The sequence below is a fragment of the Notolepis coatsorum genome, assembly GCF_963971535.1.
Source record: "Notolepis coatsorum genome assembly, chromosome: 14".
NCBI classification, from domain to species: Eukaryota; Metazoa; Chordata; class Actinopteri; order Aulopiformes; family Paralepididae; genus Notolepis; species Notolepis coatsorum.
In genome coordinates, this window is record NC_140178.1 from 78,844,392 (window position 1) to 78,916,480 (window position 72,089).

The 72,089-nt window shown below is 43.5% G+C and overlaps 1 protein-coding gene across 3 annotated transcripts; it reads right to left on the reverse strand.

Annotated features, from left to right (window-relative positions):
* Window positions 1-1,387: 1,387 nt before the first annotated feature.
* LOC311240042 (lipopolysaccharide-induced tumor necrosis factor-alpha factor homolog) lies at window positions 1,388-35,616 on the reverse strand. Of its 3 annotated transcripts, none has more exons than XM_084328542.1 (6): window positions 35,515-35,616; window positions 32,136-32,226; window positions 28,319-28,566; window positions 8,111-8,167; window positions 4,511-4,658; window positions 1,388-2,034 (listed from the first exon to the last, which is right to left on the reverse strand). In XM_084328542.1, exons 3-6 carry the CDS (start codon window positions 28,551-28,553, stop codon window positions 1,926-1,928), a joined length of 549 nt encoding a protein of 182 aa, XP_084184668.1. In that variant the 5' UTR covers window positions 28,554-28,566; window positions 32,136-32,226; window positions 35,515-35,616; the 3' UTR covers window positions 1,388-1,925. The 3 variants fall into 3 exon arrangements, with proteins under 3 accessions (XP_084184668.1, XP_084184667.1, XP_084184669.1); XM_084328541.1 differs by having other exon boundaries at window positions 28,319-28,569; XM_084328543.1 differs by lacking the exon at window positions 32,136-32,226 and having other exon boundaries at window positions 28,319-28,569; window positions 35,515-35,598.
* Window positions 35,617-72,089: the final 36,473 nt, after the last annotated feature.

Consider the following 72,089-nt stretch of genomic DNA (forward strand, 5'->3'; position numbering starts at 1 on the left):
TAAAGACTTGAATGGGGTTCTGTGTGCGTGTCCATTCCTGTGCCCTGCATTAACTCTTTTGGTGTGGGTAACGTATATATATGGTTAACCCCTTCCTACCCAACTCTCCCCTTTTCAGTGGAAGGTTTCTAGGGTCATTGAGGGAGGGTACTGCTTGCGGGGGGAACTCAGAGTATTTGATTACAATTCAGTCACGAGGTGTGGGAGGGTCTAAGGAGCGACTGGGAGGAGTGGGAGCGTGTTGGGGAGTACTGCTGACCGCCCTGCGACAGGGAAGGAAGACCAGAGTACCAGACCAGGTTGGTAAATCCCGGGCCCCATCCACTCACACTACCAGCCTCCAGTCGACGCCCCAGGCCCAAAGACGAGGGTGCAGCCAGACAGAGTTCTGCTGTGTCCAGCTACCTCCTGACTGCCAGCAACCGTTCCCACGAAGCAGGGATAATCCACCCTGCTACATGTACATTGCTGCATAATAATAAATACTATAAATGATATTTCCTTGTCACCGTGCCGTCTTATTCTGAGTGTCTGCCATATAATACTGTACTGTCTGGCAAGTAATAATAATAATAATAATTAGCAGTGGTTTAATCTATCACAATCTTTAATACAGTCAGGGTTTTGTAACCCCTCAGTTACACTAATATTTGTGTGATGTTCTGAAAACAAAATCAGCTTCATAGAGCAGAAAAGGTTTACGATGTGCAATACAGTGGTACAACATATAATAGAATCCCATAAAAAACAACATTGTGCAATAAACAGGTAACAGGTAACATGGTGGGACATCTCGGTATCTGTACATAGTTATTTACAGAGCATATAGGACATGCTGGGTCCTTTGGTAGTGCAATACACTGTTACTGTTATACTATTTTTAAAGTGACCTTTCCTTTTTGGCCATAAGTGTGGGCGTGTGCGGCATGAGTGTGTGCCTGCTCATGTTACTGCATAGATTGATAAAGGATAGGTTCCACTAGAGCGCAGAGCGCTCGCTATACTCATATAACTATGGTTATAGGATAACCGTATGTTCTAGTTGTTTTACAAATGTTATAATTGTGCGATTTATTCTCTTTCTATGTTATTGTGTGTTTAAACCCAGTTAGTTATGTTTGTGTTTTAACCATGAGTGTGAGTGTCACCATTGAAATCTATGCTAATTGTACGTCATAACCAGCTGGTGTTTCAGTCACTAAGTTGCGTTTTGAGAAATCATAACATGATTTACAGACTTGAGACTTGATTTTTATTGTTTCTATATCAATCCTTTATTTAACCATGGTAATAATCACATTGATATCTCCACCTCTTTCAAGTCAAGTGGGCCCTGGCCAAGAAGGCAGCATACAGAACATGTTCACACAACATTAAAACAAACACAAATGAAAACAAGATAGTGAGAGCACACAAATACAAAAACAATTATAAAAATGTCTTCAGATTTCAATGAAAATATTAAAAACATGAGCAAGAAGGTGTACAATTTCTTCTTTAAAATGATAAATTCCAACGAGGGACTTTCACTTCAAATAGAACGTTTAAACGTTAGAACGTTAGAACGTTGAAAAGGCCACAATGTATCTTTGCATGTCAACTAATAAAGAAACTTGAAACAATAGGCGACATAAAATGTATGTGTACATGCCATACGTCCTTCATTCATTGGGGCAAACTATTTATTACCCACTATACATATCACACTTCAAAAACGTCAACTAAGAGTTCAAACTACTGTTGTCCACATCGCTAATTGAGGAGAAAGGCTTTCATGGTACAAGTGAAAGACACCTTTTAAAAGGCGTGGATAATTTTCAGAGGCTAACGATCAACATTCAAAAGGTGATCTTCAGTATCACAAAGAATGCAGCACAACTGCAGTAAGTCCACAGGGTCTTGTCGAGTGCTTTTGTCGTCTCTCATCAACATCTACGTTTGTAAATGTAGATGACTCTGGTGCATGTGGGACAGCTGTGCTCCACATCTAGACAGGAGTCCACGCAGAACGGGATGCAGCAGCACAGAACGCACCTGTAGGCCACACAGAAAAGGGATTATTCTAGCTCAGGGCTTCCCAAACTGTTTGACGTCGACCCCTTTCTTGTCCTTTTCAGATTGAGAAATCATTGCTGGTGTCTATTTCCTGGTTGAAGGCGTGTCAAATGTACAATTATTAATTTTCTTTTCATTCTGTGCATGTCAGTGCTAAAATAGATGCACATTACCCCACACAGACCTTCATTTGATGCAACTTTGACAGAGGAGAAGATATCATCCTTACACATTATCTGATTGTGATAAGTAATGACATGATAGTAGGGGAGACAGTGGCTCAGGAGGTAGAACAGTTGTCCGGTAATCCGGAGGTTCCCGGTTCGATTCCCGCTCCTCCCGGGTAGAGTGTCGAAGTGTCTTTGAGCAAGACACTTAACCCCTAACTGCTCCCGATGAGCAGCTTGGCACCTTGCATGGTTGCCTCTGCCGTCGGAGTGAATGGGTAGAATGTGAGGAACAAAATTGTAAAGCGCTTTGAATAAAAGCTCTATATAAAATGCACCATTTAATAGTGAAATGGAACCCCTGTGGGCACTGAAGGACTCCTGGCAGTCTCCAGTTGGGAACTATTGTTTTAGATTCACTCTGAACTGTTGTTCATTGACCATATTCACATGGCGGCCATTTTGCTCTTATGTCATACTCAGTTGGGAACCGGGTGGAAAGGAACCCCACCTGAGCATGACATAAGAGCAAAATGGCTACCGTGTGAATATGGTCAATTGACTACAGGGAATGAACACATTGGATTGGGCAGAAGCGCCACCATTCATGAGTCCTGAAATGTGTGGTGCCATTGTACAATGTATTAAAGGGCGAGTTCAGAAGAATTAAACAATTCCCCCCTAATTGATGATGTTGTCAAAGGTTAGAGTCCTTTCTCTTCACAATACATGCTGTGCGTCATAGTGGATACCCAGCCCTTCCTTACTGGTAGTTGGCCACGAAACTAACGTAAAGGTAATGGTGCACTCACTGTGCACTGTGTGAAATGTTTCAGTGTTTAATTCAGGGCGAGTGGGGCAAGTGATAATAACTAAACCCAGGGGTCCTTTAGTTGTTTCAGCCTGAGACCCACATTGCACAGGCTTTTTTTTTTTTAGATTAGATTAGACTCAAATGTATTGTCATCGTACAGCACCAGTACAGTACAACGAAAATAAGTTGGCAGAGTGCAAGTGTGACGGATCATATTGGTCTGCGTTGTGTTTGATGTTAAATGTTAATGTCCCGAGGGGGAGTCGAACAGGGGGCTCCCGCGTCCGCGGGCGACGACACAGGCCGCTGCACTAAGAAGTGAATTCACTCCTAACTACCGTACCTATGCGTCTGTTAACCCTGTTATGGGGAAGTGAGTTTAATTTACCAGCCCGCACTGCCACAGTCACTCGTCAACACACCTGTTTCCGTGACTGTGTGTGGACATACCCACGGGCTTCCCCGTTACACAAGGTAACAAATTGTTAAGTGTGCCCTTTCTGATGGCTTGTCGTACAGAACTTGTAAGTCGCTTTGGATAAAAGCGTCAGCTAAATGACTAAATGTAACAATATACAGTGTAACAAATGATTATATGGAATATATATAACAGAGCTACTCTGTTGTACTGTATTTTATGTATATACAGTATAGTGTATAAATACACTATGGTAGTAAACCATACTAGCCAGTGGTATAACTAATAAGAGTAGGTATGGTATATATATAAAGATATAGATAAAGTATATACAGTGTACAGTGTGGGTATGTAATATGTATACAGGTATGCAGATATATTCATACAGATATAGATACATATAGTATATACATTACAGTGTCATTGTACATGGATATCACAGTGTTAAATGGATAGACTATAGGTTGAGGTAGGTAGTTATGATTACAGTGTAAGACAGTTTGATTGAATTGAATTGATTGATTGATTGATTGATTGATTGAAAACTGTATTAACAGATTGCAGAATGGGTACAATACAGTACAGCTCAATACACACAATTGTTAAGGGGTTGCAGACCAGAGAAAGACTTTCGTCTTGTTTACATCAGGGTCCCCCATTTTCAGTTGTAGGCAGTAGATAAGTATTGATTGAGTAATAGGCTCTTGTCATGTGTGGTGACCCACTAGAGACAGACCCACAAACCATTTCTGGCTTGTGACCAACCGTTTAAAGTCCCAGTCTGTAATGCTAGGCCCAAAGCTGTGATTGCACTGCATTTAGCATTTTGTTTCTGCAAAACTGTTTGTTTACATGGGTAATTGTAAACACTCAAGTAAAACAGAGCTATATTCTGATTTAGCTTTTTTTAGAGCAAGATAATTCAACAAGATCAAGTGCAAGTAGATGGAATATGTAGGGCAGAGTGGGGCACTGAAATATTACTTAAATTCTTTCTTTAACATTACATTTTTGTGATAAAGGACTATGACCTGCAAAAAACAACAACAACCTTACCCAAAGATGGTGAGGCCGAAACAGATGGCACAGGCCAACAGGCCTGGCTCGTGCTCTGTCCTGGTGACCACCAACTGCTGGCAGTGGAGACACATGGCCTGGCCTGGCAAGTCCCTCAGACTGGCGGTTCCCACCACCACGTTGGCCACTAGGTAGAAACACAAAACAGAAGATGGATGCTTTGTCTCGTCTTTGTCCCTGGACTTCCCTTGTGTCCTCCTGTCTCAACTCTATACGGTAAGATTATCCTGTGTTGGCTGGCAGCCAAAAATGTATCCGACAATTCATTTTGTGTTTTATTTTATATATCAAAATTTGCTTCATAGTAGTTGTCTCAGTGCTCAGTGTCATCTATAAAATCTTTACCAATGTATTGTCTATGGATCGGCTTCAGACGTTATACTTGATGACACCACACGTTTGAGTTTTAGCCCTCTAGTTTCTGGATTTGGGAGAGAGTTGCTATTTTTCACAAATATCTTTGTCTTAGAACAGATGACTAACATGTATGAATTCTGAAATTGGGCGTAGTTCCCCTTTAAAGTGTAGATTTCTGTGGCTATAATACAGCGTCTAAGGGTCAGTCATGCTCTCAACAGACCAGTGTCACTATGTTGATATTCCTGTATTGTTCAGGCTATTATAATAATTGCCAGAACCAATATGTTTTAATCAGGCCTGCATATATGGCTACAGATTAATAAGAAAAGCAATGTGTTTGCAAACATTATCATGCAAAGATGGTAAATTGAGAGTATTAAGTTCATTCATAGATGTTGAGTGCTTCTTGTGATATATCACGTTCACAATCCAATCCATATTTAAAAATAAGAGTTAAAGTATATGGTTATTCAGTGCAAGGCTAGCTATGTATTGCTAGACTAGACATCTAACGTTCCCTGTCAGATTATGGCCAAAATAATGTCTGGATAGATGGCTGGTTATTCTAATCAGAGTTTAGGTGTAATCAAAGGCAGCCCATCTTCTGTCATTTTGTCTGTGTGTGTGCTTCTCTGTGAGGCAGGCTGCTTCTATATACTATGCCCCTTCATGGACGATAGAATTGAGGGGGGTTGATTTGTTTTAAACTGGACACCTGCTATCACTGTTCCTTTACTCCCTGATGAAGACTCCATTGTGAGTCGAAACACGTCAGAGGACATCCATGTAATAATAAAGGATTTCTAATTCACAGTCAGGAGTGCCTAGGTAGGATTCATTACAGACTGCCACCCACTGCTCTTGGACTTCCATTATAAGTAAACTGGACAGACTGTATTTTTAAGCCTAGAATTAATCTCTGAAATCTGTAGATTCAGTGCAAAACTAGTTTGTTTGTGACTCCTGCAATCTTACCTGTGTAAAAGTCTTGCCCACTTAGAAGACAGGAACTGTCTCATCTCATTGCACATTTCATTCATTCATTCATTCATTCATTCATTCATTCATTCATTCATTCATTCATTCATTCATTCATTCATCTTTTAAATGTATTATCCTTCTTTATTTAAAGCATATTTGCTTGAACCCACATGTACAAAATCCTCTTGGGTCTCTATTTACCAGATCCGGCACGATTCTCGAAATGATGTAAGACTATAAACACTTTGTCAAGTTTGGAAAGTGGAGCCAGTACGGGAAACATCTGCTCATCCACAATGTCAACACTGTAAACTGACCCAGAGACACATTTACCTATTGGGAAATTAAACCAATTCGGATATCACAGCCTTCATTACTATCAGAATCAAATACTATTCATCTCTATAGTATTATAAGAAATACAGTATAACATGCTGTATGTTCCCACAGTCAGTTCAGTGTGTGCTCCATCTCTGCAATAATGGCTGGGTCTTGAGATACTGTATAACTGTAACCCCACCCTGACCAGTTTAGAGCGCCTCTAATTCAATCACGTGCTTGACTGTCTGGTACTGCACCATAAAAACGAGCTCTAGTGCTCTCAGCATCCATTTAAGTGAATAACACACACGCACACGCACACACACACACACACACACACACACACACACACACACACACACACACACACACACACACACACACACACACACACACACACACACACACACACACACACACACACACACACACACACACAATTCTCTTCCATCTCTTGTTTTCGTATGCAGTGGTGGGCTCTGCCCACGTGACTCAATCTCGGACTCATGTTCACAAGAATGCCACGGTCCCTCTTGTGTGTCATTTATAAATAGTGGGTAATCTGTTTCAGTTTGGTTAGTGTGTGTGCGTGTATCCATGCGTGTGTGAGTGAGCGTTTATGTGATAGTGTGGAGCTGTACTCCTTTGATTACATTCCACACTATCACATAAACGCTCACTCACGCATGTGGGTGCATTCCTGTGTTGTACTTCCACATACTGTATGTACTCATTCATTCATAAATCTTTATCTTTTTTATTCTATTTATTTTTGGGCTTTTTGGGCCCCCATCAATCTTTATTTAATCTCGAAAGATCATTGAGAGCAGGCTCTCATTTACAATGACGTAGGGGAACAATACATAATACAAAAACTATATAAAAACAGACATCAATCAATTAAACAATTCAAATCAATCAAAACAGTTACAGACTGAGGTGAAATGGTTGGCCATTATAGATTTAAACTGACCAATGGACATTAAAGTATTGAGTTTTAAGGTGCTTTGCAAAACATTCCACTTTTAGCCTCTGATTACATTATATCACTGCATATGACTACATTATATTACTGCATATGACTACACTGGAATTTTAAACTCTATTTTGCACTGACAACATGTCCTTACTTAGCCATTGCATTTTATTGTCTTGTCTCGTTGTATCACTGTTTTGCTTCTTTTTTTTTGTGAAAAAAGTGTATGTACTGTACTGTAAATGCCTTATCACGTTCCTTGTGTTTTTTGTAAACATAATGACGATTAAAGTTATTGTTGTAATCACGGCGAGAGCCTTCCTCACCATCACCATCACGGCGGAAGCCTCCCTCACCCCTTATCCTCTCACACCCTTATATGGGCAGCATCTGTTCCCCGGTTTCCCACACTGCCAGCCCATCAATCAACACGGCTGTGACGGATTCCCTCATCAGCGTGAGGATACTTCAGCCCGCAGATCCTGTTCTACCCTCGTCGGAGTGTTAACCTTACTTCCTAGGTACGACGACTAGCTCTAGCCTTGCTACTCAAACCTTGTTGAATTGCCTTGTCGCTAATCCTGTTCTCTCTGTGCCCCAGGACCACCGCCCTGGTATTCCGCTCACCTGGACGCCCCGTGCAGCATATGGAACGCACCATTCCTCATCCCAAGAACATTGTTGTACCTGTCGCACATTCCTGTTGTGAAACTGTCTGCTTGGGGAACCATAATTATGTGTAAAAATGTGTTCGTAGGAACATCTGACCAAGCCGGTCGTACCAATGCCATTGCTGGAAATTTAACCCGGGTCTCTGCAGTGGTAGGCGAGTGCTTAGACCTCTACACGACCCAGTCATCTTTGATGACTTCTCCTTTTGTGACTTCCTCAACGCTGTCAAATAAATCACATCAGGTCAAATCAAGTATTGCTTGGCTCACCCACTGTGGCCGGGGCATGTGTGATGGGAGCCGGTTGGAACTGTGCACCTGGAACACCTGGGGACCAAAACACAACATTTCCACAAGTCATCGCTCAGCCGTAAAACTACTGATTTGAGTACCAAGCAAATCACCCGCTTGGTACTCTGCATGGTTGATGCATGGACTACCCACCCTACTATAGTTGTTGTCCAATCAACAGTCATGTCTCACCTCGACTACGGCACACACACAACACACACATTGTTCACGCTCACACACTAGCAGCCACTTTAACATGAGCACACACACACTCATGCTGCACACGCTCACACTATGGACACTTTACAGAAGGAAAGGTAACTTTAAGAATAGTATAGCTTGTGATTGTATAATATAGCATTGTATAGCAGTGTACATAAAGACCCAGTGCCTCATCCATAGCTAACAGGGTACTGCACTACCACAGGACCTTGCATGTCCTACCATGCTCTGTAAATAACTCATGTACAGATACCGATATGCCTACTTTGTTTACTTGTTTATTGCACTATGTCGCTCTATTGGTTGGACTCTTATTATTATTATTATTACTTGTATTATGCACATCGTTGCGGGCGAGACCCCCCGCATTTCACTGTATACCTGTATGCCGTGACAAATAAAACTCTTGTATTTTGTATCTTGTATCTTGTATGCACTGCTAGATGGTCTACTGACCACCGCCACCAAGCCACTTCAACTCATCCAGAACGCAGCCGCCCGTCTGATCTCCAACCTACCAAAGTCAGCCCATGTTACCCTGCTTCTCAGGGACCTGCACTGGTTCCCCATTGCCGCACCAATCCGCTTCAAGGTCCTCGACCTGCCATATTGTGCGGCGAAGGGAACGGCTCCCGCCTACCTCCGGTCAACAATGGTCTCTAACTACACACCCTCAAGACCTCTACGATCTACATCCTCTGGCCGCCTCAGACACACTCATATCCGAGCTCCGGGAGGGTCATCAAGAGCAGCCGCCTATTGTCAGTCCTCGCTCCACAATGGTGGAATGAACTTCCCACCAGTCAGGACAGCCGAATCCCGACCAATCTTTCGCTGTCGACTAAAAACACAATTCTTCAATCAATATCTGATAAAAAAAAATAAAGAATAATAAAACACTAACCTTCTTACTGTCCTATACTACCACCATGCACTCCTCCTACTATACAAATATGTCTTATGTATATGCACTCAATACTACAGTACAGCACCCAAGTTTCAGCACTGTTTGATGAACATTGTTCCTCAGCTGTAAGAGTTGTACCCTTCCTGCTGACTTGTCGTACAGAACTTGTAAGTCACTTTGGATAAGAGCGTCACCTAAATGTAAAATGTAATGTAATAGTGTACCCATATACTCAGTATGATAGCATGTACAACAGTGCTGGATATACCACATACAGTATATACATTATATATTTATATTTACCACATATACATATCCATATCTGTCTGCATCCTCCTATATACCTACTTATAGGCTACACCTGCATATAACCCATATAACTCTGTATGATAGCATGTACAATAATGCTGTATATACCATATATATATATGGTAAGAATACATATATATATATATATATATATATATATATATATATATATATATATATATATATATATATATATATATATATATATATATATATATATATATATATGGTATATACAGCATTATTGTACATGCTATCATACAGAGTTATATGGGTTATATGCAGGTGTAGCCTATAAGTAGGTATATAGGAGGATGCAGACAGATATGGATATGTATATGTGGTAAATATAAATATATAACTCTGTATGATAGCATGTACAATAATGCTGTATATACCATATATATATATATAAATTATGTGGCACAATTTAAAAAGCAGCTAAACAAAATACACATTGGAAAAATACAGAAATTAGTATTGAGGATAAACAAAGTTATGTTATATTGTGTATGTAGTGCTGTACTATATTCACTGCTGTCAAGTGAATCAAGTATTTTTTTCTTGTAATCTTTTAATATAAGTACAAGTATATTATATATTGTAATACACTAAATGATGTTATATCTAGTAAAATTAATGGAAGAACAAATATAAATGTAAGGGGTAGGGATCAATAAGCTTAGCTTCCCTCTACTCCTTTTTTGGACATGTCTGCTAACCAAACACATTGCTCTTAACCTTTTGTTTATAATTCCTTATTTTTTTTTTATTTTTTTAATGTTTTTCTCTTAATGTTTTTTATTTATTTGTTGCTATGATTGTTTGGTTCGACGGAACAAGATATCGTGAGTTGTTTGGAGAAATATGGAGAATAACATGTCCAAAAATTTACTTTTTCATTCATTCATTCATTCATTCATTCATTCATTCATTCATTCATTCATTCATTCATTCATTCATTCATTCATTCATTCATTCATTCTTACCATATATATATCCACCTGTCTGTACATATCTGCACATAATGATTTTACATATCTGTATACTATATCTATATCTGTACATATCCCTTACCTACTCTACTAGTTACGCTGCTGGCCAGTATGACTATATACTGCCTTTATACCTGTATCACTGTACATATTGGTATTACAATTCTGTAACACCCAGTAGTGCTAATTTATATATAGTAATTTATACCCAGTCTAATCACCTGTTCATTGTATATTACTATTGCACTTTACTGGTACATTTGCACTCAGGTTTAATGCCAAACTTTTTCTCGTTGTATTGAACTTGGGCTGTGTAATGACAATAATTTGAATCGAATCGAATAGAATCTAAATGGTAGGTACAATGGTTTTGTTTTCCGCTGTTTTGTTCTTTTCCATGCTTGTTCTTTTTTCCCCCTCAATGGTTCTTTCTTAGCTTTTTGAACAGTACATTTACAAATGTCGGTAGCACTTTATAATAATACCCTGTTATAATACATTTATAAGGTATTTGTAGATAATGAACTAATCATGAACAAACCATTTATATACATTCATAAATGATTATTAAATCATTTATAACTATATTTGTATAACATTTATAACGCATTAGTGGATAATGAACTAATCGTGAACAAACCATTTATATACATTCATAAATGATTATTAAATCATTTATAACCATATTTGTATAACATTTACAGATTAGTTCTACATTATTTATAACTCATTATCAACATTGTTTGTACTTAATTTGTTCATCATTAAATAATGTTGTTTAATGTGTAGTAACACATTTGTAGATGCTTTGAAAAATGGATATGAAAAAATGACTATACTGTATCTCCATTTATTTTTCATGTTCAACAAATGATTTGTTAAGACATTCATAAAACATCTATAAATCATTTGCAGATGCTATTGTGGGGGCCAATCTGAAGTGAAGCCTATTCATCATTAACAAATGTCTAATACAGTTAATTATTTGTTTACTTTTTTATCACATGTTACAAATGTTGTAGACAGCTTTCGGATACACCCTTCTTTGTGACATCAAACAGTGACAGAATTAGGACTAAAGATAAATGCAATTGTATTAACATATAAAATACATGTGCATGACATATAGTGTAACATGGGGGGCACTAGGACCCAGGAGTACCCTGGCCAGGTATTGAAGAGTATCTAGAGAGGAAGTCTCACGCAAGTGAGACTTGACGTCATGTGTGTTGCCGTCTGTTTGAATGGAAGCACGATACATGCAGAACCAAGTTATCCGTGCTGCTCCTGCCCCACGCTTTTAATAAGGTATGAGCAGTTTAAACACCTTTTTTGTTGGTAAATCTATTCCACCATTTTCAACATTAAAACAACATATAAACAACATTATTTAATGATGAACAAATCAAGTACAAACAATGTTGATAATGAGTTATAAATAATGTAGAACTAATCTGTAAATGTTATACAAATATAGTTATAAATGATTTAATAATCATTTATGAATGTATATAAATGGTTTGTTCATGATTAGTTCATTATCCACTAATGCGTTATAAATACTTTGTAAATGTTATACAAATATAGTTATAAATGATTTAATAATCATTTATGAATGTATATAAATGGTTTGTTCATGATTAGTTAATTATCTACAAATACCATATAAATGTATTATATGCCCCGACATCCATTGAAATTAACTTCCCCCAGGGTAGAACACCCTCTAAATTTTGGAGATTCAATTCCCACTTACTATCTGAACCTGAATTTAAGGATTTTATCCATGCACAAATAAAAGTCTTCTTTGAGATAAACGACACACCTGAAGTTGGCAGTGACATGCTCTGGGAGGCCTTTAAGGCATATCTCCGCGGACAGGCCATCTCCTTTACCTCTCATTTTGGGAAGCAGGAACAATCCAAATTAACGGATATATCAGATGAGATTAAACTATTGGACATCCAGTATTCATCTAAACCAACTCCTGCTCTATACAAGAAACGACTCCAGCTCCAATCACAATATGACTTGCTCTCAACTAGTAAGATCGAGAGACTACTCTTGCACACCAAGCAAAGTTTTTTCGAACAGGGGGATAAGGCCGGAAAATTACTTGTGTACCAAGCACGAGTGGTGAGTGCCTCTAGACTGATTCCCAGGATAAAATCCCAATTAGGTGTCACTACAACAGACCCTACGGAAATTTCTGAAATTTTCTCTGACTATTATTCCAAACTTTACACGTCGGAATCTTCACAGCAGGACTGGGATCGCCCAAACCCCCTCAAGTCTCTCAAGTACCCTCAAGCGAATAGAGCGGAGGCTGAAGAGTTAGGCACGCCTATAACCATCTCTGAAGTGACTGAGGCAATCAAATCTTTACAAAGTGGTAAATCACCCAGGCCAGATGGCTATACTACAGAATTTTATAAAATGTACTCCGTGTTGGTTGCTCAAGTCAAGTCAAGTCAAGTCAAGAGTTTTATTTGTCACGGCATACGGATATACAATGAAATGCGGGTGGTCTTGCCCGCAACGATGTGCAATTGGTACAACATATAATAGAATCCAATACAAAAAATGTGTGCAATAAAATTGTGCAATAACAGGTAGCAGGTAACAATAAATTTGTGCAATAACGGGTAACAGTTAACAGTTAACAGTAGTAGTAATAGTAGTGCAATACACTGTTACTGTTGCTAATACTAAATTAAAGTGACCTTTCCTTTTGGCAATAAGTGAGGGTGCGTGCGGCCTGAGTGTGTGCCCTAAAGTGTTACAGTGGTACTCAATGTTCATTGTTCAGGACTCTGATGGCCTGGGGGAAGAAGCTGAGCCTAAGCCTCTCTGTCCTAGTAGCTGGGGTTCGCAGGCGTCTGCCTGACCTCAGCAGCTGGAACAGGCTGTTATTGGGGTGGTGAGGGTCTTTCATTATCCTGCAGGCTCTGGATTTGCACCTCTTGTTGTATAGAACCTGCAGGGGAGGTAGTGCAATACCCGTGGTACGCTCGACTGAGCGCACCACTCTCTGTAGGGCCTTCTTGTCTTGTGCCGTGCTGTTTCCATACCAGGCAGTGATGTTTCCAGTCAAGATGCTCTCTACAGCTCCTGAGTAGAAGGACTGGAGTATCTTCCCCGATACTCTGAACTTCCTTAACTGTCTCAGGTGGTAGAGGCGCTGTTTCGCCTTCTTTACTACTGTGTCTATGTGTGTTGACCATGTCAGATCCTCTGAGATGTGGACCCCCAGGTACTTAAAGCTGCTCACCCTGTCCACGGTAGCCCCGTTAATCATCAGTGGTGTGTGTGTCTCCTGCTGTCCTCTCCTATAATCCACGATCAGCTCCTTGGTTTTACCAATGTTCAGGAGCAGGCTGTTGTCCTGGCACCAGCGTTCCAGTACCTCAACCTCCTCCCGGTAGGCCTTCTCGTCGTTGTCCGAGATCAGCCCCACCACCACCGTTTCGTCTGCGAACTTCACTATGGAGTTGGAGCTGAACTTGGCCACACAGTCGTGTGTGTAGAGTGAGTACAGCAGGGGGCTTAGAACACAGCCCTGGGGGGACCCGATGCTCAGGGTGATGGTGTTGGAGGTCTGACCCCCCACCCTGACCGCCTGGGGTCTTTCACTCAGAAAGTCCAGTACCCAGGCGCTCAGGGCGGAGCTCAGACCCAGCTCGATCAGCTTGTCCACCAGTCTGGTGGGGACTATGGTGTTGAACGCTGAGCTGTAGTCAATGAACAACAGTCTCACATAGCCCCCCTTCTGACGGTCAAGGTGGGAGAGGGTGCTGTGCAGTACCTGGGAGACTGCGTCGTCAGTGGACCTGTTTGTCCTGTATGCAAATTGCATAGGGTCCATATCACTGGGGAGGGAGGCACAAATGTGGTCCTTGACCAGCCTCTCAAAACATTTCATGACCACAGAGGTGAGTGCCACCGGTCTGTAGTCATTTGGACATGTTGGGGAGGGTTTCTTCGGTACAGGGATGATGGTAGACATCTTGAAGCAGGCAGGGACCACCGACTCCGCCAGGGATTGATTAAATATGGCGGTGAACACCGGGGCAAGCTGGTTGGCACAGGACTTAAGTATGCGTCCTGTTATACCATCTGGGCCAGCAGCCTTCCTGGTGTTCACCTGCATAAATGCTCCTTTCCTACTGAGAGTATATAACGACTCCCTTCTAAAGGGCCAAATGCCACCCACGCTATCAGAGGCGTCATTATCCCTACTGCTCAAAAAAGGTAAAGACCCTCTCCTTTGTAGCAGTTACAGACCAATCTCCCTCCTTAATGTGGATTGTAAAATATTGGCTAAGGTCCTTTCATGCCGTCTTCAGAAGGTGGTCCCATTCCTGATAGACCCGGATCAGACGGGTTTCATCATGGACAGGCAATCCTTCTTTAACACCAGAAGGCTGCTAAATATCCTTTTCACAACCACGACTGGCGCGCCAGAAATGGTACTCTCCCTAGATGCTGAGAAAGCGTTTGACAGAGTGGAATTTCTTGAGAAATTCGGTTTGGGACGGGGATTTATTTCATGGATAAGACTCCTATACTCGTCCCCGGTGGCCTCGGTCAATGTGAATGGTACCAAGTCGGGCCAGTTTGCGCTCTATCGCGGTACTCGTCAAGGATGCCCGCTTTCTCCCTTGCTCTACGCGCTCGCCGCAGAACCCTTAGCCATTTGGCTTCGCAGTGAGGTTAGATTTGAGGGGATTGAGAGGTTCGGCCTGGTTCATAAACTCTCATTGTATGCCGACGATCTCCTACTTTATGTCTCCAATCCGTCATCGTCCATCCCTGTTATCCTTGATATTCTAGAACAACATAGACAGCTCTCTGGATACAAACTCAATCTCCAGAAAAGTGAATATTTACCGGTTAATGAGTCTGCGGAACGGCTTCCTCAATCGCTTTTCCCCTTTAAAAGGGCCACGGAAGGATTCACATATCTAGGGATTTTTATGGCCAAATCACCGACGGAACTCTTCGCAAAGAATTTCCGTCCTCTGCTGGAGCGCTTTAAGCTAGATCTGACGAGATGGTCCTCTCTCCCCCTCTCGCTTCTGGGAAGGGTTAACCTGATAAAGATGGTGGTCCTACCCAGATTTCTATACGCTTTTCAGCATATACCAATATTTATTAATAAAGCCTTTTTCACTTCGATTGACCAACTTATAGGTTCATTCCTGTGGGGTAACAAAAGAGCACGTATTAAGAGGACGATTATGCAACTTCCCAAATCGGAAGGGGGTTTGGCTTTGCCTAATCTTCGCTATTACTACTGGGCATGTAATATAAACAAACTCCTTTACTGGAGGACCAGGAGGGAGAAAGAAGACCAACCCCAATGGGCTCGGATGGAAGTCTCCTCTTCAAAGTACTCACTCTGGTCTGTGGCAACATCCCAATTACCCATTTCGATCCCTATTAAACAGGTGGCTCAGAACCAAATTGTGACGGAAACTTTGAAAATCTGGAGTCAGTTTAGGAAACAATTTGGCCTGCACGCTCCGTCAGGGCTAGCTCCAATCTCTCGTAATCACCTATTCTTGCCATCCTGTTCTGATCCTGTATTCAGAAGCTGGGCAAACAAAGGTTTGCTAACCATTAATGACCTCTACTCCGGAGGTGTGTTCTCGTCGTTTGCAGAATTGTCGAAAAAATTTGGTCTCCCAAATTCCCACCTTTTCCGTTTTTTTCAGATCAGACATTTTGTTCAGAACCAATTCCCACAATTCCCTGGCCGTCCTCCAGACTCTAGGACTGACCCTCTATCGCTCGGCACCGGGCGGAAAGGGCTCGTCTCAATTTTATATGATCAAATATTTTGGATGAACCCAACTTGCTTAGACTCCCTGAAAGCCAAATGGGATGAGGATCTGGGAATTATCATTACAGATGAACAATGGGATCATAGACTGGACCCTGAAATGCGAGGTTAGCAAAGATATACCCGGATAGAACGGATGCGTGTAATAGATGTAAACAATCTCCAGCCGATTATATGCACATGTTTTGGACGTGCCCCAAACTCACAGAGTTTTGGACTACAATATTCGATACACTGAGTAGGGTCCTGGGAGTGGCGTTAGACCCAGATCCACTCACTGCCTTTTTCGGAATCCCGAATACCCCTACGATAATATCTAGGGCTGCAAAACGAGTTGTGGCGTTTACTACCCTCCTCGCTAGGAGACTTATTCTCTTTAAGTGGATACACCCTTCCCCACCTACTCACAACAGATGGATACATGAGATACTACATTGCGTTAAGCTTGAGCGAATCAGATTCTCCTTAAAGGGCTCCCTTGAAACATTCCAAGTGACCTGGCAACCATTTCTGCAACACATCGATACCCTGACTATCAACGAAGAGACTTAGAAAGGATAGAGCTTTACACCTCTAACTACACTTCCTTATTTTTTATCGTTATTTTATTCCTATTTTCTATTATATATATTATATATTTGTGCATAATACAGATAGGTCTGATTGATACTATTACTGTGTGTTTTTTTTGTTTTTCTTTCCCAGTAGCATCTATGCTGTATGTTTGGATGTTTTGCAGATGTGTCTTCAAAAACCTCGATGTGGGGGGGCTGGGGTGGGTATGAAGGAGGGGAAGGTACATACTACTTTTCCTGTAATAAAGAAATTAAACAAAAAAAAAAATTTATTATAACAGCGTGTTATTATAAAGTGCTACCCAAATGTCTCTCAAATCATATTTTCTTTCATGTATTGAAAAAAAACCTTTGCACACCGTCCGGGAGTAACTTTGCTTTAGCTCTGTACATTATTTGCATAATTTTATAATAAACCAAATCATAAAATGTCATAACATGTGACTTTATAAACAGTGGTTATATTAGTCGTACTGGCAAATCGCGTCCTGCTCTTCGCCATCGAGATATACCTCATCTCCAGTACCTAGTGTACTCCATCAACGAATAAAAAACAATACACCCAGCACCTGCCAGGCCCCGCCCTAGTGCTACGTACTATATAGCACTAGGCGTGGTCACCACTCGCTCTTCCTCTTTTTTCGTTTCCATCATAGCGGATGCGTGCACCCTATGCAATTAGTTGTCATGAAAAGTTTAGAGAAATTAGGTTGAGTGCTTACCGAAGATTTGCCTACCCCTGGAATCTTCGCGGCATGTTCTGACGGCGCTCGTATGGGTTCTGCGACTCTGCAGCGGGATGTATTTCGATGCATCTCAGCGTCGAGTCTGTAGTCTCCTCGTCTTGTTGACAGCAGACAGGGACGGCGTGTGAGGTGTAGCTATCGAGCTACCTCACACAAGGTAGGACTTGCGCCACTAGGCATTATCGCTGGTGTTAGTAAATGCTGCTTGTTGTTTTGTAGACAACCAAGTTGTATATCGGCGCCAGGGGCAGGATGTTTGGGTAAACGTCCCTCTGAGGTGGACGTTTCCCAGGCTGTCCTGGAGCGCGCTGCTAATACTAAATGCTATAATGCTGGGTCACTGTTCTACTGTTCCCCGCTGTGGGATGTCACTAGGCATGACAATTGTGATGTGCTCGAGTTGTCTCGGGAGACAACCGAGTTGTGTATTGGCGCAAGCGGCGGGATATCTGGGTAAACGTTGTTGTTTTCCCCGTTATCCTGGAGCGCGCGGCTAACGCTATGCTATGTTGGGCTACTGTTTCTGTTTTGTCTCCCTGCTGCGGGAATGTCTGTCTACCAGTGTTGGGACTAACGCGCTACAAAGTAACGCGTTACAGAAACGAAGTTACTTTTTGCCGCAACTAGTACTCTAACGCATTACTTTTGAAATTCAGTAATGCTACTTACGTTACTGAATGGTTCGTCACTGCGTTATTTGCGTTATATACGGCGTAGATTGATAGCGAGCGGTAGTGATTATTATTATTATTATTATCCTCATCCCCACCCGCGTAGAATGATACGAGGCGAGTCTGGCCACTGGCCAATCAGAAATGCGCACACCAGAAATGCGGCTACGGAAAGAAATAGACCCTCTCTATTGTAAACAAAACAAACGCTCGCTATGAATCTACATAAAAAGAATGCAGTAACAAACTAACAAACCATTTAGCAACTACTTGGAGAGATAATTAATATACAACATGGAAACGAGATAAAGAACATGTTTGAGGCGCTGCTGGAGTCAACTGGACTAACGTAACGTTACTACATCTCGACCACCGCAGACTTTGGTGAGTGCAATGTGTTCACTGAAACTCAAGTTGATCAACGGATTTTGACTGTACGAAATCTGCCAGGGAATCTCATAATACTAATCAAACAATATAAATATAGTCCTTTCATGCACAATTGATATCCTAACTATTCTAACGTTGCAATGCTTTGATTGATATCTTAAACAACGTTGCAACTTGCAAGATGGTGAATGAATGAATTAATGAAAACTTTATTTAACAGATTGCAGAATGGGTACAATACAGTACGGCTCAATACATACAATTGTTAAGGCGATGCAGACCTGAGAAAGACGTTTGTCTTGTTTCCATCAGGGTCCCCCATTTTCAATTCATATAGACAATCAATTTATGACATACACAACATACATGACATTTATGGCTTAGGGACATATAGGTATTTAGTACTGATACATTTGTGACATAAACGGTATTCAAATATACAGTACTGTTACCCCTAGCTTTGGGTAGGGCGTTCCACATTGTTGTGGCATAATTGCGAAACGTGTTTAGTCCCTTGTTTGAGCCGAATCTGGGTTTTACATGATTTGTTGAGCTTCCTCTGGTGTAGTGGTTGTGGTATTCACTGACCTTTGGGAAGTATTTTGACATGTACATGGGTACCCCGGTCGTATAGTGTATCTTGTAGACCAGGCCCATTGCAAGTTGCTGTACTCTGTCGTCTACTCTAAGCCATCCTAGGTTGTCAAAGTGGGCAGGGGTGAGGTGGGTTCTGGGGTTCAGGTCAAGTAGTAGTCTGACCAGTTTGTTTTGTGATGTTTGTAATTTTGTTTTAAGCGCCTTTGAGGTGCTTTGGTACCATGAGGTGCACGCATAGTCGTAGTACCCTTGAATTATAATGGTTATAATGGAACGCTCCGGCGACATCAAGGCTGTTCCTTCAACCGGCGCACTTCTTATTATATCGACTCGGGACAACATTTGTTTGTGTCAGATTTGTGTTTGTATCTAGACCACATTGCTTAGCAGAGTTCGGTGATGTGAATGGAAACTGTCAAGTTGATCAACCGATTTTGAGTACTATCTGGGGCATGGGACTCGGGAGCAATCTTTTTTTTTTATTCTTTTTTTAAATAACTAAATAGTTACTTTTCACAGTAACTCATTACTTTTGGGTGTAAGTAACTAGTACAGTAACGAAGTTACTTTGAAATGAAGTAACTAGTAAAGTAACTGAGTTACTATTTTTCAGTAACTAGCACAACACTGCTGTCTACACTACAGTCTTCCCTCCTCTCAACCATTCATGCTGACGGTCAATCGGTGTCTACTGGGGGAGTATTGCGGGGGGGGCTTTGTTTACCTTTTCATGGGTAAATGGGCTGAGGTCTAGGGCTGGTGTGCTGTTGTGAATATTATGAATGAATGCGGGACTGGTTCTCTCTGGTCTGCATCCACAACGTTGTGTGCATGGGCTAGCCCATTCTACAGTATATTCGTGGTGTTAGTTCATTTATTCATTAACCCCTTCATGGTGCACACCACAGTGGAGGTTGCTGGTTGCAACCACCACTGGTGCTCCGTGTTAGCATCAGTCCTTTGCTTTTGACATGTTGAAACAGTGCCCCGCCCGGCCGACGCCATGAGGTGGGTCGGCCCGGCGAGTGGCTGGTGGGCTGCTAAAGCCTGTACCGCCACGGTATGGAATTGGCAGCAATTAGTAACTGTGTTCGAATTGCTGTTTTTTCTATCAAAAATGGTGTCTGGTGGCGGGGCCTTGAGGGCCAACCGACGTCGACACATCGCGCGAGGTTGTTGACGTTATTAGCTTTGACCTAGCCGCAAGCTATAACCGCTCAGGGCTCCCCTCTCTGCAGAGGATCTTGGTCTTCCACTGGAGCGCGGGCGGTATTTGTCCTAGGCCCCACACCGCCTCACGCCGCGCAGCCAGAGGTGAGAGCACGGCCTCGTCAGCGGCTATGGCGAGGCCCTCGACAGGCGGCCATGTTTTCCCCCGCCAGAGGTATCCTGGGCGTTGAATCGACAGGTGTCCACAAGGCCGACAGCCTTGGCGGCCGAGGGATCGGCCATGTTGGATGAGCTCGGCTTGGAATATACAAACCGTCGCCGTCCTGCCGCGAGCAGCCCGCTCTCCGATCACTCCCTCCCCCAACATCAGCGGAAAAGGGGCTCTGATTTGTTTCCTTTGGCTGCGGGCCGTGAGCCTTCGTTGAAGCGCATGCGGCCCCACGTTTCGCTTCTCATGGGGACAGGGGCTGACACCCAGTTGATGGCTGAGCCTGGGTCTGTCCGTGAGAATGTTGTGCTGTCAAGCGGCTCCCACACCATAAGCTGTGTTGGTTGAGCCTGGTGTTACGTCTGTCAAACTACAAGTGTTGTCAGCAGGGGGGCTCGAAACCTTTTTGAGGCACACAGTGCGGGCTTCCCCGACCTCGCCTTCGCCAGGCCGGGTATCATGTTGGTGCCTCCCACTCCTGAAAGATTGGCAGTGGTCTTGCAGGCACGCGTGATTTGGGTGGTAGTAATATCACTGCAGGGCTACGGTGTGTAGGAACCCATGGGGGCCTCACACCTTGCATGTCCGGCTGCAGAACAACTCCTCAGCATGTTCTGTAGGGGTGTTCAGTGGGGGAGCTTTTGTCACCTAGACTGATGTCAGCTTCCCCCGTATCAAACCGGCCCTTTCTGTCGGGGTCCCCCCTTGGGTGCGATTGCCTCGTGGGTAGTGTCAGGGTCAGATGTCCCGACACGGAACGCTCTGCTCGCATGGGTCCAGGGTTGGCTACGCACAGCGGGTGGGACCGGGCCGCCTATCTACAGTTCCTAGCGGACCTGCGCCACATGGCAGCGGGTGCGTTGGGAGTGTCATCACATATGGCTACAGCAGTACCATATGTCGAGGTGGATGGAGAGAACGCTGAGGCGGGGACTTGTATTTACACAACCCCACCCGTTTTCGGGTTTGGTACAGACCCTATTGTCAGGGTCACCAGCAGTGACAGCTCTAGTCAACGAGATCCAATCTCTGTGGATGAAGCAAGCCATCGTCGTGGCGTTTTCCTCCCGGTGTTCTCTGGTGCCTGAGAAATCGGGAGGGGGGGTGTCAGACCCATGCTGGACCTGTCCCATGGGAAGGTTCAGCATTTTTTGGATCGTCTCCTACCTGTTGAACACTGTCAGATGGGGGTCTGGTTCTCCTCCATAGACCTGTAGGATGCGTATTCGCATCCCCGATCTTCCATCCTAGGGCTTACCTACGCTTCCTTTGCAGGGTTAGCGTATGAGTACCAGAGGCTGCCGTTCGGCTTTTCTCTGGCTCCCCGCATCTTCACCAAGTGCGTGGAGGCCGCACTGGGGCCTCTGCATCGTCAGGGGTTACATAGTGTATTCTGACCTGACGACGTTCTGGTCCTTGGCGGTCAAGGTGGATCGTCAGGTCTCATACCAGGCAGGTTTCCTACCAGCCTGGGGTTGCTGTAGACTGGAAATAGAGTACTCCTCTTCCCAGTCAACGGGTGGAGTGCTATGGGCATCCCTCTCAGAGCGCGTTGCGACACGCTCGGGAGGTTCCGTCCTAGGACGGTTACGGCGCTGTCTGTGATACGCCTGCTCGGTATGAGGGCATCTGCTCATTCCGTGGTCCCTCTTGGCCTCCTCTTCACCCCAGGAGGAGGTGACGGAGGTGGTTCTTTTCCAGTATGGAAATAGACCCAGTGAGAAGCAAGTGGAAGCGGCTAAGATTCCCGTGTCAGTACTGGGGGACCTCGCCCCTGGGCAGTAGGCTGTCACACGTCACGTTTTTCACCGACGCCTCCCTCGCTGGAGACGCGTCGGGCCAACGCAGTAGGGGGCAGCTGGCAAGCCATGCTGCCCGGTCTGCGCTACGTTCAATGTGTTGGTATTGAAAGCGGTCCTTCTGGTCCTCAAACGGTGTTTGATCAGGACAGACAATACGACGTCAGCGTCGTATATCGACAGACAGGGAGGAGTACGCTCCCCCCGTCTGCACCGGGCGGCGGGCGGCTGGCTATGGGCGTTCTCCATCTGTGCGGCCTGAGGGCTCTCCACATCCCCGGCAGGGTGAATGTGGGTACAGGTGTAATGTCGCGGGGCGGTCCTCACCCTGACGGGTGGGGATTACGTCCGGACATAGTCAGGCAGGTCTGGGACCGATGCTGTGCCGCCTGGGATTCTTTCCCCCATTCATCTGTTAGGTCAGTTGTTGGGGCGGGTACGTTGAGGAGCGCAGGTGTGTGGTTCCCGGTCCTGATCCAGCTCTTGGTATCCCATCATGGCCTGTTCCTTGGTCATCGTGGGCCCTCTCTCAAGCGCACGGGTCTCTGTGTTAGTTCCCTGTGCTGGGCCAGCTGCTGATGGTTTGGCTGGTGAGAGGGTGAGTCTGGAGAGGATGGATCCTTCTGTGGTTGGTACCATCCGGAACGCGCATGCTCCCTCCACTATCGCGGGTTACGCGGGTAGGTGGCGTATTTTCCAAGAGTGGTGTAAGGCCACCCTCTTGTGAAGCGTTTCCTGCTTGGCGTTCGACGCCTTAAGCCGGTGAAACGCTCTTTGGCTCCGAGCTGGGATCTTCAATTGGTCCTCGGTCGGTTGTCCTTGGCCCCGTTTGAGCCTATTGAGCAAGCGCCGTTGGAACAGCTGTCGTTCAAGACTGCGTTCTTGCTGGCCATCACCTCCGCTAAACGCGTGGGTGAGCTTTGTGCTCTCTCGGTGCGGCCCGAGCGTCTGTCTATTCGTTCCGATAGCGGTGCCACACTGCGGCCTAATCCAGCCTTCGTGCCAAAAAATATACGGAGTTCTTTCCGCTCCAGGGATATTATGGTTCAGGCGTTTCATCCGCCTCCTCACGCTAGTGAGTTGGAGGCGGGCCTTCACCTGTCATGTCCGGTCCGGGCTTTGGGGATTTACCTCAGCCGTACTCAGGGCCTCAGGGCTACCGATCAGCTCTTTGTCTGTTACGGTGGCTCTCGTGCTGGTAAGGCACTGTCGAAACAGCGCCTGTCCCATTGGTTGTGCGAGGGCATTGCCCTTTGCTACACGTTGGCCGGGCTGGCTCCCCCTGGGGGCTTCAGGGCGCACTCCACTCGTGGGGTGGCGGCCTCTGCCGCCCTACTGGGTGGGGCCTCGGTGGAGGACATCTGTGCTGCGGCTTCATGGTCCTCACCGGGTCCCTTTGTAAGGTTTTACCTCATGGACATGACCGGGGGTTCTGTCTCCCAGGCGGTTCTGAGGTCTGGGACCTCTCCTGCTTCCCGTCCTTTGGTGGGGTAGCAGGAGTGTGTGGGTGTGGGCCACAATGTGTTGTGTCACATGTGGTTCCGCCTGTGCTGTGCGTTCAAGAGGTTCTAGTTCCCTCTTGTTCGCACTCGGGTGGAGTTGACTGCCGCCCCCTCTTCATTAGGAAGGATGGGGTGACGGGACTCCCCTCCCCCCTGATGTGGGCTTTCGGGTCCTCAGGGGGTGCATTTGTCGGTCCTCGCGTCTGCTCTGTCCCCATATCTCGATGGCGAAGAGCAGGACGCGATTCGCTAGTACGACTAATATAACGATAGGTTATGTATATAACCTAGTTATATGAGTACTGGCTGAGCGTCCTGCTCTTAGCTTGCCCTGAGGTCCCTTGGGGAAACTTTTCTTGGGAAATGTTTCTTTCCGAGGAAGAGCGAGTGGTGACCACGCCTAGTGCTATACAGTACGTAGCACTAGGGCGGGGCCTGGCAGGTGCTGGGTGTATTGTTTTTTATTCGTTGGAGTACACTACGTACTGGAGATGAGGTATATCTCGATGGCGAAGAGCAGGACGCTCAGCCAGTACTCATATAACTAGGTTATATACATAACCTATTGATTTGTGTGGTCATACTAACCAGCCTTATGAAGGCTCCAAATGGCCCGCTTTTGCAGTAAGACTATTGCATTTACAGTCTTTTTAAAGGTCGACCCCCATACTTCCACACAGTAAGATATGTAAGGAAGTATAAGTGAGCAGTAAATGATGTGCAAGGCTTTATAGTTTAATATATCCTTACATTTATACAAGATTGCTACTGACTTTGATATTTTCCCTTGAATATGGTTAACATGTTGTTTCCATGTTAATTTCTGATCAATAATTACCCCTAGAAATCTCAGAAACTCTTTCTATTTTTACATTAAATTTTTTACTCGATATCCCCCTCTATTTCTTTTCGATGACCAAAAACCATTTGTTTTCACAATTTATTAACATCAAACCTAGTTTTGAGAATTTCAAGCTCTCTTTCAATATCAAACAGAAGTTCATTTAAATTACTTCTTGAGCAATATAAATTTGTATCGTCTGCAAAAATAACATACTTTAACAGTTCAGCAACATTGCACATATCATTAATATAAAGTATAAAACGTTTTGGACCTATCACAGATCCATGGGGTACTCCACAGGTGACCTTCCTAAATCCTGACACAGTGTCATTCATTTGCACACATTGCTGTCTGTTTTCCAAGTCGCTCTTCAGCCAAGAGTTAGCTATACCTCGTATCCGATACTGCTCCAATTTTCTCACTAATATGCTGTGATCTATTGTATCAAAAGCCTTCTGCAGGTCAATATAAATACCAATAGAACACTCGTCATTTTCAACTGCCTTTGTTATTTCTTCTACCATCTCCATCACTGCATATGTAGTAGTTCTATTTTCCCTAAACCCATACTGGTGTTCACTCAATATTTTGTATTTGCCAATGAAAAGATCCAGTTGTTTCACAAATAATTTCTCTAATATTTTGGAGGGCCAACATCAATAACTTCATGTTTTAAAGGCTATTTCCATCCAAATAGTTTTAAAGGTTTATTCCACCGAAACAGTTTTAAAGGTTTATTCCACCCAATAATGTAATAGTGTGTAATACTGCAATAGTTTAACACTTTCAGTGCCATGGGTCCGGTGCCCCGGAACCCTGTTGCGTGCCAACGCCCACTTCAATGATAGAGCTCTCATATTTGCGAACCCATAAACTATATCTTAAAACATGGCTATGTGTATGATATGGCCGTCGCTTATCAATGACTTGTTTGCAGTCAACATTGTCGAAACGGATTGTTTTTTAATCGGTTCATTTCCGTTTTATACCATTTTGAAAAACTCTCGTTTTTTGAAAGTTTCAGGAAAATATAAAGATTCTGTGATAATCGCCCTTTAGTGGAATACACTGGAATACACAAAAAACATTGTCATTTTTCGGCCTATTTATGAATCATTTTCAAATAAACGCTAGATTTTCAATAGTATAAATTATGTGTACTTATGCACGCAATAGAAGCAGGCTGAAAAATCGATGATCCATTTCCTGATCAGCACACACACACACACACACACATGCACACACACACATAGGGCCCACGTTGATATATATGTAGCCTGTTCAACACTGAACCTGCCACTACTTCGACCATGCCTTGAGTGGGAGTCGAACCCCGGGCGTCCGCACCGGGGCCAGCATTGCAAACCGCTGCGCCAAGAAAGGAATTCCCTCCTAAGCACTCAGTTTGGATGCCTCTTGGGAGTGAGTTTTACTTCTATGTGCCGTAGTCACACTATCGCGGCACATATCCGTTACATATAGGTGCAAAAAGCTCTGATTATCCCAAGACTGGTAAAATAGATTCCTTACCTCAGATCAGATGTTCTTCAAAAAGATTATTCCAATTCCTGATCGCCATTCCAAATATCGATCGCGTTTATTGATCCAACGCTGGGTGGTCGAAACACAGATTCCACGCTGTTCTGATGGTCCACAATGAATCCGATCAGCTCGTGTTACATGCCTGAGAAGTAAAATGTGGAAGCAGGATTTTTTCCCCCCATGCGTTTCATTCAATCCAATCCAAAGGGGTGCAGTACCAACCCGGAGAGACGATAGGGGGCTGTATTTTCCCAATGGAGCTCAGAGAGAGTTCCAGTGATAACGTGAGGCTAGATTGATGAAATATGAATGGAAATCGCGAATAAAAAAAAACAAGATCTTTCGTCGTTGGCACTGAACGGTTGGCATGAACTAACAAGAAATCTCGTCGTTGGCACTCAAAGTGTTAATTCATTATTTTGTTTTATTTCCTCAAACAGATATTATGTTCATGTAACTTGCATCAATCCAATCATGCTTATTATAATCTATACCCTTAATTTCAGTCACCTTTCAGCAAACTGAGTTTAAGTGATTTTTCATCATGGGACGACTCCAGATCAGATAGTTCTGTCTGGTCAAGTGGCTGTGACAGAGTGATGTTTGAATGTAGATCAGATCTCTCCTCCGTTTTGCATAAACGGAGCTCTAATAATGCCCTTTTACGGTTCTCTTTTACATCCTTGAAACAACACATCCATATATCGGCAGAACAAGCCATATTAATTGACGCTTGAACACTATGTATTCATACAAACCCTTACAACCTCACATGTCTTAACATGTCTTAACATCAGAAAAACAAGACCTCTAATTCACTACCCGCTCATATTAGTGTTCACCCCCTGTGGATCACCCCCCTTAATTCTCCTTTCGTCCCTTTTCACACAATGAAATATTAGACACTCTCCAATCCATAGATCCCACGACCTCTACTGGTGAGGATCATTTTGGACTAATTTCCCCGCCTAAAACTGGCTGCTCCTTTAAATACAGAGCAATTGACACATATTTTTTAATCTTTCTATCTCAACAGGAAGATTTCCTAGTGTCTGGGAATCTGCCCATGTGATTCTGTTGCATAAAGTTACTCTGCTTAGCGAAAGTCTTGGAGTCTTAACTTAAGTCCTTTCTCTCAAATCACTCTACTAAACCCGCACAAATCCGGGTTCAGAGCCAATCATAGCACATTATCGGTTACTAATAACATAATATCGGCTTTAGACAACACTGTGCTGCCCTCTTTATTGATCTGCAAAAGCTTTTGATACAGTCCATTTACTCTTAACTAGCTACTATTGGTTTGGATAGAAATGCATGTGATTGGTTCCGAGATTATCTGTCAGGGAGTTAGTGTGTAAAGTCGGGTTATGCCCAATCAGAATTTTTATCAATAACTAAAGGTGTGCCACAAGGTTCAATTCTAGGTCCTGTCCTCTTCACTATTTATATTAATGATATTGTGTCTACGCTGAATGGTTGTCAAGCCCACCTGCACGCAGATTATACTGTAGTAGTGTATTGTATTGCAGCCACTCCAAAGTATGTACAAGCTCTGAAATAAGTGCTGAAACATAGTTTGCTTTTGAGTGTGTGTGTGTGTGTGTGTGTGTGTGTGTGTGTGTGTGTGTGTGTGTGTGTGTGTGTGTGTGTGTGTGTGTGTGTGTGTGTGTGTGTGTGTGTGTGTGTGTGTGTGTGTGTGTGTGTGTGTGTGTGTGTGTGTGTGTGTGTGTGTGTGTGTGTGTGTGTGTGTGTGTGTGTGTGTGTGTGTGTGTGTAAGCGCTTTCTACAGTGGCCACATTACCACACCCTTTGATAATATTATTGGTGGGTAGAAAATAGGGCTGGGGGTCCAAAATCCTGACCTGGCTGTTGGGGTGGTCCAGGGTAGCCAGGCTGTTGGGGTGGTCTAGGATAGCCAGGCTGTTGGGGTGCTGTAGGGTAGCCAGGCTGTTGGGGTGCTGTAGGGTAGCCAGGCGGTTGGGGTGGGTAGCCAGGCTGTTGGGGTGCTGTAGGGTAGCCAGGCGGTTGGGGTGGGTAGCCAGGCTGTTGGGGTGCTGTAGGGTAGCCAGGCTGAGGAACTGCAACCGGATGGTACATTCTCTAACGATCTCTACTGGTAATCAGAAATATGTATCATCATGTATTTGCAATGGGGAATAAGAAAGAACATGATAGGATATAACATTAACCTTGTTAGAATTTCTTTTATAAATATAAGAGATATGTTCTTCAGGGCCTCACCATCCCACTCATTCAAGTTTTGCTAACAATCTCTGAACATGAATCCGAAAGAGGAAATTGCATCTTCCTCTCTGCTGTTTGTTGAGCTGACACATCTTCGCTGGTTGCTGTCAGTATTTGGAGAACTTTGGTTGTGCTTTCACATTCTATACTCCCCGACTGTGTGAGTTCAAGTTCTCCATACAATATTTTAAATAATGGGGGAATTAAAGAATTTCCACTGAGATCTAGACTCACATCAAAGATTCCACATCCCCTTTGTACCTTAGTTTTGTACACTTAGCAAAAGTGACTTAGTTTATCAAGTAACAATCAGAGTAGTCACCTTGCAACAGGAAGTTACAGCAGTGCCGGAAGGTGCACCGCTCCCCAACCACACCACACCCACCCTCACCCCACCCTTGGGGTCTCAGTGTTTGCTTTTAACCATGTGACCGTGACCATGTTCTCATGTTTTAATGATTCTCTAAAGTCACAGGCTTTTTCTCTAGAGGGCCCAATCCAAGATGGCCACTGGATTTGGACCTTCTTTTGGAGCTTTTTTCTCTGCTGATTCTTGTTGCTTCGGGGAAAATACAGTGCCTGGGGGAGAGTGCCTGGTGGCGTATAGTTTTTTACCAACCGGTTTCCAGTTCCGCGTTCACGTTCTGCGATCTGATTGGCCACTGACGTTTCTGGTGCGATCTGATTGGCCACTGACATTTCTGGTCATGTGACATGTGCGCCCAATCGCGTGACGCCTGTTTCTGCACCCATTTCCGCCTCGAACAGCCTGCAAACTACCTAACGCCTAGTTTATCACTGGTTACGCTTAGGCGACTCTTTCGAAGTTGGTTAAGGTTAGAGTTTGGAATCAGGGCTGGTGTTCTATCGATAGAAACAGGCGTCACACGATTGGCGCAGATGTCACACGACCAGAAACGTCAGTGGCCAATCAGATCGCAGAACGCGAACGCGGAACTGGAAACCGGTTGGTAAAAAACTAGACACTGCCTGGTGGTATCCATTTTCAGATATTAACCCGTTAATGCCCGAAGCACCAAAATTGCTTGCATTTCATGCAAAATACTCAAATCAAATGCATCAAACATGCCTTTTATCTAAGTTGACAATGAGAATTCAGATTCTGACATCAGTTTCATGTTATGACATAATTTTGGTACAGAAATCCAACTGCAGGCGGTCGGGTGGCGTAGCGGAGATTGCGCTCGTCACCAATGCAAGAGGCTGCGGTCTCGACTCCCGGAGTCAGCATTGCCTGCGGCTTGGGCCGATCGTCATACTAACTCGTTTGGCTGAGTTAGCGGGAGGGAAGTCGTGGGTGGTAATCTGGCATTGTGGACAGCGACGCCTACAGGTCAGGTCTGGGCGCTTGCTCAGCGGAGGCAGGACTTGATGAAGGCAGCGTGACCTCCCACGCGTTACACTTCACCAATGAGAGTCCTCGCTGCCAGGTGAAAAGAGAGCCGCTGGCTGTCTCCGCATGTGTCGGAGGAAGCATGTGGTAGACTTCAGGGTTCCCTTGTATCGACCAGTAGGGGGAACATGCGCACAACAACCAGGTAGGGGAGGGGGGGAATTGGCATAACGACTAAATTGGGATGGGGAGAAAAGCATAGAAAATCAGGCGGAGAAAAAGAGGATACAAAATAAAAAATTTAAGAAATCCAACTGCAGTAGAGTGAAAACATAAAGCTGGGTGTAGGGTGTTTACCATTTTTACAGTATGTGAGGAAGGAGATTAACAATGGTAAACTATAGCTATGACAGTTACAAATCTATGCCTACCAAAAGATTTAATAATGGTAATTCACGACAAAGATGTTAATGTCAAAACCCATTTCACCTGTACTTCTCTCTCTGTATGTTCAATGGACCTCGTTCACCAACATTGTCTTAAGTTTGGAAGTTACCCCCGGATTCATCAACGGATTTATCAACACATGGAGAGGTTGTCTTAATTTGCCAAATGATCGCAGCTGCGAACCACTGAATGAACTTACGTCACTCATTCACAAATTGGGAGTGCATTCTAGTTCACCTGAATTTGCATACAGACACGCCCCTCCAGCTCATTATAAGGCGAGGGCCGTGTGCAAAACAAGGGTCAGCATTGCATGTGCTGGCGCTTGCCTGACCGCAGCAGCTTGAACAGGCTGTTATTGGGGTGGTGATTATTCTACAGGCTCTGGATTTGCACCTCCTATTGTATAAGTCCTGCAGGGGTGGTAGTGCAATACCTGTAGTCCATTCTGCTGAGCGCACCACTCTCTGTAGGGCCTTCCTATCCTGGGCCATGCTGTTTCCAAACCAGGCAGTGATGTTCCCAGTCAGAATGCTCTCTACAGCCCCGGAATACAAGGAGTGGAGTATCTTCCCTGATACTCTGAACTTCCTTAATTGTCTCAGGTGGTAGAGGCGCTGTTTCGCCTTTTTTACCACAGTGGCTATGTCAGTTGACCATGTCAGGTTCTCTGTGATGTGGACTCCCAGGTACTTAAAACTGCTCACACTGTCTACAATAGCCCCATTTATCCACAGTGGCTTGTGTGTCCCCTGCTGTATTCTCCTAAAATCCATGATCAGCTCTTTGGTTTTACCAATGTTCAGGGGTAGGCTGTTATCCCGGCACCAACATGCCAGTACATCAACCTCCTCCCGGTAGGCCTTCTCATCATTGTTAGAGATCAGCCCCACCACCACCGTGTCGTCAGCAAAGTTCACTATGGAGTTGGAGCTGAACCTGGCTTCACAGTAATGTGTGTACAGTGAGTACAGCAGAGGACTGAGAACACAGCCCTGGGGGGACCCGATGCTCAGGGAGATTGAGTTGGAGGTGTGTCCACCCACCCTGACCGCCTGGGGTCTGTCGGTCAGAAAGTCCAGGATCCAGGCGCTCAGGGCGGTGTTCAGACCCAGATCAATCAGCTTGTCAACCAGTCTGGTGGGGACTATGGTGTCGAAAGCTGAACTATAGTCAATGAACATGATCCCTAGTGTCATCGCACACCACACCACTCAGCAGCACAAGCTGTGGGGAACACTGAACAGGGGGGTGAAGAATAATACATGTTCTGAGTTTCGGCTTGAGAAATTCTGACAAGTGACTCAGTGCCACAAGGGTATTAGCAGAGTTTATAGGAAAAGGGACGTTTTGTCTGGGCTCTACTGAGAAGTCACGGGTCAAATAGAAAGTTGAGGCTGACAGAGAATATGGGGAAGTTGGTGACAACTTTTTTGAATACAATGTTTTAGCACTACACCATTTCATCAAATGGGAAAAAAATCATATGATTGTGTATCATTTCATAAATATTTTTATAGATGTTTTGGTGTCTTTGGAAAACGTATTATCTTCACTAGAATTGAAAATAAAGCTCTGTGAGTTTGAACAAAGCCTGGATGATAGAGTCAAAAGACTGTCTTGTAAAAACTCACCAGAGCGCTGTGCGTGCAGCGAGCAGATCAAACAGGGCGAGCGCTTCGTAACGGGGAACGGGTTGTCCAAACGGAATTCTCTTCGAGAGTCCTGGGAGGCAAAGCACAGGGAAAAGCAGGCGACGGAAGGAACGGCAAATGCAGAGAATTGTATTGTACAAGCTCATAAGATAAGAGTGTAATACCTTATTAGGTAGCAGTCTATTCAAAGGTTAAAACAAGGTTTCCCCCAGTAGATTAGGCTTATATTAAGCTACTCTCCCAATCTAATTTATATTATCACAAGAAATAAGAATTCTAGATCCAAAATTGAGTCAGTTGTTGTCTACAGCGGTGACTTCTCTTTCTTTCTGCCCTCCTCAGTTCCTCTCACAGGGGTGTCAAACTCATTTTCACAGAGCAGCGGTGACTTCTCTTTCTTTCTACCCTCCTCAGTTCCTCTCTACAGGGGTGTCAAACTCATTTTCACAGAGGGCCACATCAGCATTATGGTTGCCCTCAAAGGGCCAAAGACCGTATTAATGTTAATGTAATGTAAAATAAATGTAGCTACTCATTTACATATTGTTAAACATGTTGTTTCTGTATTTATTACTTATTCAAGTTATACATATTGCATATGCATTTGCATAGATGTAGAAATATATGTTAGCTTATGTTATTTTAACAAATAATTTTAGTTTATCAGAACCCCATATTACTCCATCAATCAATGATCAAACCATTCAAGTAAATAACAAAGAAGAATATCATCAAATACAAGCTATGACATTAAGTTTGTTCAAAACCTTTTTGTCACAGTCAAGAAGGGCAGAACTAACAACTGAGCTGCAAAGAACACGTGGGACAGATGTAGCAGATGTTACAAAAACAAATGGCTGCACACAACCTTGCAGAGGCCACCAATGGAAGATAGTTTAATTAACTTTAATTAACAGATTGCAGAATGGGTACAGTACAGTACAGCTCAATACACACAATTGTTAAGGGAATGCAGACCAGAGAAGGACTTTCGACTTGTTTACTTCATCAAGGTCCCCCATTTTCAATTCGTAATGAAATTGCTATTATGTGTCTGCATGAACACACAACTGTAACTGTACTCAAAAATAACAAAATAAGGGTTGTCTCAGTTCACAACTATATTGGTCAAGTTTTGGGTGGGACTTGTTTGCGTCCCTACAGCTTCTTATTCAATTGAGCGAGATGCTCGGTTATGTCACACAGCCAGCTTGCATCTGACAGTTCAGACAATATTTCTTCAACCCTTTGTTACCTATTCCGCCTGGATCTTTTTTGTATTTTGGGCTGTAAAATTGTCAAAGAATGTCTGAGGAGTAAGTGCTTTTGGCTTTTTTCCTTTGTTACTTCATCAATACCTCAGATGTTCAACACACATGTATGTGTAAGAATGTGTAATAACTAAGGCTGTCAAAGCTTTATTAACGCATTAACCCACAATTATTTTAACGCCGCTATTTTTTTACCGGCGCTCTTGGGGGGCCACATCAAATGACGTGGCGGGCCGCATTTGGCCCGCGGGCCATGAGTTTGACACCTATGCATTAGACTATTGTGTGATGTCATTATTCAGGCTCATTCTTAACCATCAATATTTGTTCATTTTCTTACTCACCTCTGATATATAATGCCATATTTACTTATTTGCATTTTGCATCTGAAAAAATACAACAATTTAATTTGAAAAATTAGACCAAATTTATGAACTTGAATTAACATTTATTTGTCTCTGCACTTATAAATCAAAAACTAACAAAATAATCTAATGGAAAATAAATAGTTGTATGGCACAACAGCAGCATTTATCAGGATACAGTAAGTAACATTATCATCTGATAATAAAATGAACATAAAATAAATACTTGTATAAATCAAAATAAATAATGTTATAAACAAATGTGCACAGGTAATCAAGAACTGTATGAAAAATAGTAGCAGCATCTTCTTAGAACAACAAGAAGAAAAGTAACTACTGCAGCATGTCACCGACATGCAGACTGGAAGAGCCGGGATTCAAACCACTGACCTCTTTTATCCAAAGCGAGTAGTGACGACTATATTCTCTTCCTCAACTTCTTGCTCTGAGAGCTAGTCACAGTCCCATTCATCCACTGCTCTGCCAAATGGGCTCCAAATGATTTATTTAACAATATCTTGGCGTTTTTACATGGAAGGCAGCCAATGCATCCCTCCTTGGCAAATAACCAGTCATATTTATTTTTCCAAAAGTTCCACTGACGCGGACCCCAGCATTGTGGTGGTTGAGTAGCAGCGCAGTCCAGGTCTAGTGGTGGAGACTCGGGTCTGGCAGTGGCAACCGGCGCGGTAACAATAACAGGTGCACTGCGCACAGGAGCAGCAGAGCTAACACTAGTACTAGCACTAGTAGTGTCAACTTCAGTGACAGTAGCGCTGCTAGCTGCTACACTCTTTGGCCTTTTTATAAAACCAAAGCTGTCCAGCTTTGTACAGCCTTGCGGCGGGTTGAGCCTTTTTTTTTTCTTTCTTTTTGGCGGCATGTGGCGTACTGTTTAGTGTTTATGTTTTCAGTTGCAGGACACGGACCGGCAGCTTTCTGTTTACAGCAGCTGCTTGCTGCTTCTTCTTCACTAGGTTGGAGTAGCGTTAAACTTATGGGTGACGCATAGCGGCTTGGAGGTGAAATGCAGCCTATTCCACAACATTAATTACTCAGTTCTTTTAAAAACTGAAAAGAAAAATATGATCTATTAACAATTTATTTAGGTAACATAAATAATATTAATTCGTAAAAAAAAAAAAAATATTATATACATTTTTTGAGAGACCCCCACAGGGGGTCTTGACTATGGGGGCTCAGACTATAGCTATGGGGGCTGAGCCCCCATTGGCCCCCTCATAATTCGAACACTGCTGACGACTCAATTACTCAAACTCTGAAGACTCCCTCACCTTTGCACACCCATCCAACCAACAATCAATGAGGGAAAATACCTTTCAGTACTCAGCAGCTAGTGAGTGGAATAAACTGCAAGTGTCCATAAAAAGTCTTGAGTCAGAAAGAATCTTCAATTACAATGACAAACACACCTTAATTGAAATAAACAAAACCGAAGTCCACCAGTTGAAGATCTGTGTCTGTATTACATTAGCAATATGAATATAGATCTGTGAGCCTAATACCGTCTTGCAGACCACGTACACATACACACTCATAAATCATTAGCATAATTGACATAAAAACTATTTTCATTCTATATTCAACATACTATAAAAAATATATTCACAGACATTATAACAGACTAGTCTCTTTCCTATGCTATTCCCTGCTTGTTTCTGGGTTCCATCCTAACCTCTCATAATGGACGAGCCACCTTACCTGTAGTTCTTCTGTGGAGGGAGATGAGGGAGTTCAATTCAAGTCAGGAGAGCTCTCTCTCCCCTTGGAGCCACTACTGTAAAGGACTAGCAGAGACACTGAGGAAGCCAGTCAGCCTGAGGTAGAATGTGAAAGAAGGAGGGGGAGCGAGCGAGAGAGCGGTTAGCGTAGAGAGTGAGAGCACTAGTGAGGAAGTGTGGGCTGTGAAACTCGACAGAGGAGGAGGAATGGATTTTATATTCCCGTGTTTGCAGTAGTGAAACTAAGCTCCCCCACTCTCACTTTGACTGTTCCACTGTCAACTAAAAACACACTTCTTCATTCAATATCTAAAAAAAAAAAACACTTCGCTACTAAGTAATCTACCTTGCCTATATTACTACCTATGCGAATATGTCTATACTACTATGCACTCAAGACTGTAGCACCCAAGTTCAACACTGTTTGACGAACAATGTTACTTAGCTGCCAGAGTTGTACCTTTCCTGCTGACCTGTTGTACAGAACTTGTAAGTTGCTTTGGATAAGAGTGTCAGCTAAATGACTAAAAGAGAGTTACCAGTCATGATCTACATCAGGTGGTAGCCTGTGGGGGTATGTGTTTGGTTGAATGTGTCTCAGAGGGGGGGGGGAGTTTAGGGTATGTACATTTTGGTTAATTATTTCCATGTACAATTTTTATTCATGAAAGTTGAATTTTAAGATTTTCTTCTCCCTGCTCCTTTTTTTTTCTTTTTTTATTCTCTTTTTCCCCCTCCTTTTTTCCGATTTTTCTCCCATCCCACTGTTATTCGTTATGCCAATTTCCAACCCCCTTCCTGGTTGTTGCGCACTTTTCCCCTACTGTTGGTCCGAGAGGCCGGAGACTGTCACATGCTTTCCTCCGACGCATGTGCAGCCAGCCGGCAGCCAGCCTGGCCGCGCAGATTCTCACTGGGAGAGTGTAACGTGTGGGAGGCCGCACTACCTCTCACCAGATCCTACCTTCGTTGAGCAGGCGCCCAGACCGAACTGTAGGGGTCGCTGTCCACAACGCCCAGGACCCACCCACGGCTCCCCTCCCCCTAACTCAGCCAAACGAGTTAGTATAGCGATCAGCCCGAGCCAAGGCAATGCTGACTCTTTGGGAGTCGAGACCGCAGCCTCTTGCATTGGTGACGAGCACAATCTCCGCTACGCCACCTGACTGCCTCCTTTTCTCTTTTTTTAAACGTACATTTTTATTTGCATTTTTTATTTACAAACATACAATACAATTAGACAGACAGAAACAATAGAGACACAATTATAACATCAAAAAGAAAACAGAAATAAAAGAAAGGGGGTGACATGGGTTCATCTGTCCATTCTATTTTTCCATTGTTTATTTACATTTCAATTTCTTTTCTTGTTTCCTTTTCATTCTTCTGTGATGTCGTTCCTTTTCTTCCTATATTCCTCCCACTTTTCCCATTTTGACTCAAATTTCTCCTCTTGCAGCCTCAGCATATGTGTGATTTTCTCCATTTCCTGTATCCCCTCTATTATCTCTGTCCATTGTTCCTTCGTCTGTGCTTCTACCCTGTACCACAGTTTAGTCAAAGCTTTCTTGGCTGCTACTAGTAATATCTTAATCAAGTATTTGTCTTCCCCCTGAATTCCTTCCTGTGATAGGTTCCCCAGATACAATACTTGGCCTGCCTGGGGTATTTCGTATCCTACTATTTCATTTATTATCCCTCCTATCTCTTCCCAATAGTTTCTTATTTTCTGACATCCCCAGAATATGTGTGTGTGGTTCGCTACTTCTTGCCCACATTTTCTCCAACATGGTTTCTGTGCTGGTGTGTAATTGCCCTGTATTTCTGGTGTTATAAAGAATCTAATTATGTTTTTCCACCCAAACTCCCTCCATATCCTTGACCCTGTGGTTGAGTGTTGTATCTTGCATGTGTTATACCATTCCTCCTCTGTTATCTCCATTTCTAATTCTTTCTCCCACCTTTCTTTTTTAAACAAGGTTGTAATTTCCTTACTGTCCATTATTGCTTGATATAGTGCTGATATAACCCTCCCCTTCCTTCCTTCATATGTTTTTACCATTATCTTAATTATCCCATTCTGTTCTTTGTCTCTGTCTTGTTTTATTTCTTTGTTATAGTAATCTCTAATCTGTAAATATCTAAAGTGGTCTCTATTCTCTAGTCCGAATCTTTCTTTCAATTTTTGTAGAGTCTGCATCTCCCCTCCTTCTATCATTGTACATATTGCTGTTATACCCCCCCGTTCCCATCTTTTGAACCCATGGTCATCTATCCCTGGTTTGAATGTGTTGTCGTGTGTTATCCATCTCAGTATCTTGGATTATTTTTCTAGTTTGTATTTCTTTACTATTGTGTTCCATATATTTATAGTGAATTTGGTAATTGGGTCTAGTAGTTGTTCCTGTCTTCTGAACAGCTCCATATCTCCTATTAGTGCCTGCACTTTGAATCCCTCTCTTTTGGTTTCTATGTCTTTCCATTTCGTTTCATAATTCACATTGCACCAGCATGCTACTGTTCTAAACTGTGCTGCATAGTAATACTCTTCTAAACTGCGTACTGCCATTCCTCCTTTCTCCTTTGGTAATTGTAGAGTCACATATCTGATCCTTGGCCTTTCCCCCCCCCAAATGAATCTTGATATCTGTCTATCCCATTCTCTGAATTGTTTTTGTGGTATTAATATAGGTAAAGACTGAAATAGGTATAATAATCTTGGTAATATGTTCATCTTAATGATTTCGATCCTTGAGCTGAAATCTAGGGGCATTACTGTACATCTTTCTAGGTCTCTCTTGATTTTCTGATTAATCTGTGTATAGTTTGTCTCGTTTAATCCCTCCACCCCTCTTGTAATGTTCACCCCTAGGTACTTGATCCTGTCCATGTCCCATTTAATTTTGTATTTTTCTTTGATCTCTATCGTTGGAGTGTAATTCAATGCTAAAGTCTGTGTCTTCGTCACGTTGAGTCTATACCCTGAGTAATATCCATATTCTGTCAGTAAATCCATCAGTACCGGGAAGCTTGTGTCTGGTTGTCTCATATATACTATCACATCGTCTGCGAACAGTCCCAATTTGTGTTCTGTTCCCCTTATCTCCACCCCTTTGATGTCTTTGGTCTGTCTAATTAGTTGAGCCAGTGGTTCGATGAATACATCGAAGAGCGTCTGCGAAAGACAACAACCCTGTCTGGTGGCTCTCTCTAGTTTAATCCGGTCCGTCAGACTACCATTTACCTTAATTCTTGCCGTCGGTTCTTGATATAATGCCCTAATTGTTTTCATAGAGTTTTTGTCTAATCCAAATTTCTCCAATACTTTATATAGAAATATCCAGTTTACACTGTCAAATGCTTTTTCTGCATCTAGGCTAACTAATAGAGTGTTTTCACGGCGTGTCATCAAATCGGAAGTCGGCCATCTTGGCGAGAAACTTTGGTGTAAACAACAGGTGATTGCACCGAACTAGCAACTCTTCAAGTTCATTCAAGTTTCAAGTTCAAGTTTCAAGTTTCTTTAATAGTTGTCATACAGAAGTACAGAATACTTTCATACAAAATGCTTCTTACTGTTACGCTCCAGAGACTGTGCTAGACAAGATAGTATCAAATAACATAGTATAGCATGTAATTTAGAAGAAGAAAATTTAGAAGAAGAAAATGAGGTCACAGTGTTCGGTATAGACATATGTACAATGTTCTGAGTTACCATATAATATACAATACTATGCAGTGTACTAATGTACAGTACTATATAGTGCAAAGCAGAAATGGGATGCGGTACAATTTAGGTACAATTTACAGTAAGGTGTACGAGTTGTAGTGCAATCCTTCATCAATAAATATAAAGTGTGGGGAGTGGGTGCTACAGTGTGTTTGTTTAAAGTGGGTGTGTGCTATAAAGTGTGTGGAGTGGGTGCTACAGTGTGTTTGTTTAAAGTGAGTGTGTGCGTGTGGATGTGTGTGCTATGTGCGTTTGGTGGTTGTTGTTGTGTAGTGTTCATTGTTCGTTTAGCAGCCTGATGGCCTGGGGATAGAAGCTTCTTCTGAGTCTTTCTGTGCTCGCCTTGAGACTCCGGTATCGCTTGCCTGACCGCAGCAGTTCAAAGAGGCAGTTGTTCGGGTGACTGGAGTCTTTAATGATTCTCTTAGCCTTGCCCTTGCAACGCTTGTTGTAAATGTTCTGGAGGGTGGGGAGCCCCCCTCCAATTGTGCGTTCGGCTGAACGTGTCACTCTTTGTAGTCTGCTTCGGTCTTGTGCAGTGCTATTCCCAAACCAGGAGGTGATGTTGCCGGTCAAGATGCTCTCTATTGTACATGAGTAGAAGTTCTTAAGGATCTTCTGACTGACTTGGAACTTCCTTAGGCGCCTGAGGAAGTAGAGGCGTTGTCGTGCCTTCTTCACAACACTGTCAATGTGTGTGGTCCATGTCAAGTCCTCGGATATGTAGGCTCCGAGGTACTTAAAGCTGTTGACTCTCTCAACCGGTGCCCCGTCGATGTTGAGGGAGCTGTAGTCCTTGACCCCCGACCTCCTGAAGTCCACAATCATCTCCTTTGTTTTGCTGACGTTCAGGGAGAGGCTGTTTTCCTGGCACCATCCCGCCAGGACCTTGACCTCTTCCAGGTAGGCCCTCTCGTCGTTGGCAGAGATCAGGCCCACCACCACTGTGTCGTCAGCAAATTTGATGATTGTATTGCTACTCCGCTGAGCCACACAGTCGTGTGTGTACAGGGAGTAGAGGAGGGGACTCAGAACACAGCCCTGGGGGGCCCCTATGTTGAGGGTGATGGATGAGGAGGTGCAGTTGCCTGCTCTCACCACCTGGGGTCTGCCAGTCAGGAAGTCTAAGACCCACTGGCAGAGGTCATAGTTCAAGCCCAGGTCCCTGAGCTTGGCTATGAGTATGGAGGGGACTATGGTATTGAATGCCGAGCTGTAGTCGATGAATAGCATTCTCACATAGTTCCCCTGCCTCTTGTCCAGGTGTGATGCTGCTGTGTGCAGCACATGGGCTATGGCGTCCTCCGTGGACCTGTTGGGGCGGTATGCAAATTGCAGGGGGTCCATGTTGATGGGGAGGGAGGAGCAGATGTAGCCCTTTACTAGCTTCTCAAAGCACTTCATGGCTATGGAGGTGAGAGCTACAGGGCGGTAGTCGTTGAGGCAAGCAGGCTTGGATTTTTTGGGTACAGGGATAATAGTGGACTTCTTCAGGCAGGTGGGGATGACAGCCTGTTCTAAGGACAGGTTAAATATGTCAGTGAATACTGGGGCCAGTTGGTCGGCACAGACTTTTAGGACGCGGCCGGGGATGCCGTCCGGACCTGCTGCCTTCCTGATATTCACTTTTTTAAAGGTCCGCCTCACCTCATGCTCTGTTACCCTGAACACTGCGCCTCCATCAGCAGCCGACCCCCCCCCCCCATTGCCGTGGCTTGTGAGCTGGTGTTGTTATTACCAGCATCAAACCTTGCATAGAAGGTATTGAGGTCATTTGCTAAGGAGATGTCACTGTTCAGTTTGAGGGAGGCGCCTTTGTAGTCTGTCATCGTTTTGAGCCCCTGCCACATAGCTCTAGAGTCAGCTTGTTCAAACTGGAGTTCAATTTTATCCCTGTAGCGCCGTTTGGCCTCTGACACTGTCCTCCTTACGTTGTATCACGCCACCTTGTGGTCATTCATGTTGCCTGCCACTAGGCCGTCGTTGTATGCTTTGGTGCGCTCTCTCAGAGCTTCACGGACGGATTTGTCTACCCAGGGTTTTTGATTTGGGTAAACTCTCATTTTGGTAGTGGCTCACATTGTTGCTCAAAATGGTCAATTATTGCCGTGTTCTTGGCTGTACTAATAGGTCGGATAGGGAAAAGCATTTGGAGTTCTTCAGATTGCCAATTGTTATCACAAATCAAGGAGAAGAGGGCAAACAATTGTCTCAGGAAAGAAGACTTTTGTGGTTGTCCAAACTGAACAAGGATTTCCATGGCAAGACTCTTGTCAACATTCAAGTTTGTTCTGCGCATTTCTTGTCAGGTAACGTTATGTGAAATATTAATAACAGCAACTATCATTTTACAGTGGAATAGTATGCAACAGGGGCGGATTTAGGATTGTAGGAGATCCGGGGCTTAGCCCAGATAGATTTTTTTTTACTTCGACACCACAACCTTTAACTTATACCACCACCTTAAAGCGGACAAAAGGCACTAGAGAACACTTAAATTCACACCCTTTAATTAATGAAGCAAACAATAATAATAATTAATAATAATAATAATAATAATAATAATAATAATAATAATAATAATAATAATAATAATAATAATACACTGTATTTGTATAGCACCTTTCATACAAGAATTGCAGCTCAAAGTGCTTCACAGCAGTAAAAAAAGACAGACATAAAATGAGCACAACATTGGCAGATCAAGAACAATGCATAAAGTGCAGACATAAAGCATAAAATAGATAGCAGCAAAATAGACAAAGTCAAGGTAAGACAGAACATTAAATCACATCGTTTTTCATATTAGGATCTAAGATCTAGGGTTAACTCGCCGAACGTTGAGTGCCAGGACCCCCGAAAACCAGAGTATAGTCGGGTTTTCATCGTTGTTTCTTTTATTCGATATTTGATTTGAGAACAGTAGCTAGTCCAGGGAAGAAACGATAACGCGTTTACTAGAATACACGTTGCCGGCCATTACGAAGCATTTTGGAAATGACACCAGACCACCCTGAAACTACACTCATATTCACAACGGTATAAAACGGAAATGTATGGATGGAAAAATTATCTGTTTTTTGCATCTTGACCGGAAGAAACTCAATAACAATCGACTATATTATTAGATCCATAGCTATAATATATAATATAGCTTTAGGCCTGCAAACACAGCCACGTATCCCCATGTTAAAAGGCGCTGGCCTTTCAACAGTAACAGTAAACAGAGCCATCTGGCGCTGAAAGTGGCGTCTTTGTTTACGGTTTGATTATCACTGATACAAAGTAAAATAGTGCAGTGCAATAAAATAGTTAGTAAAATAGAATAAATAAATAATGCAATAGTGCATTGCAATGAAATAGTTATCATCGTATTTTTTCGGGAGGCCGGTAAGGAGTGCATTACAGTAGTCGAGTTGGCTTGAGATAAAGGCATGGATCTGGTTTTCAGCGTCCTTTTGATTTATAAATGGCCGTACTTTTGCTATGTTTCTAAGGTGGACAAATTATGTTTTTGTCAACTTGTTGATTGTGATTTAAAGCTTAGGTCTGAGTCTACCATAACACCAATACTTAACTCACTCAAATGCAGTTAGCAGCTGGATAGACTACAGATGGAAATGAGCTTCTGCTAAATCTGGTGCAAACATATTTTCATGTAACAATGATTAATTGTCAAAAAAGTAGATTCTGGGCTTTTCAGAAAACATTCGGGGCTTGAGCCCAAGTAGCCACCCCCTAGCCCCGCCCCTGGTATGCAACCATATCTTAAGCTGCCGTTTCTTGCATTCTTGGCTGGATATGATTCTTATCTCATTTCATAACCTACTACAGTAGTAGTGTAAGACTCATAGTTTCTGTAAATGTTCCTAAAATGTAGCGTCAAAAGTGTTTCTTGTCAGGTAACGTTATGTGAAATATTAATAACAGCAACTATCATTTTACAGTGGAATAGTATGCAACCATATCTTAAGCTGCCGTTTCTTGCATTCTTGGCTGGATATGATTCTTATCTCATTTCATAACCTACTACAGTAGTAGTGTAAGACTCCTAGTTTCTGTAAATGTTCCTAAAATGTAGCATCAAAAGTGTGCTATATTTTTCATTATTGTATTCCAGGTAAAAAGTGTCACCTGTACAAGAAGGATGACCCAGATTGTGTGCCATCTGTAAATATGACAGGAAAGCAAGAGCCTTCTCTGCAACCACCTAAAGAAACACGATACCAACGGCGTGTGAATTGTACCCAGCAGAAACTGAAGGTGGATGCTGCCCATGCCTTGCTTCTTATGGACATACCAGCTGATGATGATGATTCTGCTGCAAGTGATAATGTCTGTGATAATGTGTGCAGTATAGGGACTCAAACTGAAATGAGTGGTGATTTTATTTATTCTATGACCAATGAAGTTATAAATCTGCGAGCGGAAAACCTTCAGTTGTGTTCTGATGTGAAACAGTTGTCCTCTACCTATGACCATACATAGGAGGGGCCTGTACTGTGCGTTGGGGGCCTGTACTGTGCGGTGCACTACTGTGCATGCGAGAAACAAAGTAACATATAATATAGGACACTAGAAACATAAAGTAACATACAGAACATAAAGTAACATATGGAAAATAGGACCTAATGTCCAAAATATTTTTGTCTTAAACTGAATATCAATTGGATTGGAGTAACCAAATAAAGCATTCAATGCAACCAATTGTCTATAGACTAGAATTTTTATCTTAAACTGAATATCAATTGTATTACCAACCCTGACTGTTACTCTAAGCTTAACCTCTTCTGGATGAGGGCCTAAACTTAACCCTTAGACTAGATTAGAATTACTTTACTTTGTTTCTCGCATGCGCAGTAGTGCACCGCACAGTACAGGCCCCCAACGCACAGTACAGGCCCCTCCTATGTATGGGGCTGCGGCACTGCAGTTTTATGCTATTGGAGAGGCTTTGCGCGCCTTCAGAATCCTTTGGCAATCTGCGCATGCGTATGGGGAGTAGGTGCTGAGAAAGGGACTATAGCTTGGCTGATTAAGTTCCGATCGATTTGGAATCGGTTGCGCCGTGTTCAGGAGACTCAGGCATATAAAAGTCTATATGATCATCAGATCATGTTTCTAGCACCCAACCACTTACATCAAGGCTCTCATCCACATTCATTAATTTGCTCCCCCACCATCTCCTCCATGATTTCAGAATCCCGGAAGTGTTGCGGTGGTCTATGATTGTCTTATTATAAGTCTATAGACCACCGCAACACTTCCGGGATTCTGAAATCGGGGAGGAGATTGCGGGGGGGGCAAATGAATGAATGTGGACGAGAGCCTTGACATTAAGTGATTGCAGATATGGCTGTGGGGGTGCTAGAGACATGATCGAATAGACTTGTATGCGCCTGACTCTCCTGAACACGGCGCGAGACATTCCTAATCGATCAGAACTAAATTGGCAGCGAAAAAGACCGTTTTTAACAGTGGCGTCGTTAGCCCTGGGCTTCCGGGGCTTTAGCCCCGGATGTTTTTCTCCTAGCCCCGGACATTAACACTTTAAGTGCCGAAAACGTGTTTAGGCGTCTTTCCTAGCCATGCTAAAGTTGCCGAGGACGCCCTAACTCGTCTTTAATATCAATATTTCAAAAATCTGTGATCGGAATCATATTTCCCCTCTGCAGCCTTCACACACAGTTCTGAGCTCCTCTCAATCCTCTAGCGGTTCAAGAGCGCCATCTGGTGGCCGATCGGCAGAAGCGCCAAACAGGAAGTTATGTGGATGAAGTGGTGATCACCCATATTACTTCCGGGCACTCGCTATAGGTCCCGGGACTCGAGCTCGACACAATACATAGCGATCCGTTGCCAATAACTCGATAAATAACATGATTTGGACGTATATACTATTATACAACCTGGAAATGGACCGGGTATTTCGACATCCCATAATGGAAAACTGTCTACCCCACGCTGATTGCCCAACGGCCCGAGGAGACTGGGGTGAGTTTTAGCGTGTAATATTACCGTGTTCGATACTAACTGATCTGATGAACATATGACCCACATTAGATGACGCTGCCCACGGAATTATAAACGCCCCCTCGCCCATCCGGTCAACATCAGATGACGTGTAGTAACTTCCAGAAGTACGTCCAGTTGGAATTTTTTATATCGCGCCGATTGCTATCAAACTGTATTTCATCATCAATATAATGCATTTGGGGCTATAAATCACGTTCTGGAGAAAGCTGCAGAAAGAGATGAAAACATACTTATACCTTAGACCATATTTTAGTATGAATATGTGAATGAAAAAGTTTAACGTTGCTACACCATGAACAATACATATAGGACCTTGAATGGGCCCTAATAATGGCAATCTAGCAATAGAATTTAAAAAGGTATAGCCCTGCAAAGAAGGGGAACTTCTCCATGTTAAATAGAGCTGGCAACGGATGGTATATCATGAATTTAGCCTTAGGCAACCAAAGTGTTAAAAAAAAAAATTAAAAAAAATGTTAAATTTATTTTTAATTTTTTTTTAGATGTCAGCATCCCCATTGTCTGTGCTGAATGTTTGTTAGTGTTTGGTATTTTTTGTTGGTTTTTAGTACTTTTAAACATCCATTTTTAGTAAGTAGTTTTCATTTGATCCTATAATTTTTTCATTCACCGATCTGTGGACTTTTTTTAGTGTCCTGAAAGGCACCTTATAAATCAAATGCATTATTATTATTATTAATATATTATTAATATTATTATTATTATTATTATTATTATTATTATTATTATTATTATTATTATTATTATTATTATTATTATTATTATTATTATTATTATTATTATTATTATTATTATTATTATTATTATGTTATACTTTACATATCATATTATTATGATATGTAAAGTATCCAATATATTTAAATGTATTTTATTTGCGGATGACACTAATCTTTTTTTTTCTGGTGAGAATGTCCAGCAGCTTTTAGAGGTCATCACATCTGAAATGAAGAAATTGAAGGAATGGTTTGATAGAAACAAATTATCATTGAACTTGAGCAAAACTAAAATTATGTTGTTTGGAAACTGTAGATTGGATACTCAGGTACAAGTTAAAATAAATGATGTGATTATTGAAAGAGTTTATGAAAATAAATTCCTAGGTGTAATAATAGACCATCAAATCTGTTGGAAACCTCACATAAAACATGTCCAATCTAAACTCTCACGAAGCATTTCAGTCATGAGTAAAGTAAAGCACATCCTGGATAGAAAATCACTCTACATTCTCTACTGTTCACTAGTTTTACCATATTTAGATTACTGTGCTGAAGTCTGGGGAAACAATTATAAGTCTACACTACAACCACTTTTTATACTCCAAAAAAGGGCCATAAGGATTGTGCTGTCCTCCCGATGATGTTCCCAATCAAAGGTAGACGGCCAGCCAAACTCCCCAATAAGCAACACGAGTCAAACTTAACTTCCTTGTTTAATGCAGTTCTTGTTGCTAGGATAGGATGGAGTAAAACTGAAACAGAATGAAGTGCATAGTGTTACTACTAGTGCACGTAAAAAGTATAGATATACAGTAAGTGTACTAAATGATTATATGTAGACATGTTGTACTAAACATTCCAAGTATTATGCACATCTACTGTATCTGCCATTAGCATGTATCATAGGTAATAGAATACGAACATAACAGCGACCCATCTACGACAATATACTTCAAAACTGAAAGATAACATTACAAACAATAAAGGATTACTTACAGACAATGCTTACGATGGGGCAAATCAAAGGATTACTATAGATAAGAACAGCATGTTGTTCCTAATGAAAACTCTCTTCCTGGTGAAGCTGCAGGTCCCACTTCCTGTTTATCTGTGAGATACCACTTCCTGTTTTACCATGAGGTCCCACTTCCTGTATATACCAAGTTCGACCAACAGGTGGTGCCAAAGCAAATCAAACCCATATACACTGCCTGGGAGGCAGAACACTCCCCACATTAAACGTGTACGCTATAGTACACATTAACTCAACACATAACTTTAGTCCTCTTTAGGCAAAATAAGCACGATTTCTGAAACGGGTCTCAGGAATGTCTTTGGACTTCCTTGAGCTGTGGTCTTTACTTCGACCTTACGCACCTTTCCGTCCTGGCTTGGGAAGGTGGAAGTTACCAGTGCCATAGGCCACTCGTTCCTTGTAGCTTGGCTGTCTTTCAACGGCACAATTTCGCCGTAAGTTGCGGTGATCTTCGACCCACTTGCGACGACTCTGCAGTGTCGGGAGGTACTCATGTCTCCAGCGGGTCAAGAATGTGCTGGCAAGGGCTTGCACCTGTCTCCATTGGCTTCGGTGGAGGTCCTTGTCTGAGAAATCTCCAGGTTTCCTGTCGAAGGTTCGACACAGTGAAGTAGGGCGATTGAGTGCCTGCTTGCGGTTGTTTGGGAGTCGTCTTTGTGGCATCTTGAAGGGTAGTGGGGGAACCCAGCTGTTCCTCTCATCCCTGTACGTCTCTGATAATATAATAATAACCATAATATTTAAAATGACGGTATCTTCTATGGATAAGGCAAGCCTGTTGTCGTTAGCAGTTGTTTGGCACACACTGCGACCCAGGTTGTCCCCTGTAACTCTCTCCGAGCTGGATTTGTGTGCACTGATCAGGCCGTTCTGTTGCTCCCCGCAGTGCCGCGTTCTCTCTTTCAGGTCTGTGAAGTTGGAAGGGTGTCCTGAAGCAGGGGAGGGGGAGTGTCCTGAGACAGCAGGGGCGTGTCCGGAGGAGGCAGGGGAGTGTCCGGAGACGACAGGGGCATGTCCGGAGACAGCAGGAGAGTGTCCGGAGACAGCAAGGGAGTGTCCGGAGACGGCAGGGGCGTGTCCGGAGACAGCAGGGGAGTGTCCGGGGACAGCAAGGGGGTGTCCGGAGACAGCAGGGGCGTGTCCGGAGACAGCAGGGGAGTGTCCGGGGATGGCAGGGGCGTGTCCAGAGACAGCAGGGGAGTGTCCGGATACAGCAGGGGCGTGTCCGGAGACAGCAGGGGCGTGTCCGGAGACAGCAGGGGAGTGTCCGGGGACAGTAGGGGCGTGTCCGGAGACAGCAGGGGAGTGTCCGGAGACAGCGGGGGCGTGTCCGGAGACAGCTGGGGCCCGTCCGGAGACAGCAGGGGCGTGTCCGGAGACCGCAGGGGCGTGTCCTGAGATGACGGGGGCGTGTCCTGAGACAGCAGGGAAGTGTCCTGAGACAGCGGGGACGTGTCCTGAGACGGCGGGGACGTGTCCTGATACAGCAGGGGTGTGTCCTGAGATGACAAGGGCGTGTCCTGAGACGACAGGGGCGTGTCCTGAGACGGCGGGGACGTGTCCTGATATGGCAGGGGTTCGTCCTGAGTTATCCGCTGTAACTCTCTCCGAGTTGGATCTGTGTGTGTTGATGAGGCCATTCTGTTGATCCCCGCCATGCCACGTTCTCTCTTTCAGGTCCATGAAGTTGTTGCAGGGTGTCAAGTAGGAAGGGCATCCATTCTCTAGCACGTGGGTCCTGAAGGTGCTCACGCTAGGCTTGTGTGTGTTCCCAAGGCACACTTCCCCAACCACGACCCATCCCAAATCCAATCTCTGAGCAAAGGGGGCGTCGTGAGGGCCGTTGACCTGCTGTCTCACCTTATGTACTCGTATGATGTCTCTTCCTAGCAAAAGGAGGATTTGAGCGTTTGGGTCGAGCTCCGGGAGGTGACCTGCGACGGACTTCAGATGGGAATGGAAGCGAGCTGCCTTTGGAGTCGGTATTTCTGACCTGTTGGTAAGGATTTGCTTGCACTCGATCAGTGGTGGTAACGTGAGGGTAGTTCCTCCATCCACCGGCTCGATTTGGAAGCCTTCCGCCTTTCTTCCAGACGTGTTGACGACCCCAGCACATGTTCTTAATGAGTAGGGGGAGGAGTAGCTCTTGACATTAAATAGCTCGAAGAATTCTGGCCTTGCTAATGAGCGGTTACTCTGCTCATCGAGTACGGCGTACATCTTGACCGCCCTGTGACGCTGCCCCTGGGGAAAGACTTGAACCAGACATATTTTAGAGCAGGACGTTGCTGGCTGCCTTTCGCTGCAAACCTCAGTGCAGTGTGAGGTGACGATAAGATCTTCTTCCTCCTCCTCGTTATCCTCTGGTGCCGGCGTTGGAACTGCTTGCGATGTTGGGCCAGGATGCATAGCTGCGATATGCCGGTCACTCTCACACTCATCGCATTTCACGGAAAGTTTACAGTCCCTGGCTAAATGGGAGTATGATGCGCAACACCTGTAACACATCCCATTTTCGCGGAGGAAGGCCCTTCTCTCGTCGAGTGGTTTTGCTCTAAAACCATAGCACCTACTTAATGGGTGTGGTGCGCGATGGATAGGGTAGTTCTTTCCTGGATTCTCGATTTGCCTTGGAAATATGTTTGTGTCCTGTTCGGTGTCTGGGGAGACGTCTGTCTTGTGGACTGACACTGGGGTTCTCCCTGTCTGATAGGCTGGCCTATCTCTCACAAGAGGACTGTTGCTGGGGAGAGCAAAGCTTGGGTCGTTCCTGATGCGTGCTTCATAGCAAATAAATCTAGTGAAGTAGGAGAATGGGGGAAAGAGGCCGTCGTTTTCGTCTTTGAACCTGGAGCCTTGGGATATCCATTTCTCCTGTAGGGCGTATGGGAGTTTCTCTACTATAGGGTTGATGCCGCGAGCGGTGTCCAGGAAGGCCAACCCGGGTAGGTATCCATCCTCCTTTGCAGACTGGAACTCCATAAGGAGGTCTCCAAGCTCCATGAGTTTGATATAGTCTTTACTGGAGATCCTAGGAAACGCATCCAGTTTCTTGAAAAGAGTATTTTCAATTACCTCGGGTGAGGCGTAACGCCTGCTTAGTCTATCCCATGCCTTCCACAGTGCTGCTTCGGGATCGTTGACGTGTATCTGACGCATTCTCCTGACGTGGTGGGATGATTCCTTGCCTAGCCACTTGGTCAAGAGGTCCAATTCTTCACTGGCTGATAGGTTGAGACCTCTGATGGCGTTGAGGAATGACGACTGCCATGCCCGAAAACTCTCGGGTTGGTCGTCGAACTGGTTGAGTCCCGTTGTCACTAGCTCCCGACGTGCTAAGTATTTAACAAAGTCTGTTATCTCAGGGGTTTCGGCGGGGTTAGCTGGTGGGGTGTGGTAATGAGGAGTATAGGGTCGAGCTGAAGGGTTCATATTTTGGATACGTGGCTTAAATTCGTCCCGATAGGTCTCGTCGGCATGACGACGTGTTTTGGAGGGGGTCGTGTAGAACGGTGTGACGTGCTCTCCGGGCAGCATGACAGGCTCCTGGGTAGGGGAGTTAGGTCGCAAATCCTCGTATGCGGTTCCCCATTGGATTAGACTGCCATCGAGTCGAATAGACAAGGGGGCGGGGACATCGCGACGCAAAGTTTTATGTAACTCTTTCTGTTGGTTTACATAGGCACTTGTCCGGTCGGCAATGTCGCTCCCTGAGAGCGTCCTCCTGCCTCTGCTGGGCGGTGTTCTACCCTGCTGTTCGGCTGCCTCCAATACCTCTGCCTGTGCTATGGCGACGGCTGCCTCTCTTTGGAGAGCCAAAGCTCCCAATTCGGCGTCCAGTCTAGCCTTCTCCAGAGCCAGTCTAGTGTTCTCCAGAGCCGCCTGGGCATCTCTCTCGGCTAGCTCCTGTTTTAGTTTAGTCTCTTTCTCTGCAAATGATGCACGTACGCGCGCTGCCTCTGCCCTTACACGGGCCCTTGTTGCTGTGCTGGCTGAAGCTGTAGATGAGCGGTCGCTGCTTGTGCTGGCTTGAGAGGTTGTGTCGTTCTCTTTGGCGGGTTCCATAATGCTATTCTGATCTGTCGAAGGGATCGACGTTGCACCAGCTGGTCGCTTGTCTTTTTACTGTGCTGTCCTCCCGATGATGTTCCCAATCAAAGGTAGACGGCCAGCCAAACTCCCCAATAAGCAACACGAGTCAAACTTAACTTCCTTGTTTAATGCAGTTCTTGTTGCTAGGATAGGATGGAGTAAAACTGAAACAGAATGAAGTGCATAGTGTTACTACTAGTGCACGTAAAAAGTATAGATATACAGTAAGTGTACTAAATGATTATATGTAGACATGTTGTACTAAACATTCCAAGTATTATGCACATCTACTGTATCTGCCATTAGCATGTATCATAGGTAATAGAATACGAACATAACAGCGACCCATCTACGACAATATACTTCAAAACTGAAAGATAACATTACAAACAATAAAGGATTACTTACAGACAATGCTTACGATGGGGCAAATCAAAGGATTACTATAGATAAGAACAGCATGTTGTTCCTAATGAAAACTCTCTTCCTGGTGAAGCTGCAGGTCCCACTTCCTGTTTATCTGTGAGATACCACTTCCTGTTTTTCCATGAGGTCCCACTTCCTGTATATACCAAGTTCGACCAACAGGTGGTGCCAAAGCAAATCAAACCCATATACACTGCCTGGGAGGCAGAACAAGGATAGTTCACATTGCAGGTTATCGTGATCACACTAACATATTGTTTCTGGAGTCAAAGACATTGAAGTTAAATGATCTTGTGGAATTTAAAACGGCACAATTAATGTATAAAGCAAAAAGTCATGCACTTCCAAGAAACATTCAAGAATTGTTCTTTGATAGGGAGGGGGGTTATAATCTGAGGGGAGAACACAATTTAAAGGTGCTAAACGTACGCACTACCATGAGAAAACACTGCATCTCAATATGTGGAGTGAAACTGTGGAACAGTCTAAATGTGGTGCTAAAGCAATGTCCAAACATGAGACAATTCAAACTGATGTATAAGGAAATTATGTTCTCAAGGTACAGGGATGAAGAAGGGACTTGATATTCACGGGTGTTTACATTTTTATTTTGTTTCTATTTTATTTTATTTTATACATATATAGTTTTTGTTTTTTGTTTTGCATATATATATATATATTTTTTTTTTCTTTTCTTTTCTTTTCTTTTTTATGTTTAAAATAGTACACTCATTTGAGTAGTGGAAAAGGGGTAGGATTAAATAAGTGTATACTTCTTCCTACTCCTTTTCGAACATGCAGATTGAGTTGTTTTTCTTTTTTGTTATTGTTTGTTGTATTCATTGCATGTTCGAAATAAAGACTTCAAATCAAATAAAAAAAAATCAATTATTATTATTATTATTATTATTATTATTATTATTATTATTATTATTATTATTATTATTATTATTATTATTATTATTATTATTATTATTATTATTATTATTATTATTATTATTATTATTATTATTATTATTATTATTATTATTATTATTATTATTATTATTATTATTATTATTATTATTATTATTATTATTATTATTATTATTATTATTATTATTATTATTATTATTATTATTATTATTATTATTATTATTATTATTATTATTATCATCCAGGAGGGAAAAGACACTTAGTAGGATAGTAGGGACTGCATCTCTGCCTGTCCTGACCAGGAAACATTTTGCAACTGTGATCTCCTCTGGCAGTAGTTGGATATTGTAATGTGTGGCGAGGGGTTGCAGCAATTCCACTGAGAGAAACTGGTCTGAGGCTGGATAACATGCCTGTATGCCTCTCATAAGTTATAAGTTATAAGTTATGAACTCATGAGAACCTGCTCTCAAGCTCTTGCAGCATTCTGTCGACGACTGGATAGAACAGTTTCTGTCTCAGCTGATCTCCTGAGCTGAGGTCTGAGCTTGTGCCACAAGATGACTCAACTACATACTCATCCATCCTTTTCTGCTTCCTCCTTTGGCTGGTAGTATGTTCCTCAATCCAAAGGCCATTACATATGTATATAATGAAACACACAATACAGTTTTTTTTCGATTGCTTAAGCATGATTTTGAAAACGGGGCCCGGTGTTTCAAAACACACAATTAGCACAACCACACACAATTATCAGAACACCTCAGATCCTTTGCTAAATTAAACACTTGTCAAAACCATACACTAATTTATAAACTACATTTTGTTACCATATGAAACACACGTCTCATATGACTTAATTCTGTTTGAACCAGTTACACACACTGCTGTGCTTAACCTAAAACACATTTAGCAATTCTACTTCTCAGTGATTAGAGTACTGTAAGTGAAGTACGCAGAGAATGTGGAAATATACAATAAATTCACCAAACACTACACAAGACCAATGCTGTAGAGACTGATGAAAATATGCAAAAAGTGTGAGGCTGACATTGTGCTTATCTGGGGTGCAAATCTGGGCCTATGTTTTGCTCATTGAATGTAAGGTTTTGATAATTGTGTAATACTTTTGATTTGCGTGTTTATGCAATTGAAGAAAACTGTAAAGACTAGAGATGAACTGTTTATTTCTTTTGTACATAGGCTGTGCATATGTTTGTTTGTTTGTTTGTTTATTTGCTTATGTGTATGATTCTTAACTGTGTATTTATTTTGTTATTGGTGTATATGTGTGTATGTATGTACAGTATATGTATATATATTATATATATATATATGTGTATATATGTATATTTGTACTCCTGTTGGGGCCTCTTGGACCAGATCAATGTTTTATCTGGCTAAATAAAGGTTAAATAAATAAATAAGAAACTGATGATTTGGTCCTGTTAACGTTAGGTTATGGCTATAACCAAGTTCTGTTAGTTAGGGGTGACGCTTGGCATCACCTACTGCACTCCCTCGCGTACGTGCACGCGTACTGAATAACATTCCACAAATATACCTTTAATACCAGTATTAGTCTGACCACACCCCTCATCAGCTTACCTTCATAAGCAGGTGTGTGGTCACCTGCTCTCCTCCTTCCCAAGCTTTCACCACAAGGTGAGGTCAAGGGCTGCAGCGGCCGTCTGATGCCAAGCGTCACCCCTAACTAACAGAACTTGGTTATAGCCATAACCTAACGTTCTGTTTCGTTAAGGGGCTCTGCTTGGCATCACCTACTGCACAAGGGAGGCCAAGCGGAGCCGCTGGCTGACAAATACACCCCGCTGACAGCCCCCCACAACCATCAGAACAGGGAGGGCCGAGCCCCCCCGACCCCCCCTAATGGAGGGCATCCCCCCTATTAGGGGCTTCACGGGAGGGCGACGGACCCGACCGTGCGAAGAGGCACTCAAGCAACCCAACGCACAGGGTGAGCAGACCGTGGCTTGACCCCACGACTACACCCACGCACAACCCGCATGCCACCCGGGAACGAACGTAGGAACAACCTCGTCACTGCCCCCAGAATCACGGGGTCAAGGGCAAACCCAACCCCGTGGCAAGGCCGTAGCAGCGGAGCGCGAAGGAAGACCCAGACCCACCAAAAGGACTGGACTCCCTGGAATGGGGGCCCGGAGAAGTTCATGATGCCAGCATCAAGACCCCACCAGGGGGGCACCTAGTGACCCCGCCCCCCACATCGCCAGCGTATTCGGACAAAGGCCCCTCAGCCGAGCGGGCCCTGTCCTCCCCAACAGCACACCGCCTGGAACACAGGCCCTGCAACAGGCAGACAGCATGGTCATAACACACAAGAGTTAACCAACGGAAGCAGGCAGTGCACCGGGGAAAAAGACCAGGCAACAGGCTGTCAACCCAAGCCTGGAAACTGCGGACAAGGCAGGCGCCAGAAAGGACAGCTGAAAACAGCCGCCCCGGCGGAAGGGGCGTATGCTGGCGTTGTCGCATAACCAAGCTTTCAAACAGCACGTCAGAAGTGGGATCCGTAGACCACTCGGCCCCTGACAGCTGCCCACAGAAAAAGCCCATACGATCGGCAGACGTCATGAACGTGCAGGGGCACCCTCAGCCGGAGAACCGGGAGTTGACACTGCAGCAACACACCAGAGAACCAACCACCCAGGCATCACCCCATGCAACGGTTGGTCCCATAACCCCTCAGGAAAGAAACCCCAAAACACATCTGCGGCACCGCCGCAGCCCGCGTTCCGGTTCCCAACAGGGCTATCCCGGGCCTACGGGTCAACGAGCATCACCCCGGACCGGGCCCGGTGATACGGGGAGCACAGGGTCCCCCGAGGAGGTTAAAACCACCCAACAGGCTCCTCAGCGCCAAAACGCAAGAGAAGAGCGTAAAAATGGAAGACCAGCCCCAGCACCCCGCACTCGGTATTCCCAGGAGGTCACCCAACCAAGTACCAACCAAGACCAACCCGTACAGCGGCCGAGATCCGACGAGATCGGACGCGTACAGGTCGGCACGGCCGTAAGCCATTACGACAGTGCAGAATACAACGCACCCAACAAGGGTCCCATAACGCTCAACCCTGTGACACCCGGATCGACCTAGCATTTTTCCCCCTGAAAAAAACCCCAAGTCCCTCAGGGTACCAGAACAGCAGATCTGCATCCCCAGCGGACAACGGGTGCAACTGATCTGGACCAGCGCGACCAGAACCAGTCCCGTGCCCTAATCACGCCGACCTGCCAACCCCAGAAGAAGGGGCAGATATGCGCGTTTGATCCCAACACAAAAAAGAAGGCGCCACCCAGATGTGTCGGTATGAAACGCGTCCGGTGGCCCACCCCTAGGGCGTGAGACCCTTCCCCATATGTCCAGACCCATTCCGTCATCATCCCCTGACATGAACGGGAACCCATCGACAACACACAGGATGTCGGAAGAGGAAAAACCCCCATCCCAATTGCTCCATAAAAACGCTGTTTCACCCAAGCAAACAAGGCGCGCCAGTCAGCCAATGGCCCAAAAGCACATCTTGAGCCAGCACTATGTGTGCGTTTGGACATACCCACATCAACAATAGGCCGTTTAGACCACCATATTGAATCCCCAAGACGCCCAGGGAAACGACAAGAGGGGCGAGATGCAATCAACTCCATGAATGAATGAATGAAAAAATTTACCCAACAGACTGCAGTACAGGAATACACACAAAAAGATAAGGGGAGGCAGACCTGAGAAAGACGTTAGTCTTGTTTCCATCAGGGACCCTCATTTCCAATCCATCAAGACACATTCAACTCTTTATAAAAATAAAGAAAAGGCATCACCCGTATGACCCAACTGCACAGCTGGGAGTAAAAACCCTGTTTTTCACATGATTTTAATCCAGTCACTCCTTTTAATCAGAGTGTAAGACCAGACCCTCCCAGAAACACCTTCCCACATGAGACTACGGTCAAGAAAAAAGATATGTAAACTGTGAGACACGTGACCAATAGACTCAAGTTTGACACATAAACCGGGCGCAGCAGGCCTGTAAGCCCTGCGCCCAACCTCGACATCTTTAAGACACCAGCTCATGGAAGGCGTCGCCATAGCAACAACGCTACAACGGGCGGGGAAAAACCCACCGGATCCTGTCATAACAGGAGTCGGTAGAATACCCCTCCCCCCCCCCCCTGTCAAGCACTGGCTTGGCCCTGACTGGCTCAGCAGAAAAGATCAAAAATCCCCTAAACCAATCAAGTGGGAAAAAGGAGGGGTTTATTCGACACCCCCTCCCGAAAACACACCCTTTATCCCTACACACAGAAACACAACCGTAGCCATCTTTGAAAAACCTCCGGTAGAAAACAATGCATAGCATAAGCTAATACAATGCCTGCTACCCACAAAAAGTGTAAAAGGTTTTACAACAAAACACAAGTCGCCTGTGCGTGAATCCCATACCCGTTGCCTATGTCATACATAGGAAAGAACGCCGAACGAGAGTAACGGCTAGGCCGTGAAAAGTGTGCGTACGAGCATTACTGCAACTAACAACACAGCATTGTGAAAACACATATACTTAGTTAAAGCAATGGAATAACACCAGTTCTAATTGCATGTGGAGCATCAAGCTAAATAGAACCTATTACCGAGTGTAAGTTGCAGACCTTGCTTAACCTCGTAACACAACACAACTCACCCCCCAACGTAAACAGGGTAGATTCATATATACACAACCCCACCATATGATTTGTATGAAGAAACACACAGTTTGTTCGGCCAAAACACAGTCCCCCTTATGTCGGGGAACTTTTTTTATTAAAAACTAATAAAGTGTAAGGCACAATATCATAGAGGGGCCGGGAAGGGTGTAGGAGAGGGGATACAGAGGGGAAAAAGTCACTCCTAACGGCGTCTGCCACCTCGCGCCGCTCGAGTCTTGCCACCCCGGGGAGCCCCGGAGGGACGGTAGGTTACAGTCTGCTGGACACGACGTTCCCTACCGTCTCCTCCGGTCTGGGATGGGCCGGCGGTGGCCGAAGCGCCGTTTCGTCCCCTGGCCCTCTTGGCAGGGCCAGCAGCGGCGGCGGAGGCAGTGGTAGTGGCGACGGAGACAGCTCGACGTCGCGGAAGCCTTCTGCCCCCACCGGCAAGGACGGGAGGCGGAAAATGGGGTTGGAGGATGGATCTCTCCTCTGCCATTTCTCTGCATGTTGAGGTCATCAATTGCAGGGCCTTCCCGAACAGGCCAGCGTCGGAGAGGGCGGCCGTCAGAAGAGGGGCTCTCTTCTTCTCTGGCACACGGGCCTGCTCCAGCCAAAGGTGACGCTGGCCCAGGGTGGCCAGGGCGCGCACTTTCCCCATGGCTATGGCCAGCACCTGGGAAAGGTGCAGGACAGCTCCCGCAGCCTGGGTGATCTGATTGCATTTTACCTCGTTCAGATCCGTGCCGCCCGTCATTATCCCCGATACAAATCTAGCCAGGTGGGCGATGTTAGACGCCGCAGCCAGCGATTGTGTACCAGCGATGAATGACTGGTCACCCCAATAAGCCAATCGCCTAGCCGACTTCCCCTGGAGGACCGGCTTGCATAGGGGTTCCCACACCATATCCGGACAGAGGAGCGCGGCCATCGGATTGTCAAGCCGAGGCACGCCCTCCCCCATACCTTTGACTAACCCCGACACCCGCGTAACTGGTACGTAGGCGGGAGTTAGTCCCATGATGTTGGACACCGCCTGACCCCGACGAACATAGGCCCCCATCGATGGGAAAAATGGGTAGACAACGTCCACCCCTCTCACTGGGGGACGCTGCCAGGGATGGCCTATGAGGTCATCAGGGACAGGTGCAGGCAATGGCAGCGGCAGCGGCACACCGTTTGCGGTGGCGGCTACCGCCATGAGCTCGGGAAACAAGGCCCGCAGTTCCCCCTGCGAACCTTCCTCCACCGACCCCGCATCCCTCGCATACAGCAGGCTGCGACTGGTCAAGGAGCCACAATCCGATGCGGCCGACAGTAGGGCATCCTGCTGATGAGGCCAAGGTGGTTCCTCGACATCCTCGAACAAGGCGCCCCATGGAGCCATTTCTCCCCCCTCCGGGGTCTCCGGAGGAGGGATACTCTCCTCCACGGGACCATCATACAAGAATCAGTCCGCCTCTTCCATGAAGTCCTCAGTTTCCATCAGAAATCCAGAGTCGGACGCATCCTCGCTGGTCTCCAGCAACTCCCCAAACCCAGGCCATTCGCGTCTGCACGCCACCATCTTGCGACGCGAGCGAGCAGACGCGAAAAGTTTGCGTCGCAAATCCTCCGGCTCCAAAACAATCCCCCGTTCATCAACGGGCGATTCCCCAGAACCAGAGGAACCAGAGTCGAGATCAGGCCATCGCCGGAGCGACGGCACCGAAACCTCGGCTCGTCGGTGAGGAAAACTATCCACCGGCAGTCTCCCGGGCTGGGTCGGCAACCACGAGAGTGGCAACAGCCCAGCACCGAAGCGCACGACGGAGGCGGGAATGGAGAACCGGTGGTGAAGAGTAGGTCTAGCGGGTCTACTCTCCGCGGAATACATTATGACCCAAACCTTTTCTTATACAACAAAGTGAGAGAAGAAAAGATTAAGCACAATGTAAACCAGTCACAACTCTTTTCAACTAACAACACGTCAAGTGGGGTACTACCGAAGGCACTTCCTTGTGGTGAAAGCGAGAAGGAGGAGAGCAGGTGACCACACACCTGCTTATGAAGGTAAGCTGATGAGGGGTGTGGTCAGACTAATACTGGTATTAAAGGTATATTTGTGGAATGTTATTCAGTATGCGTGCACGTACGCGAGGGAGTGCAGTAGGTGATGCCAAGCAGAGCCCCTTAACGAAACAGAACTTTGAATTTTCTATGGGGACTGCCCAGATCCCTCTCATGGACATGGACCTCACTTTGAGAACCTCTAATGATTCTAGTTCTTCAGTATTCATCTCGAATTACTCTAAAATTGCGTATTTCTGTGTTTGGCTGAAGCCCCCAATGTTTTCTAACCCTAAAAACGCCCCTGGTTTTTAAGCATCGATTCCCCATGCACATGCGCAGATTGGCCACAGAGTGTGACGCAACGCACATCCACACTGGAATGTTCCATTAGAGGGGCATTAGAGGGGGTGTTGTGTTGTGAGAATGCTAAGATAGAATTAAATATACAGTAAAAGGAATACAGTACAAATATACAGAAGTCTACAGTAAGTGTAATATTGCACAGTGTTGTGCATTTATAATCAGTAGCTTAGGCTACATAGTAGGCTAATGACAGCCTATTCTAGTCTAGCAGGTGCTGGTATAGATGTATAATATATGACATATATGACATATGACATTTTTTGCCTAGATATACGGTATATCTAGGCAAAAGATTTCATAGATGACTGAAAATCAACATTACTAGTCTATACCAGCACCTGCTAGACTAGAATAGGCTGTCATTAGCCTACTATGTAGCCTAAGCTACTGATTATAAATGCACAACACTGTGCAATATTACACTTACTGTAGACTTCTGTATATTTGTACTGTATTCCTTTTACTGTATATTTAATTCTATCTTAGCATTCTCACAACACAACACCCCCTCTAATGCCCCTCTGAACGGGTCAAAACATGCAGAAGCACTATACAAGAAGGGCCAGAGCCGACTCTACTTCCTCAGAAGGCTGAGATCCTTCAATGTCTGTACAAGGATGTTGAGGATGTTTTATGAGTCGGTGGTGGCGGGCGCCTTCTTGTACGCTGTGACCTGCTGGGGCAGCGGACTGAGAGCAGTGGACACAACCAGGCTGGATAAGCTGGTCAAGAAGGCCAGCAGCGTGGTTGGGGTTGAGCTGGACTCTCTAGCGAGGGTGGCGGAGAGGTGGAGCCTCGCTAAGCTCCAGGCCATCAGGGAAAACCCCACCCATCCACTATACACAGACTTGGCTGACAGGAGGAGCATGTTCAGTGCTAGGCTCACACTACCCAAATGCAGCACTGAACGGCACAGGAAGTCCTTCATTCCAACAGCCATCAGACTATATAATGCATCACTGTGCCTCACTGCATCACTGAGCACAGAGCGGCAGCTCAATAATAGTGGCAGGAGGCCGCGACTAGCGGCCTCCAGGCTCCACAACAGGGGGCAGCGACGGCTGCCAGACATTGATCTAAGTCTTATTGGAACCCAAGGAGGTCAATACACTACCTAAAGCATACTGCACCTAGTTACACTGAATACTGGAATATATATTTCATATTTCATTTAGTTAGATTTAGATTTAAATTATAATTATAACCAAATTGTTTACCCCATGCTCAGTATGCTCAGTATATTCTTACTGTATTTATTTCTGTATATATCATTTCTTTTCATTTTATCCTATTTTATTTTACTCTACTCTTATCCTAGGCAACTTGATTTGATTTGTGTTATTATTCTAATTTGTGACCTGTCCTGTCTAAATGTTTAAATGTTGAGCGATTTGCAGTGTCTAATTTCCCACGGGATAATAAAAGTATTTCTATTCTATTCTATTCTATTCTAATGGAACATTCCAGTGTGGATGTGCGTTGCGTCACACTCTGTGAAGAAGTCTATTCGATCATGTCTCTAGCACCCCCACAGCCGTATCTGCAATCACTTAATGTCAAGGCTCTCGTCCACATTCATTCATTTGCCCCTGTGACGGATCATACTGGTCTGCGTTGTGTTTGATGTTAAATGAGAATGTCCCGAGGGGGAGTCGAACAGGGGGCTCCCGCGTCCGCGGGCGACGACACAGGCCGCTGCACTAAGAAGTGAATTCACTCCTAACTACCGTACCTATGCGTCTGTTAACCCTGTTATAGGGAAGTGAGTTTAATTTACCAGCCCGCACTGCCACAGTCACTCGTCAACACACCTGTTTCCGTGACTGTGGACATACCCACGGGCTTCCCCGTTACACTCACCTCCCTAAACTCACGCCCCTCAGGACATCCGGGTCACTGGGCACCACTGTGACGGATCATACTGGTCTGCGTTGTGTTTGATGTTAAATGAGAAAGTCCCGAGGGGGAGTCGAACAGGGGGCTCCCGCGTCTGCGGGTCGACGACACAGGCCGCTGCACTAAGAAGTGAATTCACTCCTAACTACCGTACCTATGTGTCTGTTAACCCTGTTATGGGGAAGTGAGTTTAATTTACCAGCCCGCACTGCCACAGTCACTCGTCAACACACCTGTTTCCGTGACTGTGGACATACCCACGGGCTTCCCCGTTACACCCCCCCGCAATCTCCTCCCCGATTTCAATGTAACGCGGAAGTGTAGTGGACTCTACATTTCCCATAATGCATGTCAATTATGTGACCGCCAAAGTGGCGGCATCCCATGTAGATGGCAATGTAGCCTTACATCAGTGTTTAACTACGGTGATTTCACCATCAAGTCGAATTGAGAATTGAACATCTTCATTAGTCGTGATGCCAACATGTCCAGTAAGAGAAAAGTTGATGGAGATGGAAGGCAGTTTCAAGAAAGATGTGAAAGTGAAAACATGTTTGTGCTTCAAGGATAAGAAGAAATGGTATGTCTTTTGTGTTATGATGCGGCGTCTGTCGTCAAAGAGTACAATCTACGTCTGAATTGACACCAAACACCAACCTCATGCCAGATTTAGCCTCCAAGAAAAACAACAAATTGTCCAAGAATTAAAAGGCAGACTGCAATCGCAGCAGAGTATGTTCACAGGAGCTACAGCCAGAAACCATGCAGCAGTGAAAGCTAGCTTTATTGTGGCTGAAGAAATATTGTCTGAACTGTCAGATCCAAACTGGCTGTGTGACTTTGCTGTAGCCTGTTGTGTGACATAACGAGCATCTCGCCAAATGTAATCAGAAGCTGCAGGACGCAAACAAGTCTCACCCAAAACCTGACCAATATAGTTGTGAACTGAGATAACCCTTATTTTTGAGTACAGTTACAGTTGTTCATGCAGAGAAAATGTTTTCTGTAATCAAACTATCTCCCATTAGTTGGATGTATGGCCTCTGCTAGTTTGAGTGCAGCCATTTGTTTTAGTAAAATGCTACATCTGTCCCACGTGTTCTTAGCAGCTCAGTGTTGGTTGCACCATAGTTCTGCCCCTCTGAATGAACCTCAGTAAATATGCAATTTAACTGATAGATATTTATGTTAATTGAATTGTGTTGTTTTAATTTCTGCTAAATAAGTATGTACATTTTGTTTGGTTTGGTAAACATTGCGCTATGAACAGTCTATTAGTGTACTGTATGTGTGTAGGGGCAAGTATAACCTTGTTCCCAGTTTTATCTCCGTGAGATAAAGCCTGGTAAAGAACTACTGCCGAAAGTGTCTATGGGGTAGAATTTCCAGTGTATGTATTTACCCTGGAAGCTGCCTCCGATTTACGATTTACGAGCGTCTGCTTCGTTCTTTGTTTCTCTGGGGACTATAAACAGATCTGGGCTGACCGGAACCGGTACGCCTGTACTTCCATTTAGACCGTTTAGGAGGCATATCTTGTCCAGCCTAGGCCAGGTAAAATAAGAGATTTCTTCTTCCTGTTTCTCTCGGCCATTTAGTGGATCATATTAAGTGAACTATATGTACTGAAGACACAGTTGGACTGTAACAATTCCATGTATGAATAAATACAAATTTTATGAAAATGAAAAATAGCCTGATCATTGATTGATAGAGTAATATGTGGTTCTTAACCTGATAAATCAAAAGGATTTATGTAAAAATAACGTATACATCTATGGAAATGCATATTGTGGTGGAATTTTAGCTAACAATGACCCAGTTGGAACTGAAAGAATGATTACTTGAATCAAGGATAGAAGCTGATAAGCTAAATGTATTATCTGTGCAGAGTCTCACTTCAGTTTACAATGTGTAGCTGAAAAGAGACTGTTTGAATGCAAAGAGACAGACAGGATACCGGGGGTGGGGGGGGGGGGCTGCCCAAAATCAGACATTTCTAAGAAGCTGCGCTTCGTATGTTAATAGTGGAATTCAGACATGACTGGACAAAAAAATGCAAACCTAGAATTTCTAACAGGAAATAAGATTCCTGTGTTGCAACGGGCAGTTGTATCGTTATGTTTTACGTATAGCAAGATGTGTGGGGGATTGAAAGTAACACCTCTGTGTCTCCTTGCATCTTTACGAAGAAACATAGAATAGAAAAACGTAGGCAATTTCAACAGAAGTGCATTGTAGACATTTTCTAAGCAGGGTTAAAGAGCAAATACAAAAATTTTGATTTTCCTATCACAATATGTAATATTTGTAACTTGAAGTAATAGAATAGAAGTAATAAATACATAAACAGTTATTTAACAATATGTAAAGGAGTAGTTACATTTATTTTACATTACATTTACATTTATACTGTCTTTGGCCCTTTGAGGGCAACCAAAATGCTGACATGGCCCTCTGTGAAAATGAGTTTGACACCCCTGTTTAAAGAGACATTCTAAAATGATACCTCCCTGTTAATTCGGACCCGGTCTACACCTTTGCCTAGATGGAAATTCTTCTCACCTGAGGACAGCGGTGTGCTTTTCCTTATCTATCACTGTACCCACCATAAAAAAGGTACTTTACCCCTTCACCACTGGCAAGTCCATCCATATGTGGCTGTGTCACATAATCAAACTGTTAATATCTTCTACGCAGTAAATTTTCGCTGAGTACATTTTACTCAAACTGAGTAAAATTTTACTCACTTGGGCTCAAATGGACTCAGTTTGAGTAAAATTTACTCTGCGAAATTTACTGTATATTAAAACATTACGAATACCATCAAATTGTTAATCTATTCTATTTTTACATAGGTCAGTTGAGAGCTCTTGTCAACTCTCCACATTCATAAAGGTTGAGTGAATTTAATAGAATAATTCTTACCCCAATCAGTAACAACACTGTTGGATTATGGACATGGTTGTTTGACCGTTGAGCATATTGTCCCTAGTTAATATTCAGGACATCTTTAAATCCAAGTGTTTTGATGTTTGGGGAATATTTGATTCTTCTAAAATAAGACGTACGATTATTATGAGTCACTGAAAGCCACTGCGTAAAAAACATCTGAATATCACATCAAGTACCGTATCGATCTGCTGGTATAAATGGGCTAACAAGGACTGCTAATAGACTGTTCCAGCCAAAACACAGAAGCATCAGCTTCCATTCATCTTCGTAGTGTTAAGAGTGACCTGTGTGTCTCTCTCTTTCTCTATGTGTGTGTGTGTCTCTCTCTCTCTCTCGTGTGTGTCTCTCTCTCTCTCTTTCTCTCTCTATGTGTGTGTGTCTCTCTCTCTCTGTCTCTCTCTCTCTCTGTGTGTGTGTGTGTGTCTCTCTCTGGCTCTCTCTCTGTGTGTCTCTCTCTGTGTGTGTCTCTCTGTGTGTCTCTCTCTTTCTCTCAGTGTGTGTCTCTCTCTCTCTGTGTGTGTCTCTCTCTCGCTGTGTCTCTCTGTGTCTTTCTCTTTCTCTCTGTGTGTGTGTCTCTCTCTCTGTGTGTGTCTCTCTCTCTGTGTCTCGTGTGTCTCTCTGTATGTGTCTCTCTCTGTGTCTTTCTGTATGTCTCTCTCTGTGTGTGTCTCTCTCTCTGTCAGAATATATGAGCAGTTTGACGAGTTAATTCCCCCTAAGCACCGCCCCTTTTCATTGTTCTAAAATAAGCCCCGCCCCATTTAGCTGATCAAAAATGCCCATCTGAAGCCCCTCCCCTTTTGTTTGTTCAGCTGTCCCTCTCTGCGAAGTCCGCTTCCCGCCGCATAGAAGCACAGTCAGACGCGGTGCAGGGTACACCTTGTATAGTGGTGATGGTTTTCCAGGATTCTGAGCCATATAGTAGAGTGGTCTTTGGGTCAATATCACCATAGAGTGCCTTTCAACCCTCACAATACTCAGAAATGTTTATCTTAATTTCCCATTCCCTTTATGTCTTATCATAAATAGTAGATACTCAAGTTGTAGAAATATATATAAGCTGAGCTCCCACACATATTTTCAGATAATTATGGGCATATATTCGCAGAATAAACCATGAGATATGTCCACCCTGTCATGGACATAATACATTACTGTTAAATATGTTTTCATTGCAATATTAAGATGAAAATTACTTTTTCAGAAAGGTATGATGTCCCTTTCCTGAACAGGGTTATTTGTTTGCTTTAAATTATAAATAAATAAAAGATTTTATGTAAACCATCTGTTTTTAAAAGACACACATACAATTCGCACATATATATTTTATAATTAGGAGAAAACTGTGATATTTGGATGTAGTTTTTTATTTGCATATTATTGCCCCCCACTTAGCTATTGAACACACTAGATTATTTAAACATATCTCACAGTATGATTGAATTATTATTAAAAAATATCAAGATGACAGGGTGGACCAGTGCATGACAGGGTGGACCAGCACATGACGGGGTGGACACATAAAGCAGAACACACAAAGCATCACAAAATATGAAAATGAAACATTTATTCAACTTTGAAAATGGGTACATTCTCAATCTATTTGAAATAAATAATTTACCATAGAACATACCACACACCATAGAACATACCATAGAACATATCACATACCATAGAACATACCACACACCATAGAACATACCACATACCATAGAACATAGCACATACCATAGAACATACCACACACCATAGAACATACCATAGAACATATCACATACCATAGAACATACCACACACCATAGAACATACCACATACCATAGAACATAGCACATACCATAGAACATACAGTACCACACACCATAGAACATACCATAGAACATATCGCATACCATAGAACATACCACATACCATAGAACATAGCACATACCATAGAACATACCACACACCATAGAATATACCACACACCATAGAACATACCATAGAACATACCAAATCCCATAGAATATACCACACACCATAGAATATACCACATACCATAGAACAGGGGTGGCCAACCAGTCAGAGACTAAGAGCCACAAAAATTACTGTGGTACCACAAAGAGCCACACCATATACCAGCGTTTCTCAACCTTTTTTTTCAGTCACGGCACCCTTCATGTGTTTATAGGTGAGCCGGTTTTGGCCGGTTTGTGGGCGAAAATGGGTGGATTTTGTAACTATTTTTTTTAAACTTTATTTCGATTTTAGGGTTAGGTTAGGGTTATGTTATTTAATTATTTGGGGGAGCCAGCCCCCCAAACTCCTGAAATGCATAGAAATCTATGAAATAAAACAATCTGACATTTATATTAAAAAGAGCTAGCCCCCCAAACCCCTAAAATACATAGAAATCTATGCATTTTGGAACAGTTACTATATATATAGTCAATAAAGCATTTAGTCATACTTTAAAGTGCTTTACTTGCATTGAACATTGCATTGAACATTGAACATTGAGGAGACATCATTAGAAAGCACAATGTATGTTTCCATAGTTACGCAGATTACACACAATTGTACATCTCCACTGAACCAAATTATCACACAGCTATAAACTCCATTTCCGCCTGTCTCTTAGCAATAAACAAATGGATGATGAACAACTTCCTAAAATTAAATGAGGGCAAAACTGAAATCCTACTAGTCGGTCCTATAACAAAAAGAGAAATGTTACAGAGCAATATGGGGCAACTTACTCCTTGGATCAAACCCAAAGTTACAAGTAAATAACCTACACTGGCTTCCGGTAACATTTAGAATTAATTTCAAGGTCCTCCTCCTTATATACAAAGTATAAACATTGCGATCATCTACTATTGAAGGTTCCAAGCCACAGTCTAAAGAAAATCGGGGATGCAGCCTTTGCTAACTATGCACCAAAGTTATGGAACACACTACCTATGGACATTAGGGAAGCTAGATCTCTTAATATTTTCAGAAATAAGCTAAAAACGTACCTCTTCACCATAGCCTTCTAATACACCCCGCTGTTGATTGTACTGTAGCACTATTTTACTCTGGCCATTCTATTGCATAATTTTACTATCTATTCTACTATTCTATTATTGCACTGTATTATTGGTGTGCAAACCAGTCAACTTACAAAAAAGAGCCTGTTGGAGGATTTCAACAAGATAAATGCGACAACATTGCAAAATATTTCACTATAATATTTCAAAGTGAAGTAAAAAATATTATAATAATTATTTGATCATGTTAAATGATCATTTGTAGCTGCCTCCGATTTACGATTTACGAGCGTCTGCTTCGTTCTTTGTTTCTCTGGGGACTATAAACAGATCTGGGCTGACCGGAACCGGTACGCCTGTACTTCCATTTAGACCGTTTAGGAGGCATATCTTGTCCAGCCTAGGCCAGGTAAAATAAGAGATTTCTTCTTCCTGTTTCTCTCGGCCATTTAGTGGATCATATTAAGTGAACTATATGTACTGAAGACACAGTTGGACTGTAACAATTCCATGTATGAATAAATACAAATTTTATGAAAATGAAAAATAGCCTGATCATTGATTGATAGAGTAATATGTGGTTCTTAACCTGATAAATCAAAAGGATTTATGTAAAAATAACGTATACATCTATGGAAATGCATATTGTGGTGGAATTTTAGCTAACAATGACCCAGTTGGAACTGAAAGAATGATTACTTGAATCAAGGATAGAAGCTGATAAGCTAAATGTATTATCTGTGCAGAGTCTCACTTCAGTTTACAATGTGTAGCTGAAAAGAGACTGTTTGAATGCAAAGAGACAGACAGGATACCGGGGGTGGGGGGGGGGGGCTGCCCAAAATCAGACATTTCTAAGAAGCTGCGCTTCGTATGTTAATAGTGGAATTCAGACATGACTGGACAAAAAAATGCAAACCTAGAATTTCTAACAGGAAATAAGATTCCTGTGTTGCAACGGGCAGTTGTATCGTTATGTTTTACGTATAGCAAGATGTGTGGGGGATTGAAAGTAACACCTCTGTGTCTCCTTGCATCTTTACGAAGAAACATAGAATAGAAAAACGTAGGCAATTTCAACAGAAGTGCATTGTAGACATTTTCTAAGCAGGGTTAAAGAGCAAATACAAAAATTTTGATTTTCCTATCACAATATGTAATATTTGTAACTTGAAGTAATAGAATAGAAGTAATAAATACATAAACAGTTATTTAACAATATGTAAAGGAGTAGTTACATTTATTTTACATTACATTTACATTTATACTGTCTTTGGCCCTTTGAGGGCAACCAAAATGCTGACATGGCCCTCTGTGAAAATGAGTTTGACACCCCTGTTTAAAGAGACATTCTAAAATGATACCTCCCTGTTAATTCGGACCCGGTCTACACCTTTGCCTAGATGGAAATTCTTCTCACCTGAGGACAGCGGTGTGCTTTTCCTTATCTATCACTGTACCCACCATAAAAAAGGTACTTTACCCCTTCACCACTGGCAAGTCCATCCATATGTGGCTGTGTCACATAATCAAACTGTTAATATCTTCTACGCAGTAAATTTCGCTGAGTACATTTTACTCAAACTGAGTAAAATTGTACTCACTTGGGCTCAAATGGACTCAGTTTGAGTAAAATTTACTCTGCGAAATTTACTGTATATTAAAACATTACGAATACCATCAAATTGTTAATCTATTCTATTTTTACATAGGTCAGTTGAGAGCTCTTGTCAACTCTCCACATTCATAAAGGTTGAGTGAATTTAATAGAATAATTCTTACCCCAATCAGTAACAACACTGTTGGATTATGGACATGGTTGTTTGACCGTTGAGCATATTGTCCCTAGTTAATATTCAGGACATCTTTAAATCCAAGTGTTTTGATGTTTGGGGAATATTTGATTCTTCTAAAATAAGACGTACGATTATTATGAGTCACTGAAAGCCACTGCGTAAAAAACATCTGAATATCACATCAAGTACCGTATCGATCTGCTGGTATAAATGGGCTAACAAGGACTGCTAATAGACTGTTCCAGCCAAAACACAGAAGCATCAGCTTCCATTCATCTTCGTAGTGTTAAGAGTGACCTGTGTGTCTCTCTCTTTCTCTATGTGTGTGTGTGTCTCTCTCTCTCTCTCTCGTGTGTGTCTCTCTCTCTCTCTTTCTCTCTCTATGTGTGTGTGTCTCTCTCTCTCTGTCTCTCTCTCTCTCTGTGTGTGTGTGTGTGTCTCTCTCTGGCTCTCTCTCTGTGTGTCTCTCTCTGTGTGTGTCTCTCTGTGTGTCTCTCTCTTTCTCTCAGTGTGTGTCTCTCTCTCTCTGTGTGTGTCTCTCTCTCGCTGTGTCTCTCTGTGTCTTTCTCTTTCTCTCTGTGTGTGTGTCTCTCTCTCTGTGTGTGTGTCTCTCTCTCTGTGTCTCGTGTGTCTCTCTGTATGTGTCTCTCTCTGTGTCTTTCTGTATGTCTCTCTCTGTGTGTGTCTCTCTCTCTGTCAGAATATATGAGCAGTTTGACGAGTTACAGTTTTTCTCAATTGCTTTGGTGCATTTCTCTGATCAGAATTAAAGTTCTCATAACTGTTAGTTCAACCTCCACAACATTTTGTAATTTGTGCACATCATAGTAGCCGTTTCTCATTCCTCCGAACAAATTGCAAATGCTTTTGGACATGCATCAATTGCTTTCATACAATTCTCTGCTGTTTTATAACATTATCATTTGCTTAGGTCATGTCAGTCAAAATGAACTATACTTATGACTGCTGAATAGTCATTCCCTATAAAACTAATAGTCCTCATTTCATTGCTTGAGTCATTACATACAAATATGTTGAACTAGTTGTCAAAATCTGTCAAGCAAATTTTATACATTTCTTTATAATTTTTCCCCTGAATGGAGCTGGATGCCAGGGAATCGCTGCACACATTCATATATGTTGATGAAGCAGGTTTCAATCTGGCAAAAGGTAGAAGGTGTGGAAGGAATCGCATTGGACAGAGAGCAACCACTGATGTCCCAGGCCAACGAGGAGGGAATATTAAAATGTGTGCAGCCATCTCAGAAAACGGCGTCCTCACCCATATGCCCCGCATTGGTGCATACAACACACAACATCTGCTGACTTTTTTAGACTCTTTACAGGGACATAATCCCTGAGAATGAGAGGGGTCTAAATGGCGACCATCTGACCAAGTACGTTGTTGTATGGGATAATGTGCGTTTTCACCACGCAATTCTGGTCACACAGTGGTTTGCAGCACATGAAAGGATGCTGGTGGAATATCTCCCTCCCTACTCCCCATTCCTGAATCCAATAGCCAGACAGACAGGAACGTCTGGATGTGAATGAATGATTTACAGTACTGTGTATGTTGAATGTTCCAATTCAGTTCCAATATGTGCAATATTGTTTACAGTTGTGCACAGCTCTACCCAAAGGCCAAAGGGTGTTTCTTATGTTTGTTGTAAATTAGTTTGTATTTTTCTTTTGCACAATGCTGTGAACAAATTAAAATTGCAAAGAGCATATGCAGTAAAAATGTGAAACATACATGTCTTGTACTCATTTACCTCACTAAATACAGCAATGTGTAACTGTAGATTTCAAATGGCTGTGCAAATAGTGTATAGTGCTGTCTTGAGCATTTTCAGAAAGTGTCACCAAGATCTGACTTTTTTGCATTGGAAAACACTTACAGAGTGAACTGTCATAACGAAAACATGGCAAGGCCATTTGACTATCTTGTTCATAAACAATGGTGTCAGGACTTTTCATTTTGATGACAGTGACACTTTCATTGACATGAATACTTGCTTTTGAGGAATGAATTATCCATTTTGAGCAAGTGACACGCTTCTGCAGGTTATCAGTCACCTAGGTTTTGCAGTTTGTACTAATTGTTTTGAGAAATGCACTAACAGTTATGAGAACTTTAATTCTGATCAGAGAAATACACCAAAGCAATTGAGAAAAACTGTAATTCCCCCTAAGCACCGCCCCTTTTCATTGTTCTAAAATAAGCCCCGCCCCATTTAGCTGATCAAAAATGCCCATCTGAAGCCCCTCCCCTTTTGTTTGTTCAGCTGTCCCTCTCTGCGAAGTCCGCTTCCCGCCGCATAGAAGCACAGTCAGACGCGGTGCAGGGTACACCTTGTATAGTGGTGATGGTTTTCCAGGATTCTGAGCCATATAGTAGTGTGGTCTTTGGGTCAATATCACCATAGAGTGCCTTTCAACCCTCACAATACTCAGAAATGTTTATCTTAATTTCCCATTCCCTTTATGTCTTATCATAAATAGTAGATACTCAAGTTGTAGAAATATATATAAGCTGAGCTCCCACACATATTTTCAGATAATTATGGGCATATATTCGCAGAATAAACCATGAGATATGTCCACCCTGTCATGGTCATAATACATTACTGTTAAATATGTTTTCATTGCAATATTAAGATGAAAATAACTTTTTCAGAAAGGTATGATGTCCCTTTCCTGAACAGGGTTATTTGTTTGCTTTAAATTATAAATAAATAAAAGATTTTATGTAAACCATCTGTTTTTAAAAGACACACATACAAT

Excerpts from the sequence above, each read along its gene's own strand:
- LOC311240042 (XM_084328542.1), bottom strand. The coding sequence starts at position 28,553 with ATGTACCATCCGGTTGCAGTTCCTCAGCCTGGCTACCCTACAGCACCC. Across the intron at positions 8,168-28,318 it reads TGGACCACCCCAACAGCCAG|GTGTTCCAGGTGCACAGTTC; the intron begins GTCAGGATTTTG and ends TTTGGTCCCCAG. Across the intron at positions 4,659-8,110 it reads ACATGCCCCGGCCACAGTGG|TGGCCAACGTGGTGGTGGGA; the intron begins GTGAGCCAAGCA and ends GTTTCTACCTAG.